Raw genomic sequence first — 58,357 nt, 5'->3', positions numbered from 1 at the left:
ATACAAACAAAACATGGTATTAACATAATACATACAAATTGATAGTAGATAAAGTGGGGAGAGAGTATTCAAGTATTGTAGAACAGCTTAGTGGATATACAGTGTGCTCATAAGGTTACTAATGAAACAGAAAATGATGTCGATGGTGGCAATGAATTCCATTGGTAAAGGCTAGCCAAGAGTATAGGCTCTATCTACTCACCATACAGCCATGACAGAGAGAGAGAGAGAGAGGGTTAGCTACCCTTCCTGATTAAAGATGTAGAGGTGAGGCAAAAATCTGTCTCAGCTTGTGGACTAAAATGCACACTGTTTCGATGGTGATGAAAATGCGGGACACAAACAGAAAAACGCACATAAACACACAGTTCATTTTATTACTTGAAATGCATTACATCAATTTGCATGTGTTGTTATGAATTCTTTTTTTATTTTTTAATAAACAAGCCTTTAATGAATCATATCACATTGAACATTAATTGGCATGTTCTGATGAAACCGGGTTATTAAATACAGAAATATGCCATTGCAAATTGTTTTCATAGCATGGCTTACAACAGTGGGAGAAATGCTTAGCAATGAAAATATATGGTTCGTCCAGATGAATACTCCAGTAGCAGCCCATAGGTTGAGTATGAGCGGCATGACTTTTCTTAATGGTTTCTGGCTAATTTGACCATGAGGAACAAAACTAGGGTGCTGTCGTTTACTGAAACCCGAGCGAACATCGCTGTGTGAATGTCTCGAAAGGTAAAGGTTTTAGAGCCTAGAAACCTTCGTAGTGCATAAATAAACATGCGTATTCCGGTCATTTTGAGACCAAATTCAAGTGTCGATGACTTTCAGACGCTGAGATATGGACGAGCACGCGTGCTAAAAGGGCGTGGCAAAATCTCAATGTTGGCTCGGGTGACAGTAAACGACAGCACCCTAGTTTTGTTCCTCAGGGTCAAATTAGCCAGAAACAGTTGAGAAAAGTCATGCCGCTCATACTTCATACTCAACCTATTACCTGCTACAGTAGAAGCCTAAATACACTCTGATTAATCTAAAAAATAGTTCTAGCCTACTGTCATTTTGGTTAACTGATCTATAAGCCAGTTGTCTTCTGAAAAAAAACTGACCTGCGATCAACAGATAACATTACACTGTACTCAGACAGCCTGTACTGGCTTGTAACATTTCAAAGCAACAAACAGCAACATGAAACACAGTTTGTTTTAAATCTGAAGACCTCGAGATGGCACTAGAGCTATAGGAAATCAGGTTTAAAGGCATTTATACATTATTTTTTACTGGGTACTTTTCGGAGACATGGTTTCGAGAAAAAGATATAGACCCTAAGTGCCCTGGGTAAAAATAGATTGCGTCCAAATACGCCTCACGTGTCTGGTTAAACATCGACGAAGGGCCAACTTTTGTCCCTTCTCAAGTTATCTCTTATATATTTTAACAAGTTATCTATGTATGTTATTTATGTTGGGTGAATCACTGTCATTTGACCGTTTCCGTTGCTGACAAACCCTCTGGAGCCGGTTGGAAGAGCTTGCTGCGTGATACAGAATTCCATAATGGTTTACAGGGAAATCGGCCAAGTCTCAAGTCCAAAACGGAGAAATATCCGTATTATTTGTCTGAGTTTGGTTTTAATAGCGACAGTTATTCTAGCTGTTACACTTGGGCTTACTCTTGGTACTACTTCGTCCGGCAGTCTAAAGGAAACAATCATAAATAGATGCAACACGTATTTGAAAGACAACGGCGCAACGAGGTAATAATGACCATTTTTACTGCCATTTGATCACAGACTTACAGCATTTTACATACTAATGCCATGGTTTACTACTAACATGTAAGCTAACAAAACATTTGTGGCAAGGTAGTGTAGGCTCCCCTTTGTGTCCGGAAGTGGAACACGAGCAATTTGGATTTATTAGGTTAAGATTTTGAAGAGCGCCACTACAGATCCGATGGAGTAGATGTGACTTTGACATTGCACTGACTTGTGCTAGATATTCTGAATAGAGTTACAGATTGTAATTACAATAGAAGATTTTATTGCATGCGTGCACGCAAATGGTGACTGTAAACACCAGTAACAACTTCAAGTACAACAATGGTTGTGATGATGATTACGTGGTGATGATGTTGATATTAGTAGTATTACTATTATCATTCGTAGTAGTATTTTATTATTGTTGTTGTTGTTATTGGTGTTATAAGTAGTAGCCTAGTAGTAGTGGTAGTACATGATTGTTTCAGACGCATGTTCATACAGATATTAAAGTTGCTCACATGTGGACCATTTTCACACAAATGTGCAGCCATGGTGAAGTAATTGTCTAGTCAGATATTGGTGGTGGGGGAAATGGTTAGTCTTAACTGTAGCCTGTTTGATGAAATATTTGAAACTGAAGAGAACAGTGGACATTGTTCATGTTTACAGTCAAAATGACTGTGAGAAGATTTGGGATTCATTCACGCAAGCATTTGTGGGAAAGGATACATGTGATGTCCCTCCAGACGCTTATGACTCCCTAATACACTCAGTGTCCCAAGAGCCTGCATGTAACAGGGTAAAGATAGACCATTGTTTTTGCATCATCATTTTTTATTTCATTACTGTTACTTTTACGAATGAATATTATTATTATGAATTATGTGCTACATTCCTCTTATTAGATGTTATTCTGGAGCAAAACTAAAGAAATAGTCCACGCTTTCACGGAGAAAAGGAGTTGTTACGTGACTCTAGAGGACACTCTACTTGGCTTCCTCCTGGATGGACTCACTTGGTGTGGCAAAAATGAGAGCCAGGGTACATTAACATGTTTTGTTATTATTTATTATTATCAACAATTGTTGAACAAAAACAGCCCAGATTGTAAAACAGGTCTTACTGTGCGTGTGTGTGTGTGTGTGTGTGTGTGTGTGTGTATGTGTGCGTGCGTTCGTGTGTGTTGCTATCCTTTTTGCTTGCTTTTTTCAGAAATCTTTACCACAGAATGCTCAAGCTGGTCAGATTGTGTGAACAATCCTGTGCGCTCATTCTGGATCCAAGCTTCAGCAGCAGTGAGTGCTTTTGGCCTGTAGTCTGACAGGGTCTTTGTTCCTGTTCTCCAGTGTGGGTGAAAGTGTCCTTTCCACACCTTACATCACAGCTGAGCAAACAAGGCACTGAATCATTCCATAGCTACATGCTGTAAATATCAACAGAATCATTGTATTAAAGTAAACCCCTCTGGTAGTCTTCTCTAAGCCCTTTCTGGAAAGGCTTTTCTATAGTTCTATAGTTCTATAGTCCCCTCGCTAGCAATAGAATTTTATTAGGAAATGCATTTTTATAGAAAGTATGCATTTCTGAAAAAAAGAAAGACCATACAGACCTTTTTTTGAAAGGTTACATGAGCTCTGGCTATTACCGAGCACTTTACGAAGTACACTGCAATATAGTGCACTGCAATACAGTGCACTTACATCTGTAGTGCGTTCTGTTGCTGATTAGTGTTGTCTCAAATGGAACACTGAGGGACGCAAATGTGCAAGCCTTTTACCCATAAATCTGTGCGCCAGCTTCCTCCGGCCAACTGGAAATTTTAAACAAAGATGGCGGACCAAACTCCGCTGACGGCCGTGTTTTGTATGTAAATGTACATCTGTTGACGTTTTCTCGCTTAGATTTTTTTAAAGTTACCGAGAAATAGACATTGTACTATCAGATAACACAGTTATTGTAACCAGCAATAATGGTTGAAGTGATTTGCGAGGCATCAGTCAGCCAACCTTCCAAACTGAAAAGCTGCCGAAGGGCTCCTCCTCTTCCGCTACGTAGCCAAGATGGCGCCCGTTTAGGGCGAGTAGTGTCCATCGTTTTACACTGCATTTTTTTTACCGTTTGCAGTGCGCCATCCGGGTACTTTCAGTGCCCTCAATTCTGCTGGTTCTGTCAGTGTGAACGCCCTAAGCACTGAAAGTCAGTGTTCGAAGTGCACAAGTGCGCGGTATGAGACAGAGCTATGGTCTTTCAGGCAGAATAGTTAAGGAAGGCGCACTAAATCTTGCTCCTGGGCGTGTATATACTGTGGTATGAAAAGCATTTTTTATGACATCCAGTCAAGGGACCCTCTTGCAATGTAATGTGTCCAAGAACTCCATGGCCTTAGCCACCATTAAATGCTGTTATTTCATGCCAATACATACTGTGGAATTGTTCAGTACTGAAAAAAAACCTCACGATTGTTCTCCACAGTTTGCAGCATCTGCATGTGGTGATGTCTCTGTCATGCTGAATGGAGCCATAGATATGCCTTTTAATCCAACAAGGTATAAAGTATTAATGGTCCATTACTATCTGTTATGATCTGTCTATTGCTGTTGATACTATGTATTCTACAGGACTGTCATTGCTAATGTGATATTCAAGTAATGTTGGATTAAAAATGCTAAAATGTTTTAATGCTTTAAAGAGGCAATAAGCAAGCTAGCTAACAGCCTACAGACTTGCCTTATGGACACCAACAACAGCGCCCCTGGCACTGATACAGGCATGTGACAAATGTGTGACATACAATGAGGTTTCTGACCTGGGACACAGAATTACACAGTCAATAGTTTGGCCAGCTTGAGGAAGCAAAAGGTTATCTCTCCTTCACACATACTAGCAAATGTATTACGTGATACTCACTGACAAAACATACTTCAAAATGGTGGCGGGAAAAAACCCTGAATGCTTTGAAGATACAGTGTGTAGGAGTAAGTGGCATCTAGTGGTGAGGTTGCTGAATTGCAACCAACTGAACACCCCTTCCTTTAAAGTAACACTATGCAACAATTTTACACTTTTTGAGATATGGTTTTACAGGCAACTAGTTTGAAGGACAGATAAACACCTGTGTCATACCCACTAGCCATCCAGGATATGCCCTATGTAGTTCTGTGTAACGGGCTGGTACACCCTGCAAAAATGGAAGAAAAGCTTTCACACGCATGACATTGCCAGCTTAACTGCCAAAAGGCACCAGTTAGTGTGTTGGCAAGCTTCTATCAGTGTCAGCTGGGCTGTTGGTGGTCTTTGCAATGTTTTTGCATACCTTTTAGGTAGTTAGCTTACTAGTTTTGGAACAGAACTCTGTATTGCTGCTTTAACAAGCGCGTACGAGAACCTATGGTGGCAGGCAAATGTCACAAAATGGCAAGTATGTAAAATAAGTTTTTATTACCTGAATCTTGCAAGGTAGGGCTCTCTTTTATATGGACAAGGGGGCAGGGGGAGTAGACATGTTCCACATGTATAAGGTCCCAGAATGACCCACAAATAATGATGAATACACTACATTAAAACCTAAACCTTCCATTTTGAATGAATTATGACTGTTTTCGTAGCAAAACATTTACTTTACTCTTTTGTAGCATTTTTGCTTCTGTAGAAGTCAAGAATTTCAACTCTTCCATCATGAAGAGCTTGACAGTCTTGCTTGTCACCAAAGAAGGAGACGTGTAAGTTCTTCATGTATTTTTCCTCATTTGGTGTCTGTATCTGTCCCTTTGCTACAGTGTTTCAGGCAGTGTTTGAGTGCTGTGTGGATAACTTGTGTGGGAGTTTGTACTGTTATATTCTCCCTGTACAGTCTCTTAAGCTATATCATACAAAAACTTAGACCTGAGGTCATTCATTCCAGAGGAATATATGGAAAGCATATTGTACTGGACCTATATGTATTTTGACAACATTATATCTATCTGAATGATCCTGTAATTGTAACTACTTTTCTGTCACTTTATCACCAGGAAAACCTGTGAGAGTGATGCATCACTGAAAGATCTGCAAAACCAGCTGGACCCTAAATTGAAATATCAGTGCAAAATTGTTCCACAGTGAGTTCAAATCTTTTGTTTTATTTGCATCATTGTTTTATTGTTTTGTTTGTTTGCTTACTCTCTCTCTCTCTCTAGGTCAACAATTCAGACCTGCATCTCTCAACCACAGATCGCTTGTGATGATTGCTGGTGACTTCAGTTCAGTCAACACACGGTTTACGCAGAAGCCTATCCACTGCCTGTCCAAAAGCCTGCTGTGTTCATCTCCTAATATCCTCCAAATATATGCTCGGACCCCAATGAGTAAAGTGTGCTGCTTTGACATAGCAGTGAAGAACCCCAATGGGATATGTTTCCATAGTTTTAGTTTGTAACAGAGAGACACAGAGATACAAAGAACAGGGCAGTGATACCTTTATTAATGTGATTCATCATTTGGGGAAGTCAGGACAGGGATTAATGTGTGGTGTCAGAGGAAGACTGTATACTTAATATCACTTCAACTAGACTTGAGGACCAGAATGATACTTCACTATAAAACTTTGGAAATGTGAAAAAGAGCATTTTAAACTGCTTGAACTTGCTTATTTCTAATTTGCCTAAACTCTAAATAATCTACAGGGGGCATAGGTAGCCGTGCTATACTGCAAACTGAATTGCTTTTTGTGTTTTTGAAGAGACACTGCAAGTCCATGGTCAAACCATGGGCTAAGACATTTTTGTATTCTTATTTTTCCTAACAGGGGCATGCTTGTTAACAATGGCATTAAACAGATTACGAAAGAAATTACACGCATCAAATACAGAGGGGATCAGACTACCTCTCGACCATTTGACATTGTTCAGATCATATTAAAATGCTTGACGCTAGCTTGCAAGCCTAGGAGACACTTAAAATGACTAAAGATGGATCAAGTAACTGAATTTAATGAAATATTCATGGTTCAAACATATTCAGATTCCATGATGGCAAATGTTCTAGTCTTGGGCCAATATGTCGATCAGAAGGTTCTTCACCACAATGTAACTAAAAATATTCAAAGATGAGAGCTGGAACATCAAAAGAAAGATCTCATGTCCGGCAGAGTTTGATGCAAAAATGGTTTATTGACCAGTAAAACACCAACAGCAAATGGTGTATTTTGTGAGAGGCAGCACAAAAGCCCACTAGTGAAAAATCCTGTACTCTCTCTTTCCACATACGTAACTGGACTACAGTTTCCTCTTTGTGAATCGGTTGTATGTATATGTCCGTTATAGTGTAGTAGTCCACATAACTGGACACTGCGCTGATGTAATGCAATGTGATCACATTAAATCAAACCCTTGAACTTACGTCCATGTGATTGGCTGAAATTATAAGAGACATCTGATTGGCTGCAGCCCTTTTGAAAAAAATGCATTTGTGAATCAAGCCACGTCAGGAAAGTCTAGTAAATCCACCCAAAATGCAGCAATGTTCACACATGGCAAGCGGTTTGTAAATGCATCTTCATCTGTAAATAAATGTAACAGTCTGACATTTATTTTTGAAACTCAAAATATATATGTAAATCATGTGACATTTATTTGTGATTCTGACTCCATAGTTTGGTACTGACGTTCCTGAAAGTTACACTGATTTTTGGACTTTTGAACATATTTACTTAAAAATTCAATTCATATAGCGCCAAAAAAATGAAATTGTCTCAAGGCACTTTACAGAGCCCAGGGCATGAACCCCCCTGGAGCAAGCACAATGGTGACAGGTTCAAGGCAAAACTCCCTGTTAATAGGAAGAAACCTTGAGCAGAACCTTGGCTCACAGGTCAAGGCCCCTCTGCGATGCAGCCATGACAGAGAGAGAGAGAGAGTGCCGCCTCTACCCTTCCTGATTAAAGATGTAGAGGTGAAGCAAAAATCTGTCTCAGCTTGTGGACTAAAATGCACTCTGTTTCGATGGTGACATGAAGATACGTGACAACATTTTTCAAGTACAGGTTTTTGATTTACATATGAAATCTATAACTAGTGTTTTTTTTTCCCCTTCACATTTAAAATAAGTGGGGTGTAGGGGTTCACCTATGTGGGGAGGGGGGTGAGAACAGAGGACAAAGGGTGATAGCAGGAAAGAGGCTATCTGGGGGGGAAGGGGTTCACATGCTAATTGTTCAGGTCTCAGTGAGACAGACAGAGTATACATCCATGGGTATGAGTTACACATATAAATTATACAAAATAACAGTAGAATAGCTATTTTGCTGTTCCATCAAGTGAGAAAAGAAAAAAAGGGGAAACAGAAGACAATAAAAATGGGTTACAGTAAAATCTTCCCCCTCCAGAAATTCCTTAAATGAGCCCCCAATCTTTCCAAAGGTGTTATATTTCCATTTAACTACATGTGTAAGTTTCTCAAGGGTAAGGCATTGTAGTAGTCCCTCAATCCAATTTCGTTTGCTCGGACAGAATATGACCATCTTCTTCCTGCTATTGTTAAGTGTACAGTTTGCTTGGAAACACCCAAAAAGACAAAGTTTATGACATAGTGGAAGTTGTTCATTGATGAAAATAGATAGAGTTGAAATTATCTCTTTCCAGAATTCTTGAATGAATGTAGATTCCCAGAGGCAATGAAACAAGCTACCTTCATGTATACCACATTTAACACAAGCATCCTGTGTATTGGGGTAAATGTGATCCAGTAGCTGAAATTCAAAACACTGTTAATGACTTAAGAATATATTAATCAAGTGCCTTGTATTAATAATTACCTTGTATGAACCATGTGCTTATGTAAACAGGAACATGGCCTTCTGTGTGCGTGTAACTTAGATTATTAGGTGCCACTTAGTCTGCATATGTGCAAGAGCATGTTTGGACCAGAGGTGATAAGGAGGGTCGAACTGTGCTTCTTTCGACCTTGTGTACATCTTTGCATGAAAGGAAGCATAGTAAGATCACCTCGGACGTCAGAGGCCCACCACGTGGTTATCTCTGCTGACAAATTGTTTTGGCGGGAGGGTTAAAAGGTTTAGTCAAGAAATGAAGGAGATGCAAAATTAGAGAAAATCTTTTTATTGTTTTAACCACAATGTAAAGTGAATCCTAGATATCCATTCAGGTTTGAGTTCAGGGCCTGAAAAGACAAGACAAAATGAGAAAAGCAAGACTTTCTCCCACATGAAACACAGAATTTGAGAGCAAAAGTGACCGTATACCTCCATGGCAAAGATCAACTGTGGGCACATTATCCTTTCCTGAAGAGAAAGAAACACATTAGAATTCAAACACTCACTTAAAAAGAGAAAAATATAAATAAAATACTTACCTTGTAGTCTACAGTTTGGTCAGTCTGGGCTTAATGCCCAGGGAAACTGGGGACTGGAGCAGGCTGAGCAGCACCATCACTTGGAGGAAAGTCCAATGGGATGTAGGTGGTTTGGGAAAAGACCCTTTTTCCACGCACGTAACGATTGAAGGATTTAACCACACAGTGACGTGCGGTGAGGTTCGTGGCTGGTGAGGCACTGACTCTTTCAGAGTCAAATTTACAAATACATAAACCCAATAGAGTATCTAAGATCACCATTCAATTGGCAGCTTTCACATTGACTACTGGTTGTTTTTCATATCAGCATTCTTTACAGACACATAGGTAAGGTGCATACAGTAGGCAGCTGCTATCTTGTGATGAACTCATGTGTAAATATTATGCACTCATGAATATGAACTCTTTCTTACGAAGTTGCACAAGCACCCTGAGGGTTTCTACCTTTTCCCATTATAATTTTAAGAGTTAAATCGAGGAGACTATAACATCAGCTAGATAACCAGCTATCGTTTCATTAAATGTAACTCTTCCGATTAACTCGTAAGGTTATTAAGTGTATTTAGCTAGCTAATTAGCTAACGTAGCAACTGGATAACCATTGCAACCAGGAAACACAACTTACCTACAATTTAAGTTTAATTTCTCAAAATCAGCTCACCAATAAAAAGCAGTCTTGGGTTCAAAGTGATCACAACCACTTGTGTGGTGTTAAATGGCTTCACATAGACATAAAACAATCCCAAGAGAAATAATGGGAAATCAACGGAGCTGCCGCTGTAAGTTCAAAATCAAATTTATTCTTGAGGTTCCAAACATGTTCAAAGCAATTTGGCTTTGAATGTGAGAAGTCGATCTTCTGTCCCGTCGCTTGAAGCATACCTTTTAGCTCCGGCATTGGTCTCCCATTATTAATAATTTCACGTTTGGACTGAAAGTCCAGTTTTGAGCACTGCTTCAGCTTAGCAATAAAATCTTCCATTTTCGCCGTCAAGGTCAAGTAGAAGTGTAGAAGAAGAGCAATGTTCCCCAGCATAACCCCGACAGGTGCGCTCTTGCACGCCCCCTTCATTGAGGCAGAGGTACTGTGTACCTCACCTACATGATTTTTCAATGCGTTTTGAGCTCAGCTCAAAGGTTCTACGCATGCGCACGCATGCGCAAAACCCAGTTTGGAGCGATTGCGCAATCCTAGGTGAGGCACTGCCTCACTAGCTCCCATAGACAATACATGGTGCCTCACCTGACCGCACGTCCCTTGTTTTCTCCCGTCTATTTGAATAGGACATGCGCAAATTCAGCGATTTTGATTATAAAAATGCTCGAAATGATTGGAATCATGCAGAAATTACACCTATACCACAGATTAGTAGAGAAATATGAATATTTATTTTATATATATATTTATTTATTTTTACTTTTCAAGATGACAGGTGAGGCTCTGCCTCCCCTGCCGCCTATAACCGCACGTCCTTGTAACCACGTAGCGCGTTTGAAAACCTGATGGCTCTGTGATCACAAGGTAGCGCTCTTGCCCAGATGACTTTACTGTAAAGGCAGATCCAAGGCAACCTGCAGAATACACGGTTTAGACCAGGTGACTGATAGGAAAAGATGCACCTAAAGACAAACAATTGAACATGCCAAGAGTCATAACCAACTTCAATGGTTTGAATCAGAATCAAAGACCAAGAAGTAGCACTCTCCTCACCACAGCTACAGCAACACCCCAGCTTTGACTCCCAGACAACCAAGCTGGTCTTTTATAGGCACAGCTCCTCTGTCTGAATTATAATTAACCAACTGGCTTCAGCTGATTGCAATTGCTGTGTGTGTGGTCAGGTGTGAACTTCCATTCAACACTGTGCCAGCCCATTCACACGTTTGTGTTGAAATGCGTTGATCCGTCAACTGCCCCAAATGTAGTGATTTGAAAAAAAAAATTGTGATCAGCTTCAGCCAATCCAGCCAATTTCAGTGATGCGGCAGCAACTCACATAAATGAGAAAAGCATAAATGACTTAAAAGAACACACACAATGATGTAGGTAAACAGAGAACCAAAGATATATATATATTATTGTTGTTTAGGGGGTATGTAGGGTTGTCCATTATGTCGAGCAGCTTGCGCAACATCCTTCTCTCCACAACCAACTCAGTTCAGTCCCCAGCACAGAGCCAGTCTTCTTTATCATTCTGTTGAGTGTCTTACAGTCTCTGGCTCTGAGGTCGCTGCCCCAACAGATGGCTGTAACTTCTTGCAGCAAGCATTGAATGACCTAAGCTTCCTCAAAAAGTAGAGTCTGCTCTGTCGACATGATACCAGTGGCGTAGTTAGGTCCGATAGTCTGCTGAAGAAAGAAACTGTACTGGTTTCCCAGTACGCCGGTTGCCCAGCACAAACATTTCTCTCTTTCTCTCTTTATTTCTTCCTTCTCCATTCTATCCCTTGCTTTCTGTTGAATAAGTGAAAAAACATTATTATCTTGTATACTCACCTTATTAGTTTTGAATATGAATAGATATAAACCTACCTCTCTGTATTTGAGAGATTTGTTTGTAATAAACTATATATGATTTGTCTGTTATAAACTTGGTGCAGCCATACTGTAAAGATCAGGCACACATTAGGCTGGTTTGGCCTTTTGACCACCAGAGGGTGCTCTTCACTTACATCAGCATCCATAAGCACTCTCATTGGAGCATTTCCTGAAGATGTGCAGATGTGAATATTCATTTGATTGATGGTTAATATAACCGAATAACATTGACAGCAGTTGACAGCAGGTTTTTTTTAAATACATACCAGTAACCAGTAGAGATGGCATTGAGAACATCTCGAAAAGCAAAAAACTGCACATAACCAAGACATTTGTGCAACTGGAGGAAGACAGAGCACAGCAGACCTCTTTTCACCTTTGGACACACACATTGCCAGCATCATGGTGATAAAGGTCTCTCTGATATCACTGAACATGGAGACAGTGACACTGTACCCACAGAACAAGCTGGACCATCGAACATCCATATTGTCGGCAAAAGAAACAAACCACTGTGTTTGCAAACCCTAATATTTTTTATATTTTGTACTGGCAACATATAGTGGTATTTGACTGGCGAATATAACGCATCCTCCGTGCCGTTTGGCTACCCAACAGTTAAGGCACAAAGTGTTGTCAATTTTGACGTTGTATTCGTTTGACGTTGCATTCTATTGACGTTGCATTCCTTTGACGTGTCTGCATTACCATGTTCCACGTCTATGACTTTGTTTTTAATGTTTTGTTGGACAATGTAGTAACTTGTGTCTTTTGTTTGGAGTTTTCGACAGGTGTCTCCATACAGAAGTTGTCCATATTCTTCATTCTGTCAAACTGCGTAAAGATTCTTAACTCGGGGGTTCCTTGTGAAATCCCACTTTTAGCTGAGACGTTGTCTAGAAGAGGGAAAAGACCATTGAAGTATTAAGAATTACGCACTGTAGATGTGTACCATAATGTATGGCTAAACAGTCTTATTACTTCTCAAGTGTAATTTATGGTATGGAAAAAAACTCCGTTTACCTGCTTAGTTCTTTTTCAGAGGTGAATCGTGATTTGGTCCCGGATGTAACCAAGATGAGTTTAAAGTACTAGCTGTTATGGGCTGAATAACTACTAGGAAATATTTTTCCTGAAGACATTTCTGCGCCTAATGCTTTTTGCTTCTTTTTTAGATGGATGGTGATTCTCACCCGAATGTTTCCTTTGTGTTTCACTCTTTGATGATATTTTATCATTGCTAAGAATAATTAGTGATGGCAATTCGTTGTTAACTTCGCTTCTGCGTCTCAAGTGTTTGGTTATATTCCTTACAAACGTTTGGACGTGCCAAGACCACCAAAGATTTTGTTTGTTCTGGCAACATATAGTGGTATTTGACTGGCTAATATAACGCATCCTTCGTGACAGAATAAAGTTGTCCTGTGCAGCCAGCCTCTTGAACAGGAAGAGGCCAGTTCTGCGATATTCTTCAGACATGAATATGAGTCAAATGCATGTCATAGCTACACATTAATTGGGTTTAATTAAATGATAAATAAATAAATTGATTGATTGAGGATCCTTGTTTATAGTTGCCTTGACTCAGAAGACCTATATTAACTTGACTGGCATTGAAACATTATTGAAAAAATATTGGCGATTAGGTTTGATTCACGTATTAAGATTGCAAGGGAAAGCACTGGTTTAGGACATGTTTACGCTGCGTGGATGTCAGTTTAAAAGTCCGTCAGTGGCATTGCAGGTGGGGTACTTCGCCTGTAATGGTAGAGATTGTGTTTATGTTTTTATGCATAGTGCACACAAACAGAAAGACGCACGTAAACACTCAGTTCGTTTTCTTACTTGAAATGCATTTCATCAATTTGAATGTGTTGTTGTGAATTAAACAAGCCTTTAATGAAACATATCATATTGAACATTAATTGGCAAGCTCTGATGAAACCGGGTTTTTTAATACAGAAATATGCCATTGCAAATTGTTTTCATTGCATGTCTTACAACACTGGGAGAAATGCTTAGCAATGATTATTTTTTAAAATATATATATATATAAATAAGTCTAAATTTAGCAAACTCTGGATTTGAAAATTAAATTAAAAGAAATACACATTACAGTTGACATACAAATAGTGTTTTTCTTTTAAACTCAAAGTTGCCCTTCGACAAACAAAACGTCATTTGACAACTCAAACAATAGTTTACCTTCTCCAAATAACCAAAGCTAACATTAACACCGTAAGTGGTTAGCCTACTAGCGCTAGCTAGCTTAATTCCAGATAAGAATGCCCACAACCTTACACTAGCCCGAAACCCTCTCCAAACCCCACACGTAGCAGGCCTAGTTCGTTGCCTGTGTAAGTTGTGAAACTAGATAAGAAACTAAAACTGGCCGCTTCTCTCCGTGGAGCAAGGCCTAACCCAACCAGAATTAAACATATATTTTACAACCAATCAGAACTCACTGACATTACTGGTTTCTATGCAGACAAGGACTGAAGCGGTTGGATGAATTCTAAACAATAGTTTCCTCAATTCACAGGAATCATAGAAAACGTATCCACTACGCATTGAAAACAATAAACACATAACTCTTCAACCATGTACCCTTACAATTATAGATACAGAGGTTTCAGTATATTCATACATTATTAAATGAAAAATTATTTAAACTGTTAATTTAAATGTTACATACGTTAAAAGGGGAAGTGGAAAGAGGAAGTTTCAGAAACGGTCGGCTTGCTGCGTGATAGAGGATTCCATAATGGTTAAGAGAAATAACTTGATATGTCTGAGTGTGGTTTCATAGCCCCAGTTATCCTAGCTGTTATACTTGGACTTATTCTTTGGCCCGACAGTCTACAGGAAAAAATCAAGAAGAGATGTGAAACGTATTTGGAAAAGCACGGCCTACCGAGGTAATAATGACCATTTAAACTGCCATTTGATCACAGACTTACAACATTTTACATACTAATGACATGGTTTATGAGTAACATGCAAGCTAGGGAAACATTTGCAAGGTAGTGTAGGCTCAATAGGTATTGTAATTAAGATTTTATTGCATGCGTGCACACAAATGGTGACTGTAAACACCAGTACAGCAATGATTGCTATGATGATTACGTGGTAATGATGGTGATGTTATTATTACAATTATTATTAGTAGTAGAAGTAGTAGTAGTAGTATTTCATTATTATCATTATTATTATTATTATTGTTGTTGTTATTAGTAGTTGTCTAGTAGTAGCAGTAGTAGTAGTAGCCTAGTAGTAGTGGTAGTGCATGATTGTTTCAGACACATGTTCATAAAGATATTAAACTTTCTCAAATGTGCATGAAATCTTTTCATTGCAAATTATTTCTGAATTGCTCATGAAGAGCAGATAGACAGATGGAAGGCAACCCATCTAATAGGAAGCGATTAGTGAATCCAGCAATGGGTGAATCCAGCTGTAACCTACTGCTGGGTGTTTTAAATGATGCACTCCTGTTGGCTACATGTGAGTGTATGTGTACAAACTGCATGAGAGAGTGAAAGGGATAACCTGTGCTTTGGACCATTTTCACACCAATGTGCAGCCATGGTGAAGTAATTGTCTAGCCAGATATTGGTGGTGGGGGAAATGGTTAGTCTTAACTGTAGCCTGTTTGATGAAATATTTGAAACTGAAGAGAACAGTGGGCATTGTTCATGTTTACAGTCAAAATGACTGTGAGAAGATTTGGGATTCATTCAGACAAGCATTTGTGGAAAAGGATCCATGTGAAGTCCCTCCAGACGCTTATGACTCCCTAATACACACCGTGTCCCAAGTGTCCCAAGAGCCAACATGTAACAGGGTAAAGAAAGACTATTGTTTTTGCATCATAGTTTTTCATTTCATTACTTTTACTTTTACGAAAGAATATGCATTATGTGGTACATTCCTCTCATTAGATGATGTTCTGGAGCAAAACTAAAGAAAAAGTCCATGAGTTTGCGAAGAAATGTTCTTATGTGACTCTCGAGGACTTTCTACTTGGCTTCCTCCTGGATAATCTCACTTGGTGTGGCAAAAGTGGGAGCCAAGGTACATTAACATTAACGTTAAAATTGTTATTATTTATTATTATTAACAATTGTTGAACAAAAACAACACAGGTTGTAGAACAGGTCTTACTGTGTGTGTGTGTGTGTGTGTGTGTGTGTGTGTGTGTGTGTTTGTGTGTGTGTGTGTGTGTGTTGCTATCCTTTTTGCTTGCTTTTTTCAGAAACCTTTACCACAGGATGCCCAAGCTGGTCAGATTGTGTGAACAATCCTGTGCGCTCATTCTGGATCCAAGCTTCAGCAGCAGTGAGTGCTTTTGGCCTGTAGTCTGACAGGGTCTTTGATCCTGTTCTCCAGTGTGGGTGAAAGTGTCCTTTCCACACCTTACATCACAGCTGAGCAAACAAGGCACTGAATCATTCCATAGCTACATGCCATAGATATCAACTGACTAGTATCATTGTATTAAAGTAAACCCCTCTGGTAGTCTTCTTTAAAGGCGATATATGCTTTTAAGACTGCGTTGCTTCGACAGACTCGTGAACATTTATAGTAAAATACGTCTGAGGCGATTTGCAAGGTGTCTGAGCCAGCTATCTAATGTTAGCATGCCCATGCCCACAAGGTAAACAGCGATGGGTTGGACCAATCACAGCCCTGCAGCTTGCATAGCCTTGTCGGATAGTCACAAGATTTGGGAGACGCACGTAAGAGGTGCTCGGAGGGGGTCCACAACGCTCTTAAGCCCTTTCTGGAAAGGCTTTTCTGTAGTCCCCTCGTTAGCAATAGAACTTTGTTAGGAATTGCATTTTTATACAAAGAAAACCTTCTGAAAAAATGAAAGACCTTACAGACCTTTTATTGAAAGGTTACATGGTCTTTAAGGCAGAATAGTTAAGGAAGGCACTCTAAATCTTGCTCCTGGGCGCTGGTAGAAACCCAGTGTCTTCATTGTGGTTGATACTGTGGTATAAAACAGCATTATTTATAACATCCTGTAACATGCAGTCAAGTGACCCTCTTGCAGTGTGCTGTGTCCAAGAACTCTATGGCCTTTGCCACCATTAAAAGCTGTTATTTCATGCCAATATATACTGTGGAATTGTTCAGTACTGAAAAAAACCTCATGCTTGTTCTCCACAGTTTGCAGCATCTGCATGTGGTGATGCCTTTGTCATGCTGGATGGAGCCATAGATATGCCTTATAATCCAGACAGGTATGCAGTATGAATGGCCTATTACTATATGTTATTATCTGTCTATTGCTTTTGACAACACAGACTCTACAGGACTCTTATTACTAATGTGATATTCAAGTAGGATGATGTTGGATTCAAAATGCATGAAATGTTATTGGACTTAATTGCTATTGGACAAGCTAAACATTTACTTTACTCTTTTGTAGCACTTTTGCTTCTGTAGAAGTCAAGCATTTCAACTCATCCATCATGAAGAGCTTGACCGTCTTGCTTGTCACCAAAGAAGGAGACACGTAAGTTCTTCATGTATTTTTCCTCATTTGGTGTCTGTATCTGTTCCTTTGCTACAGCATTTCAGGCAGTGTTTGAGTGCTGTGTGGATAACTTGTGGGGGAGTTTGGACTGTTATATTCTCCCTGTACAGTCTCTTAAGCTATATCATACGGAAACTTAGACCTGAGGTCATTCATTCCAGAAGAATTTATGAAAAACATATTGTACTTGACCTATATGTATTGTGATAACATTATGTCTCTCTGAATGTTCTTGTAATTGTAACTACTTTTTTCTGTCACTTTATCACCAGGAAAACCTGTGAGAGTGATGAATCACTGAAACATCTGCAAACCGACCTGGGCTCTAACTTGAAATATCAGTGCAAAGTCGTTCCACAGTGAGTTCAAATCTTTTGTTTGATTTGCATGGTTGTTTTATTGATTTGTTTGTTTGATTGATTACTCTCTCTCTGTCTTTCTCTCTCTCTCTGAATACTCCAGGTCACAACTTCAGACTTGCATTGTTGATTAGTGGCGACTTCAGTTCAGTCAACACGTGGTTCACGCAGAAGCCTATCCACTGCCTGTCCAAAAGCCTGCCGTGTTCATTTCCTTATATCCTCCAAATATACTGTATGCTCGAGAGAAAAATGTGCTGCTTTGACGTAGCAGTGAAGAACCCCGATGAGAAAAGTGTGCTGCTTTGACATAGCAGTGAAGAACCCCAATGAGATATGTTTCCATAGTTTTAGTTTGTAACAGAGACAGTGAGAGATAGAGATACAAAGAACAGGGCAGTGATACTTTATTAATGTGATTCGTCATTTGGGGAAGTCAGGACAGGGATTAATGTGTGGTGTCAGAGGAAGTCTGTACACTAAATATCACTTCAACTAGACTTGAGAACCAGAATGATACTTCACTATAAGACTTTGGACATGTGAATTCTGTTGTCTATTCTATTGCAGTCAGGATTACTACTAAAGGATGATTTGCATAAGATTTCACCAGTATGGATTTATCTTTATGTATTTTTTTTACAATAAAGCTTAACAGCCACGAGGGACTGGTAAGCACCGTGTTGTATTTGTTCTATTATCCACCACCAAACCAACAAAACAAGTGCAGCAGCAGCAAGGGAACATCAATACAGGAATATGAATGGAACAGCGGTGGACCGCAGTCAAGACAAGGGTTAGGAGAATATTGGTCAACTGAAGAAACCGCTGCATGTGTCATTGAGAATGTCCATAATAGAGTCCTTGAAAGCTGACTTTGACAGAGGATACATTTTTCTACTTAGAAGTTATTTTGCAGATGGTTCCAGTCTTTGGCTGCAGCAGCTTGGAATGACGACAGACCAAACACAGTATTTGTTTTGGGAACCTGCACCAAAAGAAGATGAGCAGCATGGGTGTTCTAGAATCAAGCCCTGAGGTTCACCCTTAGTGACACGTTCTACCGTTATTAGTGACAGAGAGGGGCTGAGACAGGATGTGCTCTCATTTAACACGTTCTACCCTGAGTGACAGAGAGGGGCTGAGACAGGATGTGCTCTCATTTAACACGTTCTACCGTTATTAGTGACAGAGAGGGGCTGAGACAGGATGTGCTCTCATTTAACACGTTCTACCCTGAGTGACAGAGAGGGGCTGAGACAGGATGTGCTCTCATTTAACACGTTCTACCCTGAGTGACAGAGGGGCTGAGACAGGATGTGCTCTCATTTAACACGTTCTACCGTTATTAGTGTCAGAGAGGGGCTGAGACAGGATGTGCTCTCATTTAACACGTTCTACCGTTATTAGTGTCAGAGAGGGGCTGAGACAGGATGTGCTCTCATTTAACACGTTCTACCCTGAGTGACAGAGAGAGACTGAGACAGGATGTGCTCTCATTTAACACGTTCTACCGTTATTAGTGTCAGAGAGGGGCTGAGACAGGTCGTGCTCTCATTTAACAGGTTCTATCGTTCAGTGAGGCAGTTCCATGAGAGGTCTGGGAGAACCACGCCAATGAACAATCAGAGACTCCAATGCTACCCAGCCTTCCAAGAGTGTGGCATTTTCTTTATTTCTAATTTGCCTAAATGCTAAATAATCTACAGGGAACTTAGATAACTGGAGTATCAAAAGAAAGATCTCAAGTCTGGTAGAGGTTGATGCAAAAATGGTTGATTGGCCAGTAAAACACCACCGGCAAAGCCAGAGCACATCCCAGGATTGCACTGAATCTTTACAGTCTTTGTTCTCTCCTTTATACACAGCGAGGCTCCTCCTCATCTGGTTAGAACATCCCTGGGCCCTTCCCATAGGCTGTACCCATTTTAGTTAATGGGGAGGGCCTCCTCATCTGAAAACAATCCTATCATATTTTGACACATCCTGCACCTGATTCTGAGCTAATGGTGTATATTGTGAGAGGCAGCACAAAAGCCCACTAGTGAAAAATCCTGTACTTTTCGCCAGGCCTGTTATTTTTCCTCATTATTTCCTGATCCATTTCAGAGTGGATTTTTGAAAAGTTTATTGATAATTAGTGCTGTCAGTTTAACGCGGTATTAACGGCGTTAACGCAAACCCATTTTAACGGCGTTAATTTTTTTATCGCGATTTATTTTCATTTTATTTTTTTAGATTAACATTCTTTTTGGCCTCGCAAACTGTGTAGTTGGCTAACGGTACGGTTTGAGTGAATGGTGAGCGCGATACGGCGAAATGGATGATAAAAAGCTTCTGAATGGAAAGTTTACTTTTAAAAGTTGTGTTGTGCAAAAGAAGCAAGCTTCACTGTTGTCTGGAAATGTCAACAGGCAGCTGGCTGAAAGCAAAGAAGTAGTAGGCTTCTAATACCTAACTAGTAGTGAGTTAGGTAGCAGTTAGGTCAGCAACCTAACTGTTACGGTTCAATGTTTCTGAAATAAGAGGCCTGACTGCTATGACTGCTATGCCAGCAAACTTGAAAAAAAGAAAATATTAAGCCATGGTTTAACTGCACTATAGGCTGAGTCCTTGTTTACCTGAAATGTGCACTTTATAATTTTATTTTGTACCGCCCTGTTTGGCAATATTGGTTTTCAATCAAATAAAACATTTGCATAAAGCAAGCCAATCAACTTTTCCATGTTGATAAGGGCATTAAAATAAAAATAAAATGATGGAAAAAATTAATAAACGAAGGAACATTTAGAATAGATAAAAATGTGCGATTAATCGCGATTCATTTTGAGTTAACTATGACATAAATGCGATTAATCGCGATTCAATATTTGAATCGTTTCACAGCACTATTGATAATATAATAGAACCTCGGCTCACAAGTCAAGGCCCCTCTGCTTGGACTGGCCTGGTGGAGAGGAAGAGATAGAAAAAGAAGAAATACCCAGATCATTGATCCGAATCTTTCTTCACTTTCCAGGACTCTAATGATTCTCCAATGTATGAAGAACCCCAAACAATACTCCTGCCTCACCTGTTCAGACAGCCTCTTGAACAGGAAGAGGCCAGTTCTGTGATATTCCTCAGCATTGAATATGAGACAAATACATGTCATAGCTACACATTAGTTGGGTGTAATTAAATTATCAATACATAAATTGATTGATTGATTGTGGATCCTTGTTTATAGTTGATTTGATTAAGAAGACCTACATTAACTTGACTGGTACTGAAACATTATTGAAAAAATATTGGCGATTAGGTTTGATTCACGTATTAAGATTGCAAGGGAAAGCACTGGTTTAGGACATGTTTACGCTGTGTGGATGTCAGTTTAAAAGTCCGTCTTGAGCATTGACAGGTTTATCTGGGGTGCTTCGCCTGTAATGGTAGAGATTGTGTATATGTTTTTATGCATAGTGCACACAAACAGAAAGACACACATAAACAAACAGTTCATTATCTTACTTGAATGCATTACAACATGTGTTTTAACAAAGATAAACAAGCCTTTAATGAAACATTGAATATGAATTGGCAAGCTCTGATGAAACCGGGTTATTCAATAGAAGAAATATGCCATTGCAAATTGTTTTTATTGCATGCCTTACAACACTGGGAGAAATGCTTTGCAATGAAAATATATGGGCCATCCAGATGAAGCCTAAATACAACCTAAATAATCTAAAACATAATAGTTCTACTGTCATTTTGGTTAACTGATCTATAAGCCAGTTGTTTTCTGAACAAAACTGACCTGCGATCAGCAGATAACATTACACTGAACTCAGACAGCCTGTAGCCTACTCCTGGGTCACAGTCCTCTCGTAAATATAAAACGAGAGCCCAACCTTTGTAGCTTCTCAAGTTATCTCTTCTATACTGTATGTGTAGCGCTCACAACCCCCTATTAACTGAAGTGTTAAGGGAGAATAGCTATTGGGTAATTAACTAAATCTTCAGTCGGTCCCTGAATTATGAATTTAACGACGCTAGGGATAACGACTATTTACATAGAAAGGAATTCCTACATTCAAAGTAGCAGTTGCAGTATGAATATAAACAAAACCGATTTCTTTCTCAATGAAATTATATTATTTGTTACAAAAACAAATACATAAATAAATCTACATTCAGCCAACTTTGGATTTAAAATTAAATTAAAAGAGATACAGTTACACATTACAGTTGACATACAAAGTGTCTTTTTCTAGTCAAAGTTGCATTCTCTCTTTTTTCCGTTTTTTTTTTCTAAAACCCTCGTCATCCCCCAGGTCTTACCCAACCAAAATTAAACATATATTTTACAACCAATCAGAACCTACTGACATACCTGATTTCTAGGCAGACAAGGACTGAAGAGGTTGGATTCATTCTAAACAGTTTCCTGTATAATTCACAGGAATAAAAGAAAACGTATCCACTGAAAACATTAAACACATAAACTCTTCAACCACGTGCACTTACTGTTATATATACAAATGTTTCAGCTATATTATAAAATGAAAAATTAAGTTAATTTAAATGTTACATATGTTATCAGGGGAAGAAGGAAGAGGACGTTTCAGAAACGGTCGGCTTGCTGGGTGATACTGAATTCATAATGGTTAACAAGAGAAATATCGTCATTGGGGTTTTAATAGCCACAGTTATCCTAGCTGTTACACTTGTGTTTTATTTTGGTATTAAGGAGTCCCGCAGTCTAAAGGCAACAATCATGAGGAAATGCAAAACGTATTTGAAAGAGAACGGCGCAACAAGGTAACAATGACCAATTAAACTGCAATTTGATCACAGATTTACAACTTTTTACATACTAATGACATGGTTTACTAATAACATGCAAGCTAGCGGAAAAAAAAAGAAAAATTTGTGGCAAGGTAGTGTAGGCTATAGAAGATTGTATTGCATGTATGCACACATATGGTGACTGTAAACACCAGTACAACAATGATTGTGATGATGATTATGTGGTGATGATGATGGAGGACTATCAGTATTTGTCTGAGTGTGACTAAATTAATACCCATAGTTAGCTTAATTGTTTACCTGCTTACTCAAGAGTGTACTACTTCGTCCGGCAGTCTAAAGGCAAGAATCATAAATAAGTGCAAACATTTTACAAAGAACGGCGCACCGAGGTAATAATGACCATTTTAACTGCTAATGACATGGCTTACTAGTAACATGTGAGCTAGCAAAACATTTGTGCCATTACGTGGTGATGATGGTGATATTATTAGGATTCCTCCGTCAGGAGGAAACCTATTGTTATTGTAGGTTTTCTTATTATTATGTTTGTACCATGGGAGTCAATGGCAGCCCCTAGAACCGTATGGTAACTTTTTCTGAAATTTGGCACACTCATTAAGGACAGTCCCTTCTTTACTCACACCAAGTTCAATTCCCTGTCGAAGCGTCCTTTAGCAAGACACTTCTTTCTTTTCTTCTTTCCCTTCTTCACTCTTCTTTCCTTCTTTTACTCTTCTTTCCAAAATTGTGAAGAATATACATTTTCCCCTGGTTTCGCAATCTTTGGAGGAATCCGCATCGCTGCTTGCAGCTATATTTATTATTATTAGTAGTAGTAGTAGTATTTTTGTTATTATTATTACCGTTGTTGTTGTTGTTTTTGTTGTTGTTGTTATTAGTAGTAGTGGTTGTAGTAGTGGTAGTACATGATTGTTTCAGACACATGTCAATAAAAATATTAATGTTGTTCAAATGTGCATGAAATCCTTGTGTCATTTTCATTGCAAATTATTTCTGAATTGCTTATGAAGAGCAAATGGATAGATGGAAGGCAACCCATCTAATAGGAAGCAATTAGTGAATCCAGCAATGGGTGAATCCAGTTGTAACCTACTGCTGGGTGTTTTAAATGATGCACTCCTGTTGGCTACATGTGAGTGTATGTGTACAAACTGCATGAGAGTGTGAAAGGGATAACCTGTGCTTTGGACCTTTTTCACACCAATGTGCAGCCATGGTGAAGTAATTGTCTAGTCAGATATTGGTCGTGGGGGAAATGGTTAGTCTACCTAACTGTAGCTATTAACTGTAAATATTTGAAACCGAAGAGAACAGTGGGTATTCTTCATGCTTTCAGTCAAAAGGACTGTGAGAAGATTTGGGATTCATTCACGCAAGCATTTGTGGGAAAGGATCCATGTGAAGTCCCTCCAGACGCTTATGACTCCCTAATACACACCGTGTCCCAAGTGTCCCAAGAGCCAGCATGTAACAAGGTAGACAAACCATTTTTGCATCATAGTTTTTCATTTAATTACTTTTACTTTTATGAATGAATATGCATTATGTGCTACATTCCTCTTATTAGAGGATGTTCTGGAGCAGAACTGAAGAAGAAGCCCATACTTTCGCGACAAAATGTTCTTACCTGACTCTAGAGGACACTCTACCTGGCTTCCTCCTTCATGAAGTTGAAGTTAGATGGTGTGGAAAAAAGGAGAGCCAAGGTACATTAACATGTTTTGTTATTACAGTGCATTAAATGCCCTGTATTGTTATTCCTTCGTTTCTTATACTTCTTCTTCTTATTCTTTGTACCAACTTCTGCGCTTAATTCAGCTTGAACCGCTTAACGTAGAAACTTCATTCGAAATTTGTCGCGTAGGTCTTGTAAAGGACACATTTTTCTAAACTTTATACTTTTTAAAATATTAAAGAAAAACGAATACAATTTCTCCCATTGACTTACATTGGGCCATTATGACATCATAATAGGGTCATTAAACTGGCTTGCACCTGTGCTTCACTGACACCTGCGCCAAGGTTCCAAGGCTCCTCTTCTCTGTCCCTCTCCATTCAACTGTATAACTAGGAATATTAAGACACCTTCCATACTCTACTTTTTTTTCTCTCCATCTCTCCATCTTTCTCTCTATTCCTCTCAGTCTACTTTCTCTCACACTCCATCTCTCTGCTTCACTACATTTTTCTCTCCTTCTTTTAATATTTTCCCTCTTCACTCTCTCTTTATCTCATTATCCATAGCCACCCCTGTTCACTCTTCTATTATTTCTTCTTTCAATTACTCTGTCCATCAATTCCTATACTTTTTTCATCTTTTTTGTCAGCTTTCTTTGACTTAACAGTCCTCTATCCTCCCTTCCATTTCCTTTACTTCCTCCATTCCATGTCTATATCTTCCACTTTATCCATCGATCATTCTAACATCTCCTTCCTCCAGTCCATTATTGTTCCTATTTTCACCCATTCCCTCACTCTGTAGAACCTCCATCCACTTGTTTTTTTCTATCCCTCTCCAACTCCTCTTTCTCACACTCTCTGCTTCACTCCATTTTCTCTCCTTCTTTCAGTATTTTCCTTCTTCACTCTCTCTTTAATATCTTTATCCATAGCCACTCCTGTTCACTCTTCTTTCCTTTCTTCCTTCACTCTTCTTTCTTTTCTTCTTCCTTTCTTAACTTTTGCATTTCATGCACTGGTATTTCTTTCAGGAAATGCATAGTCTAGTTATGTATTATTGTTAACAATGGTTGTAACAAAAACAACACAGGTTGTAAAACAGGTCTTACTCTGTGTGTGTGTGTGTGTGCGTGTGCGCGTGTGCGTGTGTGTGTGTGTGTGTGTGTGTGTGTGTGTGTGTGAGAGAGAGAGAGAGAGAGAGAGAGAGAGAGAATGTTTGGGTGTGGGCATGGTGGCACATGCTTTGTATGTCTCTCTCTCTCTGTATGTGCTATTCCTAGCCAGCTGTAAGGTAGCTGCTATCCTTTTTTTCAGAAATCTGTACCACAGGATGCCCAAACCGGACAGTTTGTTTGACCAATCCTGTGGAGTCATTCTGGAACCGATCTTCAGCAGAAGTGAGTGCTTTTGGCCTGTAGTCTGACAGGGTCTTTGTTCCTGTTCTCCAGTGTGGGTGAAAGTGTCCTTTCCACACCTTACATCACAGCTGAGCAAACAAGGCACTGAATCATTCCATAACTACATGCTGTAAATATCATCTGACCAGAATTATTGTATTCAAGTAAACCTCCTCTGGTAGTCTTCTCTAAGCCCTTCCTAGAAAGGCCTCTCGCTAGCAATACAACTTTGTTAGGAAAGGCATGTTTATAGAAAGTATGTATTTCTGAAAAAAGAAAGACCTTACAGACCATTTTTTGAAAGGTTACATGGTTTTTAAGGCAGAATAGTTAAAGAAGGCGCTCTAAATCTTGCTCCTGGGCGCTGGTATAAATCCAGTGTTATCATTGTGGTTGATACTGTGGTATAAAACAGCATTATTTTATGACATCCTGTAACATGCAGTCAATTGACCCTTTTGTAGTGTGGTGTGTCTAAGAATCAATGGCCTTTGCCAGCATTAAATGCTGTTATTTCATGCCAATATATATACTGTGGAATTGTTCAGTACTGAAAAAAAACCTCATGCTTGTTCTCCACAGTTTGCAGCATCTGCATGTGGTAATGTCTCTGTCATGCTGGATGGATCCATAGATATGCCTTATAATCCATCAAGGTATGCAGTATGAATGGTCCATTACAATGGTCACTGAAATAACTTGAAACTGACAAAAGTAATAATAAATAAAACAATTATTGCAAATGAACTAATGAAAATCAGACATTGCTTTTGAATTGGGATTCAACAAAATAATAATAAAAAAAAAAACGAATTAAACTGGCCTGGACAAAAATGATGGTACCCCTAGAAAAGATTGAAAATAATTTGACCATAGGGACATGTTAAACTAAGGTGTGTCCTCTAATTAGCAGTGGTGTATAGAGTACCCAAAAGCCATACTTGAGTAAAAGTAAAGATACCTTACTGGAAAATGAATCCAGTAAAAGTGAAAGTAACCTTTTAGAATACTACTTCAGTAAAAGTCTTAAAGTATCTGATATTTACTGTACTTACAGCGGTAAAAATAAGTATTGAACAAGTCACCATTTTTCTCAGTAGAAATATTTCCAAAGGTGCTATTGACATGACATTTTCACCAGATGTTGGAAACAACCCAAGTAATCAATACATACACAGAAATCAACACAAATAAATTCAGAAATTAAGTTATGTGTATTAATGTGAAATAACACAGGGAAAAAGTATTGAACACATGAAGAAAGGGAGGTGCAAAAAGGCATGGAAAGCCAAGACAACAGCTGAAATCTATCAGTAATTAGAAAGCAATCCGGCCCCTTGTCAGTGCACATTAATATCCCAACTGATGGCCTATAAAAAGGTGTCTCAATACCAAGGTGTCACACAAGAAAAATCTCATGATGGGTAAAAGCAAAGAGCTCTCTCAAGACCTTCATAAACTTCTTTTTGCAAAACATACTGATGGCATTGGTTACAGACGCATTTCTAAACTTCTGAATATTCCAGTGAGCACTGTTTGGACCATAAGCCGGAAGTGGAAAGAACATCATTTCACCACAAACTGGCCACGACCAGGTGCTCCTCGCAAGATTTCTGACAGAGGAGTGAAAAGAATTATCAGAAGAGTTGTCCAAGAGCCAAGGACCACAGTGGAGAGCTTCAGAAATACCTGGAATTTGCAGGTACAGTTGTTTAGAAGAAAACAATAAGTAATGCACTCAACCGACATGGCCTGTATGCACTCTCACCACATAAGACTCCATTGCTGAAGAAAAAGCATGTTAAAGCTTGTTTAAAGTTTGCAGCACGACATTTGGACAAGCCTGTGAAATACTGGGAGAATATAGTCTGGTCAGATGAGAGCAAATTTGAACTCTTTGGATGCCATAATGCACACCATGTTTGGAGGACAAATGGCACTGTACATCATCCCAACAGTGAAGTTTGGAGGTGGGAACATCATGGTGTGGGGCTGCTTTTCAGCATACGGTACTGGCAAACTTCACACAATTGAAGGAAGGATGAATGGAAAAATGTACCGAGACATTTTTGATAAAAATCTGCTGCCATCTACCAGGATGATGAAGATGAAACGACGGTGGACATTTCAGCAAGAAAGTGAACAGCCAAGGAAACTCAATTGGTTTCAGAGAAAGAAAATAAAGCTGCTAGAATGGCCCAGCCAATCACCTGACTTGAATCCAATTGAAAATCTATGGAAAGAACTGAAGATCAGAGATCATAGAAGAGGCCCAGGGCACTTTCAAGATTTTAGGACTGTTTGTTTGGAAGAATGGGCCAAAATCACACCTGAGCAATGCATACGACTAGTTTCTCCATACAGGAAGCGTCTTGAAGCTGTCATTACCTATAAAGGCTTTTGTACAAAGTATTGAATAAATATCAGTAAGCGTGTTCAATACTTTTTCCCTGTGTCATTTCACATTATTATACATAACTTAATTTCTGAACTTATTTAATTTGTTGTCTTTGTATGTATGGGTTACTTGGGTTGTTACCAACATCTGGTGAAAATTTCATGTCAATAGCACCTTTGGAAATATTTTTACTGAGAAAAATGGTGACGTGTTCAATACTTATTTTACCCGCTGGTAAGTATCAAAAGTAATTTTCTGATATTAAATGTACTCTGATATTAAGTATTGAAAGTAAAAGTACAAGTAAATGCTGTTAATAAAAAGCAAAGGGTCAGAATTTTGAGAATTATGAAGTTTATTCTATAAGTGCTTTGGCCACCAAGGACAAGGAGTTGTGTTGAAAATAATTGGGTTGGCTCCATCCAGGAGCAACAATGTTCAACATAATATATTCTACATAAGTATACTTTTGCATCTACTATGAACTTATCATCATAATTCTCCGAAAAGCAATATGACACTATGAAGGAGTTGTAAGAGTGCGTTTATAACTATGCTCATTCCGACTAGAGGATGTAGAGGGCAAATGCATAATATTGTGTTCAGCAAAAAATATCAACTTGATGCATCAGGTCAGTGTTTTGAGAAAGGACACCTGCCTTGTAAACTCCTATGGGCCTGATTTGAACACAATAGGCAAAGGTTTTGCTCAAGCTGAATCTGCAATTGGGCGACTGCTACCATCATAACTCGATCTGATCATCCACAAAATGACTCAAATATCAAAACATGATCAATACTAAAGCAGCACCGAAAGTAACAACCCAGTCATTACTTGAAACTGAAAAATCCGGTACGAAGAATCTTTCACTCCAACATAAGAAAACATTTCTCGCAAATATGGCCACGGGTGTTGGTCTTCGTCACCACCGTCGTTTGTTGCGGGAGTAGCAGGTGCTTCCATTTCTGCTTCCATCATGAAATCAGTCATCGTAGAGTGGAATTCTACTCATGTAGTCGCTCGCTAGCTAGCATCCTGGGCATCACGGCTTTGAGAGCACTTGTTTGCAATTGCGCATTAACGTGATTAACCAATTATTTAACTTGCAAGCTAGGACCACTGATTCGCCAAACCTGTTTGCTTGCAGTCTGTGTTCCACCAGGGTCCCCGATGTTGGTCTCATGATTCATTTTTTTTCTAAAGATAGATTTGATTTTGTAGCGAGTAACGAAGGTTTCAGGGGAAATGTATCGGAGTCAAAGTATCAGTTTTCTTTGCAAAATGTAGTGAAGTAAAAGTGAAAGTCAACAGAAATATAAATAGTAAAGTAAAGTACAGATATCCAAAAAAAACTACTTAAGTACAGTAACAAAGTATTTCTACTTCGTTACTATACACCACTGCTAATTAGTATTACAGGTGTCTTCAAACTTGTAATCAGTCAGTCTGCCTATTTAAAGGGTGAAAAGTAGTCACTGTGCTCTTTGGTATCATGGTGTGTACCACACTGAACATGGACCACAGTAGGCTAAGGACAGAGTTGTCTCAGGAGATTAGAAAGAAAATTATAGACAAGCATGTTAAAGGTAAAGGCTATAAGACCATCTCCAAGCAGTTGCACATATTATTCAGAAGTTTAAGGTCCAGGGGACTGTAGCCAACCTCCCTGGACGTGGCCGCAAGAGGAAAATTGATGACAAATTGAAGAGATGGATAATACAAATGGTAACCAAAGAGCCCAGAACAACTTCCAACGAGATTAGAGGTGAACTCCAAGGTCAAGGTACATCAGTGTCAGATCGCACCATCCGTTGCTGTTTGAGCCAAAGTCGACCAAGGAGGACACCACTTTTGAAAGCAAATCATATAAAAGCGAGACTAGAATTTTCCAAAAGAGACAAAACTGGAGCTTGTCAGTTTCAAGTTATTTGAGTGACCATTGTGGGTTTTTCTTTCTTTAACGGAAGGGTACCAACAATTTTGTCCACGTCTGCATCTGTTATGTTCTATCTATTGCTGTTGACAATATGGATTCTACAGGACTCTTATTGCTAATGTGATATTCAAGTGGTATGTTGGATTAAAAATACATCAAATGTTATTGGACTTTAAAGAGGCATTAATGGGGATATAAGGTCCTGGAATGACCCAAAAATAATGATGAATACACTACATTAAAACCTAAACTACAAAACCTTCCAGTTTGAATGACTCTTGACTGTTTTCGTAGCTAAACATTTACTTTACTCTTTTGTAGCACTTTTGCTTCTGTAGAAGTCAAGAATTTCAACTCCTCCATCATGAACAGCTTGATCGTCTTGCTTGTTACCAAAGAAGGAGACACGTAAGTTCTTCATGTATTTTTCCTCATTTGGTGTCTGTATCTGTTCCTTTGCTACAGCATTTCAGGCAGTGTTTGAGTGCTGTGTGGATAACTTGTGTGGGAGTTTAGACTGTTATATTCTCCCTGTACAGTCTCTTAAGCTATATTATACAGAAACTTAGACCTGAGGTCATTCATTCCAGAGGAATGTATGGAAAGCATATTGTACTGGACTTATATGTATTTTGACAACATTATAATTCTGAATGTTCCTGTAATTGTAACTAATGAACTTTCTGTCACTTTATTACCAGGCAAACCTGTGAGAGTGATGCATCGCTGAAAAATCTGACAAACGACCTGGACCCTAAATTGAAATATCAGTGCAAAGTTGTTTCACAGTGAGTTCAAAACTTCTGTTTTATTTGCATGTGTGTAGGATTGTTTTATTGTTTTATTTGTTTGCTTACTCTCTCTCTCTCTCTCTCTCTCTCTCTCTCTCTCTCTCTCTCTCTCGTTCGCTCTCTCTGAATACTCCAGGGCACAACTTCAGACTTGCATTGTTCATTAGTGGTGACCCTCATTCAACCCGCAGTCCACGCAGAAGCCTATCCACTGCCTATCCAAAAGCCTGCTGTGTTCATTTCCTAATACCCTCCAAATATATGCTTGGGAGAAAAGTGTGCTGCTTTGACAGCAGTGAAGAACCCCAATGATAAAAGTGTGCTGCTTTGACAGCAGTGAAGAACCCCAATGAGATAGGTTTCCATAGTGTTAGTTTGTAGCAGAGAGACAGGGAGAGATGCAGATACAAAGAACAGGGCAGTGATACTTTATTAATGTGATTCGTCATTTGGGGAAGTCAGGACAGGGATTAATGTGTGGTGTCAGAGGAAGACTGTATACTAAATATCACTTCAACTAGACTTGAGGACCAGAATAATACTTCATTACAAGACTTTGGAAATGTGAATTCTGTTCTATTCTATTTTAGTCAGGACTCCAAAGCTACCCAAACCCACTAAGAAAGAGAGTGGCATTTTGAACTGCTTCCTTATTTCTAATTTGCCTAAACGCTAAATAATCTACAGGGGTCATAGTTAGCCATGCTATACGCTTCGCATGATGCAGAAGTTCGTCTTTGAGAATAAAATAAATCACATTTAGGATAGCGTGTGAGACATTGATTATGTCGGGCCCCGGGTCGGGTTCGGACAAAATATTTTAATGGCTGTCGGGCTCAGGCCGGGCTCGGGCACTACTCTGTCAGACGCGGGTCGGGCTCGGACAGAAAAATTCGGCCCGATCCACACTCTAGTACACAGCAACCACAACATTTGTGTATCAGGTGATTTTTGGCACGTTTTTTTCCCACTTGTATGAGTTGCAAATGTAAACGCTTGAACGAGTTGCAAAGGCACCAAAACAGCAGGTGGCGCTACAGGGGCATCTGCCTTTCATTCACTTTACTTGTTTACCAAATTTGTTTACAAGTAGCATTTTTTTGTGCAAAACACATTGTACGCTTTTTTTTAATACAAGTGTCCTGTATTTGTAAAGCACATTGTGTTGTGTTCTCATCATCCTTTTTATAAAAGTGCTTTGTAAAAGATCTTTTGCTGGGGTGGAGGACAACTTTATACCATCCACACAATGACAGTTCTTTTGGAGGACAACTTAGAACACATGTCCATCCCTGACCAAAGATGGACAGTTCACTTCACTTGTTTGCCCACTGCTCCTGGGGGGTCCTGGAGGAAGGACGGTCCAGGATGGGAAAAAGCAGAGAATAAATTCACCGCAACCTCAGGCCTCCGTGTGCGTGTGTGTGTGTCCTGTGTCGCCTCCATATATGCACGTGTGTGTTGCAGTGTGTCATGTGTGCCATTAAAACCTGACAATTACAATTTATACCATTCACACAATGACAGTTCTTTTGGAGGACAACTTTATACCATCCACACAATGACAGTTCTTTTTGAGTGTGGCACTTTCTGTGCTGCTAATTTACATCCCCCACGTGTGGATTAGCAGGCCTCCATCAGCATGGCTTCACAATGAGCACCTTTTAATCTGTTTCACTCTCATCACTGGACTTAAGGCTTGACCACCTCTTCATCTTCATCACTCTCATCACTGGACTTAAGGCTTGAGCACCTCTTCATCTGATTCACTCTCATCACTGGACATGAGGCTTGGGGCTGTTTCTTGTAAAGCTGCAAGATAAGTAAGTATTGTTTAAAAACAGGCCTTATATCTGAAAACCAACTAATAAACATGTTAAAATGATTAAATAGAGTTTTAGGAGAGCAATCACTAAAACCACTAAAAAAACACTAAAACTCCACTGGAACCGGATATTTGTTGTGGGAGCCAATGACATCATGTCATTTTATTTTGTATTCTTTCACCATCATTTATATATTTTTATATATATATTTACATCTTTAGAGACCTAGGTTGGACAGGTAGGAAGGTCATGTAGGATTCATGATATGGATGTTCGCCTCAGGAGCAGAGATGGCCTTTTAGGGTGCAAATGATCAGAAGAAGTGGAACAGTGGCTTTTCTATTGATACCTTCCTGTCCCTGAAAAACCTGTTTGTAGGCCATTTCTAGACCACAGCTGTCGTAATTAGGTCGTGTTTAGTTTGTTTGGTGTGAAATGAAATCAATGATGATCTAATTCGAAGTTATAGTGAACTGTATGAAATCAACAATTGTATTAGGTTATTATGTCCATCTGATTGTGCGTGTGTATTTTTTCTTTATTTTCTGCAACCAGAATGAACAAAAATGCTACTGCACACACAGGGTGAAGCAATAGTCACCCGGCCAAGTGTAAATGGCCACTGAACTGTGGGCATAGAAAAACACAAAACTAATTTAATTTTCAACATATAAATTGTAGTAATACATGGTATTATCAGAATGCATTAAAATGACCATACACTTGACAGTAATTTGCATTAATGTACACGTACAACTGATTGAATGTGAAATCAATGTGAAATCAAATACAGACCTTTTTATGAATCCATTAAAGTGACCGTGCTTCCAGAGTTCAACCAGCTCTGTACAGCTCAACCTCAACTATGGTCGGTGTTTAGTAGATTTCATTGAGATTTTCATTAAAACTGAAAAAATGGTGTGTATGTGTGTGACAACATTGAGGATGCCCTGTCATTCACATCCTGTGCTGTACTGTGAAATACAAAGCCACTGAATTACCGACCATGCGAGTATGTTTGTGTTCCACTAGATGGCAGTAATGCATAAGATAAAAAACATGTTGGGATCAGATTCATTCCTTCTTGAGCTTGATCTTATTTTACAATGTAACATATGCTGTATGGTCATGGCTCTAAGCCTTCACACACACACAAACACACACACACACACACACACACACACACACACACACACACACACACACACACAAACAGTTATAGTGCCATCATTGCTCTGTACCTTCTGAAAAGAGGTAATCTGTTAAATGTATACATAACATTTATACCCCATCTCTATTTCAATCATTATCTGACTTTCTTCCCCATTTAAGCTCTCCTGGCAAATAGGAAATACATTTGAAACACATGTGAAATACATGTGAAATACATTTCAAACACATGTGAAATACATGTCCATCACCCCTTCTTCCTCAACACATTCAAGAGTGATATTAATAGACATCCTTCAGGGAGATTTCCCTGCCTGCATGCACACACACACACACACACACACACACACACACACACACAGATACTGAGAGAGACAGAGAGAGAAAGAGAGAGAGATGCACACCTTCACACAATGCATCTGCATACCTAACAGTGTAAACCCACACATACACTCAAAGAAATGCATGCTGCAAGAAAGATGGCCATAACATCCCTATGTCAGTCATGACTCAGCCTGATTCCAGTCATTGGCCACACACACACTCTCACACACACACACACACACACACACACACACACAGACACACACAGACACACACAAACACACACACACACACACTATTGGCCTCGAAATATTACCTCAGGATGTGAGAGAAAAGAGAATGGAGAAGACAGCATTACCTCAAACCTATCCCAGAGAGAGAGAGAGGGATGAGATAGATAGATGATAGAGGGTGCACATGAGCAGTATTGCTTCTGCACTTTTATACTTCTATCTTCCATCCATGGGTCCAGCTGGTTGGCTGTGTATGGGGAAAGAAGTCATGTCAGTGGTGGTTTTACTGAGGTGTCTACGCTCACATAGGAAGCCTTGTCTGGCAGCTGTCAAGAATGGCTTAACAGCAGACTGGATGGATGACTGAACATGCACGCATACGAGCAGCCAGAGAAATGATTAAACATTTGAGCTGCACATTATGGTTTCATTAATCTCACATCAAACCCATATGCAGCAGCGGATTGACTGTGGGAACTGTTTTTCACTCCTGCAGACCTCAGCTGAGAGGCCTCAATCAACTCTCGCCACTAATTGCTTTTCTTTAATTTGACTAATTTGGCACATGCTGAGTTTGCCTCATTATTGATAGAGGTGTAGCAAGAGACTGGGAAAATATAACAGTTTAATATAACATTTTTCACAATGGTTCTTTAAATAAGGGGTTAAAAGGGTGTGTCACATTTTACAGAGTTAGCAGAAACTCCAGTCCACTCAGTCACCCACAACCCGCAGCCTACTGAAGTCAAACCATTGATCGATTGGTTGCTTTAGAACATCTGAGAAAGTTGCTACTGCTCACTAATTGCACTTCCATTGGCCTTTACACAGCTAATTACTGATTAAGGTAAGGAGACTGATAGTGCTACAATTACAAATACAAAGGCAGAAATATTTGTACTAAATACACCCTGCTTTATTATTCCAATCAAACTACATACACACCCGCTCTGCCCCTGTCCTACTTGGGTGGGCCTGGGGGCTGAGCGGGGGGGGGGGGACAATTCCAAAACCCGGCATGGAGGTTGCCCTGCCCAGACAGGTGGCATGCCTCTCGTCTCTCACTCCTGTGATGCTTTTCCATGGGCCACTTGGTGGATAGGAAGATAGATGCTGGTGTGAAGAGTTTAATTAACCACAGTTCAACCTAACTGCAGTGATGGGCAGTAGCGTCGCTACTTGTAGCGACGCTACTAGCTTAACTACATTTGCCAGTAGCTTGACTGTAACGTCGCTATTTACAAAACCAAGTAACTTTTCAGTAGCTAAGCTCTTTTATTGATCAAGTAGCGCAGTAGCGTCCTCGAAAGCTAATTTCTCCTGGACATTTCTGATGTTTTTTGTCATTTGGTGGATTATTGTGTTGACAAAGCACTGAAAAAGCATCTCACATATCCCTTTCTGCAGTTCACGTTACAACCGATCTCACGAGAGCTGAGTACAGCGAGGGCTGTCATCGTCTCATCTCCACTCACACTTCGCGGCCAGTCTGACTAGATAACAGCAAAATATTAAAACTTTGTATTTGCGGGCAAAATATCAGAACTTTGTATTCGCGCACAAATGTTACCTCTCTCAGAATTGCATATTGTGCGTCATGCGTCATCTAACGACTTCTGGCGATTTTTGGGAGAGCTAGTTTCCTCACAGAGGAGTTGGCAACACGGACACACACACACACACACATAAGGCTGTATGATGGTAGTGGTAGTCACGATTGTTTTCCTAAACAGAGGTCGGAGACAGTTCTTAGCAAAGTTTAATTTGTAAACTCATGTGATGTTAATTTGTAAACTCATGCATTTGTTTTTTGTGTATTGGGCTATTGTTCAATACATAAATCTAAACATATTTTAGCCTTTATCTGACTGACAGTTGTGTTGATCACTAAAATTGCATTGACTTGGCATGCAGTTTGTTTAACTGAAAGTAGCTACTAATGTATCAAGCTACTTTTGACAGGTTTTTGTAACTTAGCTTGCTACATTTTTATGAGTGGTAGCTTCTGTGTAGTGAAGCTGAATTTATTGTAGAGTAGCTTGTAGCTTAGCTCACTACACATATCAAGTAGCTTGCCCATCACTGCCTAACTGTAAGGAAAAGATAATACATGACATATAGGAAAGGACTGTTAGCCATATCTTAGTCAACGGGAAGGTAAGTACAAGGTAGAACAGTTCACCAAACTGTTAGGAAAGGCGAATTAGCCACAGATTAGCTAACCGAAAACCGAATTTTGCCGAAATAGCAACTGCTAGCAGACTCAAAAAACATAGGCTATACAATACATCTAAATATTTCACTATATTTCCTGATAGTTGAGTGTGCTAGTAACTATTAGCCTACTCTAATATACCCAGAATTTAATTAGTATTTACATTTTATTAGTATCTCGTAATAGCTAAGTCCTGCTAGCAACTGCTGGCAAACTCAAAAACAAGTATAGATTTAGTATGATTAGTACCTCGGAAACCATGCTGGATTTCCTAGAGGAATACTTACTACTAATTGGACATAGGACACAAGCTGAGGACTGATCGACCTATGGCGAGGCCGCCTCAGAGGAGGGTGTATAGTGATTAAAGGCCTGAAACATCCAATGATCCTGAGGTGCACTACTGAAGATGTGTCCTAAAATTCGCCCACAGACTACTTTGGTCACCTACCAAAGACCTTGTGGGCCTAAGACTTCCTAAAGCAAACTGCTGTTAACCTAATCGTGATATTACAGTTTAATTAAAAGCCTAACCTAAAAACTAGATTTTAACACAGCCTGAAAATTCAACCTCGACAAGGGCAAACTAAAAAAGTGAAGATAAAGGTCATAAAACCCAAATATACACTTAAAACCTAAGCTTAACCTTAACTGAAAACAAATACATCAGAACCACAATTGATGGAATTCCTAAAAACCTTTAAATATAATATAAATCTTAAACCTAATTCTAATCCTAACCCAAACCTAGGGGGCCCCTTTAAAACATAATCTAGACCCTATAATTCTTACCCCAACCTGGGAAATGGTCTAACATTTAAATGTAAATAAAACCTTAAACTTAATTCTTATCCTAAGCCTAACCTAAGGGCCTCTCTAAAACACATTATGAAGCAGAATCTGCATTTATATTTTGTGAGCTACGTTGTTAGTGACAGAGGTGGTAAAGGTCAGCTTCTGAGGCCTACCAGGTCAACTGTCTTCAGTACAAGTTATTGACGTGACACACAGAACATGTTTTGACATGTATGTATGTATTTATATGTCTCATACATATATACTCGTATTCTTTATGTGTAATAATTTATTCTTCATACCTGTACCTGAAGGACCAGAATGTCCACTGCCAAGGGCTCATCGCATGCAGATCTTTTTTTTCTGTTTCAGTGTTTTATTTTCTTCCGAACTTGTTAATAACATGCAATGTTACTTTTATTTAATGTTGTCATTGGCATCATCACCATTATTATTATTTTCAACATCATCATTATTTATTAATATTGTTATTGGTAAGGTGTTTAAACACACATCATCATTAAAAACACCCACTTGTACACTGTGCACCAGCTTTGTTTGTTCATAGAGAAAAAAAGCAAATCATTATTTTTGAAAGATTTAATTAAAACAGAAGAATGTAGAAATATTAATTTTACACACAACTATTTACAGAAAACACAGAATAATGAATCAAAACTTTAATAAACAATATTTTAAACAATGTACAATACATCTACTATTTACAATTATTAACTATTTAAAATGCTATTGTCGTGCCAAGCAACAACACTCAGGTCACAGATTACACTCAGAATCAGAAATGGTTATACAAATGTTTACATATACAATACAATACAAACCAAAAGGAGACAGGAATGTAGGCACAGAGCCACTGTATAAAGAACCCCACTAGACGATAGGCATAAACCCCACTGATGGCCAACCATGTCTAATGCAATACTAAAACCACGCCCCACATATAGAATCCACAGAAAAGTCCACAGAAAATAGATCAACCCACACCAAAGAGGAGAGTCATCCTAATCCAGTAGACAATCCAGACAGCTAGTCGCTACCGGCCAGTGTGGCAGGTACCCGCTCTGTCAAGTGTGGAGACGGCTCTGCTGTGCTGCGCAGGCCTCCTCCGGGAACGCTCCCCAATAGCACTCTGATGACGCGCAGCTCCTCCCCACACAAGGCATTTCCAACTACAGAGGGACACAATACAAACAAACAAACAAACACTTAGAACAGCCCACATGCCATTAAGCCACATAGGCTATAATGTGTCCGTGTATGAAACACAGCTCACTACAGCACTAACAGATAACATTAGCATAGGAATCGCAGATGAGAACGAGGGAAATTCCATGACATCAGCTGTAAGAGTAGCTACCTAAACATGTGTAAAAGAGATTGTATAACAAACTAAATGGTGGAAGAAAGAACCTCCCTTTTGCCTGGCAGCTGAAAAGTGTTGAGCAGTGTGTGAGAAGTGTGTGAGTGTGTTTGCGTGTGTGTGTGCGTGCGTGCGTGCATCTGTGTGTGCGTGCCTGCCTGCCTGCCTGTGTCTGTCTGTACATGCCTGCTTACGTGTGTCAATGCGTTCCTGCCTGTGTCTGTGCGAGCGTGCCTGCCTGTGTGTGCCTGTGTGTGTCTGTGCATGCATGTTATACCTGCATCTCTGTCCTGTAGGCCTTCTCTGTGTAGAGTCTGAAGCACTTCCCTGGCCGGCCTCCGGCTCTCCCTGCCCTCTGCTGGGCTGATGCTTTGCTGATGACCGTCACTAGCAACGACTCCACCCCGATATGGGGTTAGACACCTGCAGACAAAGACACACACACACACACACACACACGCGCGCGCACACAGATACGCAATTAAGTTGGGAGATCCAGTGACAAACTAAATGACCAGTGTGAAAGAACCTCCCTTTTGCCTGGCAGCTGTAGAGTGTTGAGCAGTGTGTAAGTGTGTGTGTGTGTGCGTGAGTGCATCTGTGTGTGCGTGCCTGCCTGCGTCTGTCTGTCTATGCATGCCTGCTTGCGTGTGTCAGTGCGTCCCTGCCTGCCTGCGTCTGTGCATGCGTCTGTGCGTGCGTGTTATACCTGCATCTCTGTCCTGTAGGCTCTCCCTGCCCTCTGCCGGGCTGATGCTTTACTGATGACCGTCACTAGCAACGACTCCACCCCGATATGGGGTTAGACACCTGCAGACACAGACACACACACACGCGCACATACACACACACACACGTACACAGATATGCACAGACACACACGCGCGCATACAGATACGCACAGACACACGCACGCAGAGACACACAGACACACATTCAATTTGTTCCCTTGATCTTAACTAAAGAGGCAGGCAGCAACAGCAACCCCAAATAAACTGGGTAGGTGTGTTAAAGTAACACTATGCAACAATTTGACACTTTTTGAGGTATGATTTTATAGGCAACTAGTTTTGGTACCATCTTCAAATTAATTTTGATAGCATACGGTCACGTGAAGGACAGATAAACACCTGTGTCTTTCCCACTAGCCATCCAGGATATGCCCTATGTAGTTCTGTGTGCCGGGCTGGAACACCCTGCAAAAATGGAAGAAAAGCTTTCACAGCATGACATTGCCAGCCATACTGCCAAAAGACACCAGTTAATGTGTTGGATATCTTATATCAGTGTCAACTGCGCTGTTGGTGGTGTTTTCAAGGTTTTTGCATGCCCTTTAGGTAGTTAGCTCACTAGTTTTGGAACAGAACTCCGTAGTGCTGCTTTAACTTCCTGCCAATGGCAATCCACTCTGAGTCTGCCATCACCTTGTGTGACTTTAAAGATGTTGCCTTTGGTGACAAAGATGCATGCACATTGTTTTAAATGCATGACTGTTCTGCCTTCCTTAAGAAATGCCCTGCCTAAATTCAGTAGCTTTAGTAGCTATAGGTGAATAAATACTGCCACCTAGTGGACAGTACACGATGGAAGACGCTGAGGTTTGGTTTTCTTTTTATTGTTGCGTTGATATACCACGGGAGAACACGCTGGTTTTGGATTTAGCTGAATTACTTTTTGAAGAGCCTTCTTTCACGCTCGAGCTTTGGACATTATTTGTCTGTAAGTACATATGTTGGGTTGGTATATTTAATGCCGTTTACAGAATTTGGAAATTGTGTTGAATTTGTGTTTCTAAGTGTTATGCGAGAATTCGCTATTTAGCAGCTAAACTATGCTAGCTCTAGTGGCATCAGGCTACCCTTATGTCACCTTATTTTACGTGATATTTATGTATCTTTTTATTTTGTATGTTACAGTTTTACAATGATCAATCCTGTATGAGTAATTGCTTGGTTAAAACAGTAAACGCAAGAAAAGCCTCGGAATCATCTTTATTCCTAAGGAAAAGTGTAAGCTAGCTGTCTAGGCCTGCCAAGAGTGTTTTGTGTTTTTCGTAGTTCGTCAAAGTTTTCAAAAGTCTATCACCTGATGTATCTTCATCTGCAGTCGAATGAGTTTGGTGGAAATCATCGGTAGAAGCACTTACCCTAAAATATAAACTGTAAAACAAGACCCTAATTATCCACATTAATCCATGTTTTTTCGCAGCTGGGTGACATCATCCTAACCGTTATGTGTCTGGCGCGAAATTCCAAACGGAACATTTCAAAGAGAAGAGAGTACGTTTTTCCCTCCTAATTTCCCTCCTAGTTTTACCCTAATTAATGGCTGTGTTGTTCGTATTTATTTGCCTTGACATGTTGATGAAATGCATATGACTTGTTTTGCTGGCCTGAACATATTTTTAAAAACAATGAACTAGTAAAAACGTACTATTTAAAGAAAGTACATGGCATAAAAAAATCTGCTTAGCACATCATGTTTCTTAAACCTATTTGATTCTCATAATATGAATCTTATAATCTGATTTAGCCATCTTATATTGTTAAATGCATTTGGGTGAGAGGAGAGGGGAGGAAAGCTTAGCATAACCGTTTAGCACAGCATGTTTCATGAGCATGAACCTATTTGATTCTCATAATGTCTTATAATTTGTAACATAATTTCTGAAACAGAAAATGAAGAGCGAAATTTGCCCGTTGTGCAATTTTACCTATGCGTGATGCCGCAGCAGCATCTGCTCAAAGCACATAAGGTGCTCAACAAGCTCCAGCAAAGGCTGCTAGTCAAAATGTCCAATAGTCGGTAAGTATTTTGCTTAATTTCTTAGTAATTCATATAGTAATAATATCTGTGAATATATGTTTTTAAACAAATGTATTATTTATGAATGTATTATTATTATTAATGACTTTATGATTTATTTTTATAAAATTATTGTATTGTTTTGGCGCTATATAAATAAAATTGAATTGAATTGAATTGAATTAAAGCTGCTCATACACATAAACCCTAACTCCTATGTCAGCCTTAGTAACCTTAGTAATTGTTTATTATCTCAGTGTTGCAGAGCCTTTAGTGCAGCATATGCAAAAAGGAAAAGGTCCGGCTCGATAAGTATTTCCTTTCGAGCCACAAAGACCTGATCGTTAGTTTTTCTCTCACTTTTTTAGATACCAACTGTAGGGATTGTGAAGGGTCCACATTCAGAGATTTAACATCCTATGGGAATACTGCACTGTAAGTGTTTCTGACTGTCCTCTCTGCATCCATGTTATCTGTGTAGGATCTGTGAGTATACTTAGATATGCATGTGGAGTCCAGGATAGAACTTCTGGTCATGGCCAAGCAGCAGTGGGTGATGGGGCAGTTGCGGCAGTCTAACCCCTCTCCTCCCATGGTCAGCGTCCTTGACCTGACACCTGCGGACCTGGCCGGGTAGGATGAGGAGGTGAGGCACACTGCCGCCCCAGCTGCCCCTCCAATTGCCCCTGCTGCAGCCACTGCCGCCCCTGCCACTGCCACTCCGTTGGGCCCGGCTGCAGCTGCCACCGCCCAGCCTACTCCCTGCCAGTGCTGCCAACTTCTGAAGGCAGAAGTTAACAAACTAAGGCAATCTAACGCAATTTTGATTGCGCGGGAGAGGAAGCGGCCAGCCCAGCGGAGGCGCTTCCAGCGTGCGCCGCCACCCGATGACGGCCCGGTTTTGGTTAGTATATTTTTATACAACTTTGTTTCCCTTTTAGTTCAACATTGGTGGAACAAGCTGCCTAGCACTACCAGAGCAGGAGCTTCCCCCTCTACCTCTGAACTCTTCAGAGAGCACCTCCCTTCCAAACTGGCACTTCTACTAGTACTTAATTTGCACTTACATTCATGCACTTTTTTATTTCTTATGTAAAATAGTATTTATCGTTACACTAGGTCTCTATTGCTCGTAGCTTGAATGTTCTCTCCCTTGTACGTCGTTTTGGACAAAAGCGTCTGCTTAAAACAATTCAATAATAATAATTACATATACCTATGTCATATCTGCACTACCTACTGCTAAATAGTAATATTGCTGCTCATGTTCATAGTCTTTGCCACAGTTATACTATCAATGTTATTCTTACTGCACATATCTTATTTCATACCGTATATCTTTTTCATTTAATTATTAATACCATTCATATAAACATACTCTGCATTTTTCTGCTATCTTTGCATTTCTGGTTAGATGCTTAACTGCATTTCATTGTCTCAGTACTTGTACTTTGTGCAATTACAATAATGTTGAATCTAATCGAATAAACTTGGGCCCTTCTGCTTCAAGTTCATGACACCAGCCAAGACTTTTTTTTTTGACAGAGGACCTCCTCCAACTATTTAAAGAGCGGGAGTTGGGGGCCAAGACCGGGCTGAAGGATGTTGATAACACGAACCAGAGGGTCGCCAATGTCCGGGAGTTCCTCCTCCTGTGTTACGAAGGAGGAGTTCCCCGGACCGACATGGTTCATGATTCATGAGGCCATCCTAACACACAGTGTATGGACTATATTATCTACTATAAATATACTATATGTCTCTCTTGATGTCATGTCTGCTAAATACTTCACCTAATAGGGTGAGTTTACACAACATTCTTGCACATGCTAAAATAACAACCACTTGTTTTGCCCTCTTTAGTGCCATAAGAGCGCTTAAGTCAAAAAGCCTGGCCCCGACCACCATCAGAAAAAAACTGGTGGATGTGGTGGTGTTCGCCAAGTGGCTGAAGCGAGCATCACCGGCCGGGGTCAGGCTTTCACAAAAGACGATAAATATGTGTGTGGATGGACTGAGGCGCCATCAGAAAGACCTCGCCAGGGATGTGGTCAGCCAACAGCAGTCTGTGAGGAGGAAGAAAACAGGTTTGTCCCATACATTTTGCTCCCGGGTGATAGTACTTTTTTATACCATATATTTGAGACTCTAAGTTCTGATCAGTTCCAGAAACAGGTTTTAATCTTGTCCAATGGTGCACAGCCAAGGGAGAGAGAGACAGCGGGCCTGGCCGGGAGAGGGGTGAGAGCTGTTTCACCAACTTGAAATTAATGTTACCAGTTCCAAGAACAGATTTTGCAGATATGAAAGTGTTTTAATAATATGCATCGCATGTAATTTCAGCGAATCTCCTCACCGCGGCTGACCACAGCCAGTTTATAGACCTCTGCTTGTCACATGACCAAGGTCAAGGCTCTGATTCTAAATACAAGCACACAGACCAAGCCATTGCTACTCTGCATATAAACTCCTCATCACCCACCACAGAATAAAACTGCATGATAAACAACTGGATGTTTACATGAAATTCAGGTGGTAATTGCAAGGAAAAGATCACGTTCCCAGTTCTGCTCCGTTAGGGATCTCAGACAGGAGTGTTGGGAAAAGGTGGCAGGCCCACCCCCTGTAGAGCTGAAACCTGCCATGAATAATGGAGCGCTGTCTGTTTATCATCTGTGCAGGACGCAGAGGGCCTGAAAAGGGAGAGAAAATAGTGAAGATATATCAAACTAATCAGGTGAAGATGATTTGGATGCACAATCAGAGGGGCAGCTCACAGCATTCATGCACTATACCTGCTGAGACAGCAATCGAGAGCAAAATTGGCTCCCCCCCCCCCCCCCCCCACACACACACACACACACACACACACTCCTCCATGCAAATATGGTAAAGTAGAAGGATCACCCGTAGGATCAATAAAGAAGAGGGATCACCCTTAGATGCATTTGTTTGTGAAAGGTTACTAATGAATTGGATTTGGATTATGAGAGGAGTCCTATATTTCTCATTCTCTTTCCTCCACCTGTCTGATCGTCTATATTTGTGTCCATGGCTGTCACCTGGGTTGGGACGTCCAGTTATCGTACGTCTTTTTCATTTACTGTGCACAGAGTCAGAGTCAAATGAGCCGTAAGAGAAGAAGCAAATTACTATGTGCAATATAGAAATATAAAATATTCAGCCTTTTGAGACCAACAAATGAGTTTTGTTACAGTACTGAAGCTATGGAGCCCTTTTTAATTCTGTCTCCTCAGAGAATATGTGTTATCATTAAACACTCACAAAAACTGCACAAGTGGGAGACACATCAGAGAACAAATGATGGCTAGTTCCAATCACAGGGGAATAGGTGGTCGTGAGAGATTTAAGCGGTTTACGTTGATCCTCACGTAAGTGGCTCCCTGGTGTTAAGTGAACACATTTTTGCTGAGAATTTGAAATGTCATGAGCAAGAGAAAAAGCTCCATGTTCTTATTAACTTCTTAATTTAAATACTTAGCTTGCATTCGGAAATAAACTGCCTTTTCACTGTCCACTTTCTGATGTTCTATACAGTCTCCACTCACATCTTCCTCATGCACAGTAACTTCCACTTACACACTAAGTCTCACACTTAACCCACTATCTATCCGTGGAAACTTCAACACACAGACACACACACACACACACACACATGCTCATATCTCCAGCTCTGTGTTCTCTCCATCTCAAGCTCCCCCTTGCTGTCTCCTGGGAGAGAGCTGCACAGGAATTAAGTGTGGTTTGATCCTGAGCGCAGCGCTCTGCTGTTTAAGAGGCTCAGTCTGCAGAAGTAAATAACGAGCATGGAGGCTAGAAGCTTGTCAGCAGCAAAGCAGTGCATCAAGGCATAATACATGGCCTGGCAGAGACTTTCTCTCTCTCTCACACACACACATTTTCACACACACGAAATACATTACTCAAAGTGCCACATGTACTTGCAGACTACATGTAACAGTACACAAAGCATGTAGTGTTCCATGCAGGCAAATGTTATAGCACAGTTATGCCATATAACAGAATGCAACAAACCGCTATTGATTAGACTCTTCCTTTGACATATATTTCTCTTATTTGCTTTGCTGCTCATAACAACTCTGCTTGTCCTGTTTTGAGAACCCAACCCCTATATATTGTTCTCTTTCTTCCTTCTGTCCAAACTGAAGGGATGTGTTTTCTTGGGGCTCCGGAGCAGAACGGAGCTGGAGGAGCCGTGGACACTTAACTGCTGCTGTCAGAGTGTGGCAGAGAAAGAGATATCCAGCCCCTGCTCTCAGCAGCTCCAAACCACCAGCCTGCCCTGCGTGTGACCTGCCTGCCATGGAAGTGACCACAGTTGCCTTTTGCCGCTAAGACACTGTCCAGCTTGATAACAGAACACACCACTGACAGATTGGACCTGGCATCAAAGTGTATTACTTCCATGGCCAGGAGAGAGAGAGAGAGATCGACTGTCAGTGGGCGTAGGTGCAGAGATAGAGAACAGACAATGAGTTATGAAAACTTATCAGCAACACTTCTGGCTTGAGATAATGCATGTGTTGAATGGTGTTGAGTACGTGTGATAAACAGAACCAAGCTCATACCGAACTGCCAACCTAATCAAACCTCACAGAAGAATCTGTCTGTGTGTGTGTGTGTGTGTGTGTGTGTCCTAATGCCATACTTGCATAAACCTTCTGTTTTTTTTTTGGTTTAACATATGTGGTTATGTTGTTACACACTCCTAGTATGGGAGAGAGGGAGAAGTAGAAGACAAGCCAAGCAAATTCAGTGTAAAGGAATGGTGAGAGAGAGGTTAGTGATTTTAGTGGTTGAGATGAACCAAACGGAGGAAGATTTAAATTCAACAGTAGCCCACTGATAGTGGAAGCCAGCCAAGCAGGGCAAGGTGAGCCGCTTCACGATTGCTGCCTTCCATTCAAGTTCACCATTCAAAAGCATGGGAGCAGACAGTAAAGGGGTGAGAACATATTTCATCCAATCACGTCTCATTCTCTGTGAAGCGCCTTCACTGCATCCTCAGCAGGTCCACAGTAGTGTCAGCTAATTGAAAAATCTTATTTTGATAGACAGATCAAATTGTTCTATTTCTGTGAGACTGGCATGATCACTCAGAATATCTATCTACCGGTAACCATGCGGTGAGATTGTTTGGTGTAATGTGACAGTAATGCTAGCAACAGGTTAAGCAGTTCACTTCATTGGGCAGGTTCTGCTTGCCGAAACCACATTTTGCTGTTGTTACCCAGTAAATGATTGAAAGGATTTATCTTGTCTTGCCATTTCTTTGACAATAATCTTGATTGGCTGTAGGCTGTTACTTTAAAGCAGCAATAAGTAGTTCTGTTCCAAACCTAGCACGCTAACTACCTAAAATGTATGCAAACACCTTGTAAACACCACCAACAGCCCAGTTGGCACTGATAGAAGCTTGCCAACACACTAACTGGTGTATTTTGTGCAGTATAGCTGGCAATGTCATTATTGTGAAAGCTTTTCTTCCATTTTTTCAGGGTGTTCCAGCCCGGAACACAGAACTGCATAGTGTATTTCCTGGATGGCTAGTGGGAAAGACACAGCTGTTTATCTGTCCTTCACATGACCATATGCTATAAAAATGAATTTGAAGATGGTACCAAAACTAGTTGCCTATAAAAACATGCCTCAAAAAGTGGGTAAAAAATAGGGTAATGTTACGGGTTATGTAAAGGGCTACTTCAAAACGACCTTGCTAGCAACAGTAGCTTGCTTAAACCATGGGTTTCATGTCCTTTTCATCTCAAAATGATTGAAAAGTGGGTGTTTAAATTCTATAACTATAATTGTTTTTACTCACACAAAACAGATCATCACTGATGGCTTAATCACAAAACCCACGGTCTGCCACTGTCACTGCTACATTAAAACATGTCCAAGCTCTTCTTTTCAAATTCAGCAGGCAAGAAAATATAGAGGACTATTCATTCTGCATTTGGGAACACACACACACTCTCTCACAGACACACACAGAAAATAATGCCTTTTGGAGCTGAATTGGCACCAAAGCTGCCATCAAGCATTTTTGTGTTAGGTGGTTCAGATACATTTGTTATTAGCATGACCTCTTTAAATCCAGGGAGCTTTGGCATGTGCCTCCCCTGTGCATTTGTTAGAAACCTCAACGGATGGATGACGTCTCCACAGGTATAAATAGATAGCAGGGGCTGTGCGAGACGCACCCATCTGCATGGGTGAAGAATCTCTGGGGCAAAAAGCTGTGATGGGCTCACACACCACACCACTGATGGGCTCACACACACACCACTGATGGGCACACACACCACACCACACCACTGATGGGCACACACACCACTGATGGGCTCACACACCACACCACTGATGGGCTCACACACCTCACCACTGATGGACTCACACACCTCACCACACCACTGATGGGCTCCCAGTCTTCAAGTTTGGATTGTATCCACCAGTTCTCTCCTCCCATCATTTTCTCTCTCTCTCTCTTGCTGTTGTTCTATTGTGTCGTCCTTCTATAGTTTAGTTGTATATATTGGTGCTCTTCATGTTAAATAAAGGAGAGCGTACACGTTGTGAATGCTGCACAATGTCTTGGCAACCGTGCCCGTGCAAACAGGTCCATCCGCTGGTGATTAGGCCTTGCGTGTCGTGTGTGCGTGTTGGACTGCTGCAGCTGGTGTGTGTGGTGTGTGAGCGGCTCCGTGTGTGATCAGAGGGCGTTGTGCTGTGTTTGTGTAAACAACGGCAGAAGCCAGGATATGAGGAAACACATGTTTCCTGCATTCCGCACGCAGCACACCAGCTAGGGCAGAAGCATACATAAGAGTGATTCACACTAAGCTTTATGAACATAGTTGTGTGTGTGCACGCGTGTGTGTGTGTGTGCACGCGTGTTTGTGTGTGTGTGTGTGTGTGTGGTGCTGAGCTGACGCAGTAGGGGAGCAGATTGAAGGGTTTGATGATGGGGATTTAGAGAAAAAGAAAATGCCTTGCCTTGCCATTTTTGCACAACTGAAGGATTAGATGTGCTGTGGCGAGATTGAGCCAATACTTGGAAAATAAATGTGTGTCTGTGTCTGTCTGTGTGTGTGTGTGTGCACATCTGTGCATGTTTGTGTTTATTTGGGTTTAAAAACATGCACTGCAAGCAGAAAACGGGCTTATGTGATGATAGCACAATAAAGGCAATGTTGTCAATAGTTTGTGTTGACCTGATATAATTCTCTTTTAACATGCTGTGCTGCAAAGAGCAGGATCAATAGCTGGATTAAATAAATATTGTGGCCGATTGGAGAGTGTGTAATGGAGGTAGCTAATTCTTTCTAAAACGTTTGTCTGCCATCCAGGAAAGTATGCCTGAAAGTACCAAAAAAAAAAATGTCTTTGTATATTTCTCTTTATTTTCCTATCATCTCTTTCCTTTTCCCACCCACCAAAAAGGGGAAATGTAAAATCATGAATGTGCGTCACGGCGTCAACACCTAATAATCTAAGTTACACATACACACAAAAACACAAAAAAGCCATGTTCCTGGTTACATAAGCACATGATTCATACAAGGTAATTATTAATACAAGGTACTTGATTAATACATTCTTAAGTCATTAACAGTGTTTCAAAATAATTCTATCAGATTAAACATTTGATGGCATAGCAGTTTCTCACATGATTTCTACATCCAGTTCATGAGTGAAAATATTGGCACCCCTGCACATTAAAAAACATTCTCACAACATTCCTAAATTGAGTTGACACTGACTAAAATATGTTTCAAGTGCTGTATTTGTCACATACACGAATGTAGTGAAATGTAAAAGGGTCTACGCTCCACACTGTGCAAAAAATAAATAAATAAAAATAAGTGCTGAATAAAAAAAAAATGAGATCAAGTGTCTCACTGCCTGTGGGTAAAAACTCCTCCTAAGTCTCTCAGTCCTTGAATTTAGACTGCGTAGGCGTCTACCCGACGGCAACAGGGTGAATTGGCTGGCATTGGGGTGTGAGTCATCCCTCATGATATTTCTTGCCCTCGACTCCACCCTCTTGTGGTAGATATCATGCATGGTGGGTAGGGACGCTCTGATAGTCCGCTCGGCTGAGCACACCACCCTCTGTAGGTTGGCCTGGTCTTGGGCGGTACAGCTTATGTACCAGACCGAGATGCATCCTGTGAGGACGCTCTCCACAGCTGAGGAGTAGAAGGTCCTCAGGATGGGAGGGGAGACCTGGAACTTCCTCAGCCTCCAGAGGAAGTACAACCGCTGCCTAGATGACTTTGTCATGCTTTGTGTGTGGAGGGTCCTGAGCGAGGTGTACCCCCAGATACTTAAAACGGGGGACCCTCTCCACAGGCTCCCCGCTGATGGAGAGGGGGGTGTACCCGCTGTCCTGCTTCCGCCGGAAGTCCACTACCATTTCCTTTGTCTTGTAGACATTTAGGGCTAGATTGTGGGACTGACACCACAGTGCCAGGTCTGCCGCTTGGTTCTGGAAGGGCTGCTCGATGTTTTGGGAGATTTAATCATATTTAATGATGGAGGTTGAGCTTCCGGAGGCTGTGCAGTCATATGTGTAAATGTTGTACAGCAACGGGCTCAGAACGCACCCCTGGGGGGAACCTATGTTGAGGGTCAGTGGCCCAGAGGTTACACCACCCTCTACTCTCACCACCTGGTGGTGGTCAGTGAGGAGGGGGCGGAGGGGGAATATGGAATTGAAAGCTGAACTGTAATCAATGAACGTCATCCTCACATAGTCGGTCCCCTTCTCGAGCCATTTATTGCAAACACCACACGCAACAGCCGAGCTTTGACTGTCTTGCGGTTATTTGCGAGTGGTACATTTTTGTAGTGTCAGTGATGCGGAGAACAAAGCACTCATAATTATATGACAGTGTTATTAGTACACCATAGCATATTGTAGAAAATGATTAAGGTGGACTCAAAGAGAAATACACACAATTTCTTTTCACTGCTTCAATTTATTGAATTTGTTATTAATACATTTAGTCATTTAGCAGACGCTTTTATTCAAAGCGACTTACAAGGAAATGTAAAACTACACTAGGTGAGGGGAATCAAACTAGCAACCTTGCGATTACTAAACGACTCCTCTACCCACCACACCACTCTCACACTTGTCGAAATATATATACATACATAGATATCGGCCCATACACAGCCCCACACACATCTTCTTGTCTTGCTCTTGCAGCGGTGGCGGTGTTGGATTTTGCCATGATTATGGTCTTGTATTCTTCATTAGCGTTCATGATCATCTCCTGCTCGCCAGCAGAGAAAAACAGAGGCTCTTTCTTTGAGTTTAGTAGCCATTGTACCGTCAGAAAATCATGGTTTTGGTGATCGACGCTTCCCCCTTTTGAAGTAGGACGGGCCCCCGCAATTGCCCTGCTAAGTTTAGTCTGGTTCTAATAAACGACATTGTTTGAGGGCGGATCAGCCTCGGACGAACCGAGATAGCCTGTCCTCATTCATCGCGGTAATTTAAACTGGCTAATGGGACAATTGATCGACTTAACTCAACCACGTACGACAAATGGGGCCCTGGACCTGACACTGAGAATGTGTTCACTGAGTACTTCTATTGAGATGGATAGTTATACCAATCAATCACCATCACAATCAATATATATTGTATATATATATATATATACAGTATATACAGTGCCCTCCGCAATTACTGGCACCCCTAGTGAATATGAGCAAAACAGGCTATAAAAAAATATGTCTTTGCTGTTTATCCTCTTGGTCTTTCACTCAAAATATTCACAAAAATCTTACCTTTTCATTGAAGTAAAACTATTGAAAGAAAAAAAAAACTGTTGACATTAAATAAATATTTTTCCCCAAAACATGTGTGCCACAATTATTGGCACCCCTTAATTTAATGTTTTGTGCAGCCTCCCTTTGCCAAGATAACAGCTCTGAGTCTTCTCCTATAATGCGTGATGAGGTTGGTGAACACATGGCACAGGATCTGAGACCATTCCTACATGCAGTATCTCTCCAGATCCTTCAGATTCTGAGGTCAACGTTTGTAGACTCGGCTTCAGCTCATCCCACAGATTTTCTATGGGGTTTAGGTCGGGGGACTGTGATGGCCATGGCAAAACCTTTATTCTGCGGTCAGTGAACCATTTTTGTGTTGATTTTGAGGTGTGCTTCGGATCATTGACCTGCTGGAAGGTCCAACCACAGCCCATTTTAAGCTTACTGGAGGGGGGGCTGTTAGGTTTTTATTTAATATCTGCTGGTTTTTGATGGAGTCCATGATACCATGTATCCTAACAAGATGTCCAGGGCCTTTGGAAGAAAAACAGCCCCACAACATCAAAGATCCGCCACCATACTTCACATTGGGTATGGGGGTCTTTTCTGTATGGCTATGTTTCTGTCTACGCCAAAACCACCTTTGATGTTTGTTGCCAAAAAGCTTTATTTTGGTCTCATCTGACCATATAACTCGGCCCCATTGAAAGTCTGACTTACATTTGGCAAACTGTAGGCGCTTTAGTTTGTAGTTGATTGACAGCAGAGGCTTTTTTCTGGCAACCCTCCAAAACAACTTGTGGTGATGTAGGTGGCGTCTGATGGTAGTTTTGGAGACTTTCTGACCCCAAGACTCAACTCACCTCTACAATTCTCCAGCTGTGATCCTTGGAGATTCTTTTGCCAGTCAAACCATCCTCCTCACGGTGCGTGGGGTCAATGTACACACACGTCCGCTTCCAGGCTGATTCTTAACATCTCCTGTCGCTTTAAACTTCTTAATTATTTCCATGATAGTGGAAATGGGTATTTTCAACTCTTTAGAGATTTTCTTGTGTCCATTTCTTGATTTGTGCAGCTCCACAACTTTCTGTGGCACATCGTCACTGTGTTCTTGGGTCTTTCCCATAGTGATGAATGACTAATGGAATTTGGCCTGTCTCACCTCATATTTGTACGCCAGTGGAACAGGAAGTCATGGTTGACCTCTTAAGAGTTCCTTATCAAACAGGTGAACTTAAAAATGTAAAACATGACTGGAAATATACTTCAGTTAGATTTTAATTATAAGATTTTTCTAGGGGTGCCAATAATTGTGGCACACATGTTTTGGGGAAAAATGTTTATTTAATGTCAACAGTTTTTTTTTCTTTCAATAATTTTACTTCAATGAAAAGGTACGATTTTTGTGAATATTTTGAGTGAAAGACCAAGAGGATAAACAGCAAAGACATATTTTTTTATAGCCTGTTTTGCTCATATTCACTAGGGGTGCCAATAATTGCGGAGGGCACTGTACCTGTATACTATTTCCATGGCGACAACAAATCAGAAACACTCCTTCAATGGTAGAGCAGGTGAGAATGAGTTCTTGGATTCTTGAATGTTTTCCTGTGCCATGTCTATGTACAAGCATAGAGCCAGAGGCAGCCTCCACTGTGTGCCATATCACCACCAGCAGCCCTGCAAACCGCTGCTAATGCTGGGACAAGGGCATCACACAGTGGGGGTTCAGGAGAGTGTCCGTCAGGTGTTTGAGATGAGGCCAGGCAATGAGTCATGTCTGTCCAAAATATCCACAGATCCACAAGCACAGAACACACACCTGCACTATACATTCTGCCTGCACCAAGGCTGGCACATTGTAATCTCTATGGTATAGTGCACATTATGCCTGCACCAAGGATGGCACAGAGGCTAAGAACATTGTAATCTCTATGGTATAGTGCACATTATGCCTGCACCAAGGATGGCACAGAGGCTAAGAACATTGTAATCTCTATGGTATAGTGCACATTATGCCTGCACCAAGGCTGGCACAGAGGCTAAGAACATTATAATCTCTATGGTATCGTGCAAGAGGAGAAACGTTGCCTTACACTGACAGAAATGGAGGAAGAAAGACCAGACTCTCTGGGGCAGGGCTTGAAGTCCAGTGAAGAGGGCAGAGTAAATCAAGCTGGGGAAACCATAGAAACAAGACACAGACTGCACAACCAAATGGATCAGGCCGAAATAAAGCTGTCAGTCACAGGGAACTTGTGGCTACACAGCTGGCTACAGACAGAGATGAGAAGACAAGCAGGGGAGTGGCCACCCATCTGACTTAAGTTGTATTCTAGTTTGCAACAAGGGTCTGAATTGAGTCCATGGAGTGTTAGCTAGTGATCTGCAGACAAGGTGAATACATAGCCCTGTTTTCTAAAGGCAAACTTCAAGGAAGCTAACAACCGTCTTTGGTCAAAATGATTTGCCTCAGAGTGCTCTCTCAAGAAGTTCATGTCATGGTCAATTCAGTGAAATTGTGGACTACCTCATCTGGTGTTATATGCCAGACCAACAACAACAGTTGATCTTTCCTTTCTCACACACTTTAGCCTCCTTGCTTTATTCCACTAATCAAGATTGGCTTCTATTACAAAGGCAATGAGTGTAGGAGTATGCAAAAAAATGGAGAGGGTGCCAGCGGACTTGTGAAATGGGGAGGGAGTTAGAAAGAGAGAATAGATTGCGCTTCTTTTAGAGCTTGTTGAATTAATTACAACATTCACTGGAGATTGGCAGCTAATCGATGTGGCCTGAGTTATGCTTTCAAGCTGTTAAGTTTGGAAGAGGGAAAGGAAATTGAGTGGGGCAAAAGAGAATCAGGTGGGGAAATGTAATACAATGTAATGCCAATTAGTAAATAAACATGGAACATCTTCTTTTCTTTTAATACGTCACGTGTAATTTTGTTTTTGTATATTATGTTTCATAGTCTCTGCACATTTTTGTGGCATTAGCAATGACCTTCAATCAATGACTCTCAATGACATTTCACTGCACCCAAGGGTAGGACTTTCCTGGAAGAGGAGGGCTGCTTGACAGCTGAGATGCAGGTTTGACAAGGGCATTTGCATTGCCAAGGCAACGTGCGGCTAGAGCGACTAGCAGCACTGGACTTGTTTCAAAGAGACAACCAGTGGACATGACACCCAATCATTTTCAAATAACATCAGAATAAAGAAAGACAAGTTTGTGACAGCGACCAATCAAATCATAGCTGTGGGGTGAAATAAGAACAGGCACTAATCAAAACAGCACTTGAGGGCCTGACAGAGATGATTGACAGGTGGGCGGTAGGGGCTGTGAGCAGAGAAGAGAGTGACCTCTCTCAGCTAGAGGAGAAATGGAAGTGCTTTTGAGAGTCTGGAGGAGGGGAGAGGCATTGCCCTTGGTATGTTGTGGGAAATGTGTCAGTGTGTGAGACAAACAGAGAGGGTGTTATTAGGCATATTCACATCCCCTGCACCTCATCAAATCATACCTGCAGGACTTCATCTCTCATAGCTTTCCTAATGGAAGAAGCAGGAGACAAAAGAATGATTGACAAATGAATGACAGAATCCCTCTCTTCCAGTGTCATTAGTTAGTCTTGCTTGCCAGACTCTGAGTTACCAAGGAAACAGCGGCAGGGTATTGTAAACTTCCTCATTCATCTCTCAGTGTAGCACACTAATTCATTCATTACTTTCCAAAATTTGATACCCATAGCAACTCATTCAGTTAGAGTGTCTAGTAGAACTGTCTGTCAACAGCACTGTAAAAATGTTATCTGTGATACCAGACTGATGTGTGAATATTTATCAAGTCAAGACAAGTCTCTTTTTATTTATATAGCACATTTAAAGGTACAGTATGTAAGATTTAGAGGCATCTAGCAGTGAGGCTGCAGATTGCAACCAACTGAATACTTTAATCCGAGCATGTATGAGACGTCATGTTGGACGTCAGGTGTCACACAAACATGAAAAGCCCTCTCTAGTGCTAGTGTTTTGGTTTGTCCATTCTGGGCTACTGTAAGAACATGGCGGTACAGCATGGCACAAAATTCCTAGTTATAGGTGATTATACACTAATGAAAACATAATTATGAAGACTATATTCCATTGCTGCTGCTAAAAGACCATCCCACATCCTCCATACTGTAAAACAACACAAAAGTGCCACTGACGGTTAATTGCTTAACATTACACGCATACATGAACAATAATTATAATTAGTACAAATTAAAAGCAGGACTAAGAGAAAACACAAACAAGCATGAAAACAGACACACTTAAAAGGGAAAACACATCAAATTAATCAAATGTTTTTATTTAACTTAAACATTAAAGTCAAAGAAGTAAAATGATAAATGAAGAGAAACTGAATGAAACAGATTAAAGCGCAGTGAGAGTACAAGTACAGAGGACAGTACAAATAAATGGAGAGTGAGGCAACTTCAGACTTAAGTATTGTGGGGCTAATCCATTGAGGGCCTTAAAACTAATTTTACTTTATTTCCCTGGTAACCAGTACAAGAACAGGAGTGTTGTGTTCCTTTAACCGGATCGTTCCGGTTCAAAATCTTGCAGTTGCATTTTGAACCATTTGTAGTTGGGGATTGGGTCAACCCAATATACAGGGAAGTATAAGTCCAGCAGAGAGGTGATACAAGCATGGTTAAATGTTTCCAGGACCTAATGGTAATTAGTTTTCTACTATATAATAATAATATAATTCAAATAAGCCATGGGTGCAGGGCTCTTTGTGTCTACCTGGGGGGGAAAGTGAGAGCTATTATCACACCTCACTCCCCAGGTCAGCCCAAGGTATATTCACCCAGGAATGTTTACATGCTAGTTAAATCCAAATAAAAGTAACAATTATAACTAGGTATAAGATACATTGAATTATTGACTATGGCATATTCTTATTAACTATACCGGTCCCTTCAGTCCTTAAATTATATATATGATTTGGCTATGGTTCTATGGCCCTTCACAACACTACTGACTTCTTTATTAAAATTCAAAGAAGTGTCCAAGAAAACAGTTTCCTATTCTGACTGAAAAGGTTCTTTCTCTCAGGTAGGAGGTAAACCATTTTAACACTGCAGACCAACCTCACCCTCCAGCCATTTTAGAAGTATGTCATGGTAGATTGTGCCAAATACTGCACTGAGACTGAGCAGGACTAAAATGGCACAAAAACCAGAAACCTTCAACCCAGCAGATTCTGTAATATTCACAGCTCTAAAAACAGATTCGAATTGACTATAAAGATGTTGACTATTGGCTATAAAGATGTTAATAAAGATGTTGAATGTGAAATAGAAGGAGATAATAGTAGATTGGAGATGGGCCTGTACTTTTAATGGTCATTGAGGTCTAGGCTATGTTTTCTTAATAGGATTGTAAAATTGTATGTTTAAACAGGTACTAATTATAGCCCAAATAAGAGGGCAGATTGTGATAAAGATTTCCTTGAAGGTGCTGGAGCGTATAATGTCCAAGGGACAATAGGCAGGATTCACGTGTGAGATGACCTCTTACAGCTGGGGGGACGACACTGGTTGAACCTGCTGGAGGCGGCTGACTGCAGGATGTGGGTAGTGTGAGATGGGAGATCTTATGTTGTCAAATCTGGCCATGAAGTCATTCAGAAACTTCAGGTGTCAGTAGTGGAAGCACAGGTGGCAACAGCATTTCTGTTTGGGTGTAAGAACGCGTTGGTAAAAGAACGTATGCTGTGACATACTCTGTTGAGAAAGGTACCGACATTATGTTTTTTTTTTTTACGTTTTGATGTCAGTATGATATGTGTACAATAGAGCAGAGCAATGATCAAACAGCAAAATGTTATCTTTGTTTTAGGCATACATCTCTACAGAATACATTTAGAAACAGCAACTCACCAGAACAGAGTCATCGTACAAAGGATTTTTTGCATTGCATTAATACCTCAGCTTTAAGTAAAAGTCACAACTTCACAGACATTAGTTTTTTACTCTCTATTTTTTTATTTGTTTTAAACAGAGGGCTTCACATGGCATGTTTGCTCTGACTCTAGACAGAAGTTCTGATTGGGAAAAGTCTTTTTAAAACACTGTGCTTGTGTGGAGGTTAGAAATTCACTGATTCCAGATCAGTCATGGTTATAGCATGATATAGTCTCTAGCCTAGGTTGTGCACAGTCTAAGGCCCCGTGCATGTGGCCCCCAGCAGGAGGGGACACTGTGGGTTAGCTCTGAGTCATGGTCACACATGCTGAACTACACAGCCAAGCAAACATGAGGAATCCCTTGCACTCTCAAACCATTGCATTTAGTGGATTCATAGATTTTCCCCCACTCTTTGCTCAGCGTGTAATGTCTGAGTGGGTGATTATATTTGTCAATTTACCAAGCCTGTAGTTGCCTAGTCTAAAAAGAAAGCATTTGTCCCATGTATGGACTCTTGTCTGGTCTATCTCATCTTCTATCATTATGTTGTCCATTTAATATACTTCATATTCAAAATCCAAGTCATAACTATCCATAAAATGTTGCTGCAGGGATATATGATATTGATTATGATATTGATCCATAAGCAGATCGTCTGACTCATATCTCAGAGGCCTGTCAACAGTCCTTCCAGAGCATCCATGTGTAGGGTAGGACACAGCTCCTCTGTGTGTGAATGTGCATGGGGGGAAATGTCTGGAGCATATTTAGCAAAATATGTTTTCCAAAATGAAAACAGTGAAAATCAAGTTAGAACTGTCCTGACCTGAACTGTGTAAAAATAAACTATATAATTGAATACAGGCAAAGTCTGCAGCAGGTTAAGTATGACAGAATGTGATGGCTGAATGTGGAAAAACTCCATTATGACGTTACTGACGTTATGGCTTACATCCACATGAACCACTCTTTGAAATGGGAGAACATATATGTAGATGGTTTTGCTCATTCTGCTTTCAAAAATGGCATTTTGAATGAACCCCCTTTAAACAGGTATTAAACCTTAGCCCTGAGCTCTTCCATGGAGTAACAACTCTTCCTCTTCTCTGGGAGAGATAGAGAGTGTTAGAAGAGAGAGAGTGAGAGACCTTGTCATCACTGAAGCGAAAATGAGGCCAGTTCCACACAGTGAGATTAAACACTTAAAGAGTAATTACTGAGGGAATA

The 58,357-nt window shown here is 40.4% G+C and overlaps 2 protein-coding genes across 4 annotated transcripts; both read left to right on the top strand.

The window, feature by feature from the left end:
• Window positions 1–965: 965 nt before the first annotated feature.
• On the top strand, window positions 966–30,386 carry LOC105894086 (ADP-ribosyl cyclase/cyclic ADP-ribose hydrolase 1). Of its 3 annotated transcripts, XM_031583604.2 has the most exons (8): window positions 974–1,771; window positions 2,447–2,576; window positions 2,683–2,818; window positions 2,990–3,072; window positions 4,250–4,323; window positions 5,410–5,496; window positions 5,788–5,874; window positions 5,953–7,376. In XM_031583604.2, exons 1-8 carry the CDS (start codon window positions 1,572–1,574, stop codon window positions 6,008–6,010), a joined length of 855 nt encoding a protein of 284 aa, XP_031439464.1. In that variant the 5' UTR covers window positions 974–1,571; the 3' UTR covers window positions 6,011–7,376. The 3 variants fall into 3 exon arrangements, with proteins under 3 accessions (XP_031439465.1, XP_031439464.1, XP_031439466.1); XM_031583606.2 differs by lacking the exon at window positions 2,447–2,576 and having other exon boundaries at window positions 1,653–1,771; XM_031583605.2 differs by lacking the exons at window positions 5,410–5,496; window positions 5,788–5,874; window positions 5,953–7,376 and adding an exon at window positions 30,113–30,386 and having other exon boundaries at window positions 966–1,771.
• Window positions 14,321–17,759, top strand: LOC105900065 (ADP-ribosyl cyclase/cyclic ADP-ribose hydrolase 1-like). The gene is made up of 8 exons (XM_031583607.2): window positions 14,321–14,581; window positions 15,369–15,507; window positions 15,605–15,737; window positions 15,919–16,001; window positions 16,839–16,912; window positions 17,101–17,187; window positions 17,481–17,567; window positions 17,671–17,759. Exons 1-8 carry the CDS (start codon window positions 14,451–14,453, stop codon window positions 17,699–17,701), a joined length of 765 nt encoding a protein of 254 aa, XP_031439467.1. The 5' UTR covers window positions 14,321–14,450; the 3' UTR covers window positions 17,702–17,759.
• Window positions 30,387–58,357: the final 27,971 nt, after the last annotated feature.

Source organism: Clupea harengus, chromosome 17 (assembly GCF_900700415.2).
Source record: "Clupea harengus chromosome 17, Ch_v2.0.2, whole genome shotgun sequence".
NCBI classification, from domain to species: domain Eukaryota; kingdom Metazoa; phylum Chordata; class Actinopteri; order Clupeiformes; family Clupeidae; genus Clupea; species Clupea harengus.
This window is presented reverse-complemented; position numbering and strand designations above follow the sequence as displayed.

Bases quoted from the DNA above. Each gene is read 5' to 3' on its own strand.
- LOC105894086 (XM_031583604.2), top strand. From the start codon at position 1,572: ATGGTTTACAGGGAAATCGGCCAAGTCTCAAGTCCAAAACGGAGAAAT. The intron at 1,772-2,446 runs GTAATAATGACC...TCATGTTTACAG, and splicing joins AAAGACAACGGCGCAACGAG to TCAAAATGACTGTGAGAAGA. The intron at 3,073-4,249 runs GTGAGTGCTTTT...TGTTCTCCACAG, and splicing joins GGATCCAAGCTTCAGCAGCA to TTTGCAGCATCTGCATGTGG.
- LOC105900065 (XM_031583607.2), top strand. From the start codon at position 14,451: ATGTCTGAGTGTGGTTTCATAGCCCCAGTTATCCTAGCTGTTATACTT. The intron at 15,738-15,918 runs GTACATTAACAT...TGCTTTTTTCAG, and splicing joins TGGCAAAAGTGGGAGCCAAG to AAACCTTTACCACAGGATGC. The intron at 17,188-17,480 runs GTAAGTTCTTCA...CTTTATCACCAG, and splicing joins GTCACCAAAGAAGGAGACAC to GAAAACCTGTGAGAGTGATG.